Source organism: Lathyrus oleraceus, chromosome 2 (assembly GCF_024323335.1).
Source record: "Lathyrus oleraceus cultivar Zhongwan6 chromosome 2, CAAS_Psat_ZW6_1.0, whole genome shotgun sequence".
In the NCBI taxonomy this organism is placed as follows: Eukaryota; Viridiplantae; Streptophyta; class Magnoliopsida; order Fabales; family Fabaceae; genus Lathyrus; species Lathyrus oleraceus.
Genome location: NC_066580.1, coordinates 94728851 through 94800939, shown reverse-complemented (window position 1 = coordinate 94800939; position 72089 = coordinate 94728851). Strand labels below are relative to the sequence as shown.

General features: G+C 33.5%; 4 protein-coding genes across 5 annotated transcripts; 2 read left to right on the top strand and 2 right to left on the bottom strand.

The window, feature by feature from the left end:
- Nucleotides 1-20720: 20720 nt before the first annotated feature.
- LOC127122070 (uncharacterized) lies at nt 20721-21389 on the bottom strand. The gene has a single exon (XM_051052477.1). It carries the CDS (start codon nt 21387-21389, stop codon nt 20721-20723), a length of 669 nt encoding a protein of 222 aa, XP_050908434.1.
- A 3022-nt stretch (nt 21390-24411) lies between these two features.
- On the top strand, nt 24412-32762 carry LOC127118283 (uncharacterized). The gene is made up of 18 exons (XM_051048451.1): nt 24412-24765; nt 24837-24897; nt 24987-25023; nt 25679-25809; nt 25969-26064; nt 26160-26268; nt 26454-26584; nt 27679-27818; nt 28433-28483; nt 28568-28650; nt 28745-28799; nt 28885-28999; nt 29902-30400; nt 30533-30746; nt 30841-30911; nt 31278-31446; nt 31539-31668; nt 31904-32762. The coding sequence occupies exons 1-18, from the start codon at nt 24658-24660 to the stop codon at nt 32563-32565; spliced, it is 2862 nt and encodes a 953-aa protein (XP_050904408.1). The 5' UTR covers nt 24412-24657; the 3' UTR covers nt 32566-32762.
- A 5046-nt stretch (nt 32763-37808) lies between these two features.
- LOC127118282 (protein INVOLVED IN DE NOVO 2) lies at nt 37809-43397 on the top strand. 2 transcript variants are annotated; one of them, XR_007802171.1, is made up of 11 exons: nt 37809-37992; nt 38520-38872; nt 38970-39674; nt 39808-40188; nt 40298-41284; nt 41407-41588; nt 41754-41843; nt 41978-42265; nt 42369-42578; nt 42673-42905; nt 43133-43397. XR_007802171.1 is itself a non-coding variant. In XM_051048450.1 (11 exons), exons 2-10 carry the CDS (start codon nt 38557-38559, stop codon nt 42897-42899), a joined length of 3396 nt encoding a protein of 1131 aa, XP_050904407.1. In that variant the 5' UTR covers nt 37810-37992; nt 38520-38556; the 3' UTR covers nt 42900-42905; nt 43133-43397. The 2 variants fall into 2 exon arrangements, 1 of the variants encoding a protein (XP_050904407.1); XM_051048450.1 differs by having other exon boundaries at nt 37810-37992; nt 42663-42905.
- Nucleotides 43398-45098: 1701 nt separating this feature from the next.
- LOC127118281 (expansin-A4) lies at nt 45099-46491 on the bottom strand. The gene is made up of 3 exons (XM_051048449.1): nt 46278-46491; nt 45872-46190; nt 45099-45740 (listed from the first exon to the last, which is right to left on the bottom strand). The coding sequence occupies exons 1-3, from the start codon at nt 46426-46428 to the stop codon at nt 45437-45439; spliced, it is 774 nt and encodes a 257-aa protein (XP_050904406.1). The 5' UTR covers nt 46429-46491; the 3' UTR covers nt 45099-45436.
- Nucleotides 46492-72089: the final 25598 nt, after the last annotated feature.

Here is a 72089-nt window from a genome sequence, read left to right as displayed (position 1 = left end):
CTGGTTGGTCTGTTACAGTTCAACCATCTGTAAGGTTGGAACATGTGATGTTCAAATCAATGTTGAGACATCATGCTGATAACTGGGCAGGATCAACAAACATAAATGCTATATTTGATCTCTACTGTGTCTTTGCACTAGATGGACAAAACTGGATGTTCTTCTTTCCATGGTGGTATATTAGCAGATGTCTTGACATCTGTGACAGAGTGCATATGAGTACTGGGTTTTGATTGTTATAACTGTCTTGTTGTATTAATAACAATGTTGGATCAGATGTCATGACTTCGTGTAGAACATCTGAACTCTGACTATACCAGAATTTCACTAGTATAGTCCCCAAATGGGAATACTTATTGGCCTTCCCCATTAAGTAACGTCTCCACAAAGCCTTTTCAATAAAGGATTTCTCCAACAAACTCACTTACAGTGAGTTTGCAAGAGAATCTATCCAGTAACAGGTTATCCTAAATGATCGTTAACAACCAGTGAGCATGTTTTCACCTTTCACTTCCCCAACTTAGCAACCTATCCCTCATGCGTGATAAGTTCCATCGAATACCAGGGTGTCATCAAGGGTTCCATTAAGAGGGTTTCATCAAACAACAATTGGAGGATTGTCAGAGTTCTACCATAATTCCATAAAATGATCGGATAATCATAGGAATCATAATGACCAAAGGATCGTCAGAGTCCTATCATGATTCCATAAAAAGATTGTATAATCCTAGGAATCATAACGATAGGAGGATCATCAAAGTCTTACCAAATTTCCAAAATGATCAGATGATCATAGAAATTGCAACGACTGAAGGATCGTCAGAGTCCTACCAAAATTCTAAAATGATCGGATAATCATAGGAATTACAATGACCGAAGGATTATCAGAGTCCTATCGCGATTCCATAAAATGATTGGATGATCATAGGAATCATAACGACTGGAGGATCGTCAAAGTCCTACCAAAATTCCAAAATGATCGGTTGATCATAGGAATTGCGACGACCAGAGGATTGTCAGAGTCCTACCAAATTTTTGGATGATCATATGAAGCAACGACCAGAGGATCGCCAGAGTCCTACCAAAATTTCATAAAATAATAGGATGATCATAGGAAGTAACAATCGAAGGATCGTCATAGTCCTACCCAATTCCCGTAAAACAATTGGATAATCATAGGAATCATATGCAAGTTTCACCCGAAGGGGTTGAAATTGATCGAAAGGGTTCTACCAGGGTTTTATCAAACAACGACCAGAGGATCGTTAGAGTCCTATCTAATTCCCGTAAAATGATCAGATGATCATAGGAATCATATACAAGTTTCACCTGAGGGGTTGAAACTGATCAAAAAGGTTCTACCAAGGTTTTATCAAATAACGACCGAATGATCGTCAGAATCCTATCCTATTTTCATAAAATGATTGGATGATCATAAGAATCGTATGCAAGTTTCACTCATAGGGGTTGAAACTGATCAAAAGGGTTCTACCATAGTTCTATATAGGGTTTCACCAAGGTTCTACTTAGGGTTCACAAGGGTTCCATCGAAGGTTGGTTTAGATACTAACAAACCATCAATTGTTGTTTAATACTTGCTAATCCCCATAGCCTACTAACTTTGTGCTAAAACTTAGGGTCCCTCTATATATTTAATCACTTCCTCCCTGAGAAGATGAAGGCCCACTGTCATCATCATCCCTGTTTGAAGCTGATTAAATAGGGGCAACTGTCATATCCCAAATTTTGCTCATCCTTCATATGCTTTTTAGTGTCATTTTATTTTGAGTAAATGAAATGACACAATTGGTAGAAAAGTATGTTTAAGGAGTTATAAGGGAAAGGTTTTGGGTTCGAATCTTTCTTTCTCCACTTTTAAAGTTTTTTTTTCTCCTTTTATTATTTTTATTTTTTTTATTTTTAGCATTTGTTCTCCCTTTTATATTTGCAGCAAAAAATATTAGAAGAGGAGTTAGAAGGAATTCGAGACAGACAGAGGAAAGAAAGAAAAAGAAGGAGAACCTTTATCTTTGCTTAAACCAGGGAAATCCTCCTCTTTGTTGGTTGGTTCTCCATCTTTGTTTACTCTTTTATATAAAAAATTATTGTTTTTGAATTTTGTTGCATTGATATGTTGTTTAATTATATGTTTTGACGTATGTTAGTATTAAGTCGTAACCAAGTTTCAAATAAAACTATACTAATAATTTATTTTAAATTAAGAACCATAATTTATTTTAAAGCAAATGCCATAATCTTTTAGTAGATCATGAACCACAACTTGTTTCACACCAAAATCACAACATATTTCAAAAAACATAATCATGTTTTAATTATATTCAAATTAAAAACCGTATCAATTTTTTTTACTAAAATCATAAGTCAATTTTAAACTCGTATCATAAGTCAAATATTTTTTTAAAACTAATATCACAAATTAAATTTTCAAAACAAACATCATAAATTAAAATTTTCTTAAACAAATATCCTTAATCAAATTTTTTAAAACTAATATCTTAAATCAATTTTTTAAAACCAATTTCAATTTAAATCAAAAATTTTATAAATAAAATCTTCTAAAACACAAAAATGACAATTTTATATTTAGTTTTATTATTAGATTTTTCTTTTTATCAAAATTAATTTAGGATGGTTTATTTTAATAAAAATTAGTTTGTTTCTTTCACTTTTTTTACTAATGTTTAATTAATTGCAAAGTATACAAAAAAAAGTTATATTTTATTTCATCAGTACATTTAAGTCACTTCATTAAAAATAAAAAATAACAAAAAATAATTCTTTTTTTAGTCTCAATTAGATTATTTAATTTTTAATTTTTTAGATTACGGTAATTAATTAGCAAAATTTAAAACTTTTTAGGTTCGTTTAATTTCATTAGTTAATTTTAAATTGTGATTTTCCTTTTAGTAGTCATAAATAACAAAAATAAAAAATCATATAAAAATACTTTTGAATATCATTTAAATACAAAAAATAATAATTATACTTCATTATAATCAATTAGTTATAGTTAGTTAATTCAATTTTGTTAGATCTTTTCTCGTATTTATTAAATCAATTCAGGTTAGTTGCCATCAGTTATTAATATATAAAAATAAAATAGAAAATATGTTTCTTTTATTCTTATTATGATATTTAACACAAAAATAATAAATATTAAATCCAAAAAGAAAAGTTTATAAAAATATAAAAAATATTACTTTCCATAATAATTAATTATTCCTAGTCGATCAATTTAGTAATATTAGAATTTTTCTTTTTTTATCAATGTAAGTTAGTTATATTTTTTTATTAATATAAATCAAAAATACAAAAAAAAAAAACGTCTATTTTCTTTCTATTAGGATGTTAATAAAAAATAAAAAATAAAAAACAACAAAAGACAAAAAAACAAAAAATAAAAACCTTTTTCATAAGTTAAATTCAACTCCCCTTATCAAATCTCTTTTTGTGCCCTTATGCATCAAATTTATTTATTTTTCATAAAAGGGTAGTCTGATTCATTTAACGCAAAAACAAGCAATGTCTTAACCTTTATCGTTCGAGCATACAAACATATGTTTAACTGCTAAAATGCGACCTAACATTATTCTCTAAACTCAACCAACCCACACTCATTTTCTAGCTGAATTACAATACTATGATCCTTCATATTACTTGAAGGTACGCATGCATAAAGTTGAAACACTCTAGTTAGTACAATTATGAAGAAAAAAACTTGTTTGATCCTTATTGTAATTAAATAATCTTTTCTTAAAAAATAATAAAGTAATTCTCTTATAAATAAATAAGTAACCAGACAAGAATAAATAATCTAAACTGACATCCCTTAGACAAACACCCTTAACCCTATAAATAGAAAAGGCTTCCATTGGTTACAATAGAAGTGAATGGTGCCTAACACATTCCTCTTGCTTAACCGACTCCCAAAACCTAACGTCTTATCCTTACTTTTAGGTTTTATCATTATTTCTCTGTTCATTAGGAACTAATAAAAGATGATGGCGACTCTGTAAATTTTCCAGCCGCGACAATTGGATCCCAAGTCTCCCTCATACAAGATATAGAAAGCGCGTGTCCCTAGAGGATTAAAACCTCTTTCTCTGGCCAAGTTTGATGGGCACAATGAACCCTATGAACATGTCGCCTCTATCAACACACAAATGTTCATCATTGGAGCACCTGACTCTATGAAATGCAAATTGTTATCTGAAACCTTAAGGGATGCCTCATTGTGATGGTATATGGGTTTTAGCCCAAGACTCCATCTCCAACTATCTAGTAAAAAAACTTATACGTCATCTCGCTGTCAATCATCATAGAAAGATGTCCACCACCGGCTTGTTCAACATACGACAAGGTCTATAAGAGTCGCTAAAGATTTATCTCATCTAATTTAATGAAGCTACCATCATGATCATCCCCTCAAACCAAAAAATGTTTGTGGGGGAGTTTTAGAAAGGACTTAAGGCGGGATGATTCAATGATTCTATCGGCTAGAAGCCAACACTCTCATTGTGGAACTGATCACCAGAGCATAATGTTACATAAAAAGTTGTGAGAGCAACACTGAGAAGAAGGCGTGAGACGTCAAAGAGCGTGTTCCTAACACCAAAGGTACACACCATTAGGGAAAGATTAATTATACTCATCCTTCCAAAGAAAATACCATGTTTAAGAGAATAAGCTAGACAACAAATAACTTCATGCCTTTGAACACTCATTGTGAACAGATCTGGCGCAAGGTTTTTCACTTGTATAACATTCTTACGCTTGTAGCTCCGAAGGCAGATGTAATGGGTCGTGAACTAGGTAAATGGTGAAAGTCTATAGGGTCAAAAGACATCACACCAATGATTGTTACCAACTCAAGAAATAGATTGAGATATTGATTTAGGAGGGACACCTCAAGAAGTATGTAAAGAGTAATTCCTCCAGCGGACTAGACAAATCCAACTCTCGCGGGTGAGAGGACGTAGGGAACCTCGTGCCTAATAATGCGAATAAGGCATCCCAAGGTGAGGGTGGCAAAGTTGTGCACCATACGCTTAACACTATTGTAGGAGGATTAGCCGAAGGCGGGGAAATTAACTCCACCTGTAAAAGGTAAACTTGCCAAATTATGAATACAGGAAACCTCCATAATATTAAAGGCGAGTGCAAGTCAAAGGCTCCATAAGCCACGACCGTCTGCTCTAAGAGAAAACGTTGCAGACATCTACCATTATAATGATGACCTCGTGGTTATTACTGTCACAAGCGATGGATAGGGATCAAAAGTGTCATCGCATACCAGGTATGTTATGTATATATTTTATATCAGGGGGAGTTTGAAAGGCTCTGCCTCGACCCACGAGACTTAAAATCCTTAAAGGGCTCACTAGTTAGATTCTCTAAAGAGCAAATGCAGGCAAAATGATACATCACTCTGAAGACCACCTTTTGAGAGCAGGATCAAGCCAAGAAAATTAATTTCAAGAATTTGGTTATTGACACATCTCTTCTTACAAAGGTCGCATTCTGGTGGGGAGACTCACCCTGAGTTAAGGGATTCACCTCCCATCTAACGGTATTATGTCTTCAAATACTAAACTTATCTCTTTTCAAAAGGCTTGCCATCGACCGCGAGACAAAACCCAAAATAAGCCTTAAAATACTTCTCCATTTGCAACCCTCGTGCTTAAGGGAACGTGTAGTGTTTTATTTATGAGATTCCTAAATAGGGGAGACGCCAAGGTCCTCTCCTAGAGTGACATCACCGATGCAACATCTTCACAGGACGCGGGGGCTCGCCCATAGGGCAAATGTCATGCATAATATCGTTAACTTCCCATTAGTCACGTGAGAATAAGTAATACCATGACTCCCTAAAAATAAGGTAGGCAATAGTCTCCCTTAGTCAAGGGGAAGTGGTTATTGCCTTTAAGGGTTTCGTAAACTCTAGGCCAAAAGGGCCCTTATATATATATATTTCTCCCTAAACGGGAGAAATACATATCGTAACTTACACATAATATCTAAATAACAATGCTAATATACCGAGCCTTTCACCTTATGTGAGCAAGTCCTCTAAAACCATTATAACATCACCATACAAGACTTCTTGTTGTCGTGGGTAAGCCGTAACCACCTCCAATTTGTTATAAACCTACAAATTCCTCTGAGTATCCCCTACCATTGTATGGATACCATGCACACCTGTACTTTTTGACCATCACACTTAAAAACATGTGATATTCAAAAGGTTTGTGGGACGACTTATATGGTCATTGTAGTCGTTTTGGATGTTTGATGCTTGGATCCCTTATTGTATCCTGGATGAAAAAGTGATTCACTCTATAAGGACATGGTGCTGGTAAGTTTGGAGAGCGTATTTGATCTAATGTTTTGTTCTCTTAGTACATGCAATATTTCGAAGGATTTAAACACCTCAACCTTTCCCCTATTTAAGGCGACATATTACTGTAACCATGGATCTTTGGGTTGAGCCTTTGTTTTGACTTACGACACCACATGTTGGGAATCTCTTTGTAGTATGATGTTCTCTAATCCCATTTCGGTGTCCAGTATAATATCGGTCATGATAACTTCATACTCGACTTGATTATTGGTGGTGGTAAACTCGAAGTGCAGGGATACCTTAATCACCTATTTGACTTTGTTCTCTAAAATGAGCCTGGCTTCGCTTCTCGACTGATAGATGACCCGTCAGTGAACATACCTCAGGTGTGGGTTGCCTCTAATATGCCTTAGTTGTTTTTGCAATGAAATATGTGAATAATTGAAAATATAAAGCTTTCCTTGCTTTAAAGGAGATGTCAAATTCAGATAACTCAATTGATCACTTCATCAATCGTCCTATCAGATCTAGGTGGTAGAGGACTTGCTTCAAGTGTTAATCCATATGGATTATGATGGCATGTTCCTAGGGCTGATCATTTAAATTTGGGTGCCTTGGGCGAATCAAAAGAGTGGTGCCCCTATAATTTTTTTAAACAATAAATACATATGGATAAAAGAAATAATTGGATAAAAAATATATTTTTATCCGACGTTGTGCAAAAAAAATACAAGTATGTATCTTTGAATTAATGTTTATACCACATCAAAATATAAACCACTATAAAGAGACTTCTTCTTCTTCTTCTTCTTTTTCTTCTTGAGCCGATCTTTTTTTCTATAAAAAATTGACCAAACCTTTAAATTATTTAAATATCATCCTCTTAGTATTTTTTGTTGCAAAATAATTAATAATTCATTCATAATCAAGGTTCTTTAAAAAATTATTTTCAATTGAAATCAACGTAAGACTATTTAATCTATCTTGTGACATAGTAAATCTCAAATAAGATTTTAATGATTTTAATTTAGAAAAACTTCTTTCAGCAGATGCAACACTGATAAGAATAATCAATATTATTATATAAGTTATGCATGCATTAGATACACAATTAAAAGTCTTTAGAAAACACAATATCATATAACTCGATTTTGATTCAAATATTAAAACTTCTCTAATAACTTTCAATTCTTCAAAAAAAAATTCACCATCAAGATAAAGAGAACATCGTGTTTTAAACAAGTTTCAAGATGTTTACAACATGCTTTCAAGTCCTTAACAGATAATGATCTAAACCTTTCAATACTAAACAAGAATCCAAAAATATTTTCATATGTGTTATACTATTTAAATCTTCTATCAAGTGAGTCAATTGTTTGATCTACAATATATAAGAAATAGTGATTTCAAAAAGACTCTTCAGCAGACTAAAGATTCAGTTGTATGGGTTAAGATGGATTTTCATCACAATGTTGTTTTCAATGAATTTGACATTTTTGAATAAACACATTCAATCTCCATTTCATTCTCAATCTTTTCAGCATGTTAGGGACCAATTTGTACTACTTTTTATACCATTTTATTGGTCCCTTTTACCAAGTTTTGATGTAATTACACACTTTTATCTTCATTAATTTGTATAAATGCAATTAGGTTTAATTTATTTTGTTTTGAATAGTTATTTCACATTTTTTGTTAGTTGTGTAGAATTATGGATAAGCAAGACCTTGGTTTCAACATGGCATTTTGGAGGAAGCTTGCCAAACAAGGAAGCTGGGAAAGCAACAGTTCGCGCCGCGAACTTCCTTCGCGCCGCGAAGGCTGCGAATCCAGCAAGCTGACCAAGGGTCAAATGTGCTGCTGTGCAGAAAAAGTAATTGCCATTTTGATGTCTGCCTGGGAAGTGCTTTTCTGCTGCTGATGACAATGTCCAATTAGGGAAATGTCAACCTTTTTGGTAGAGATAAAATAGTTTAACCTAGGGTATTGAGACATTATTCCATTCATTCACACATTGTGCTGTAGAACTTTTGTAAGAGAGAAAACAGAGTTTTTCTTCTAAAAAAACCTTCTGCTTTGTAACAATGGTGATGAGGAGCTAAACTCCCTTTTGTCAAGATTGGAGGTAGTAGCTATTCTCATCTATTTATGTATTCACTTTGATATATATATGAGATAGAGATTGTTGATGTAGTGATAATTGTTTTTGCTTTAAGTTGAAAACCAGATTTGAGTAGTTGTCGAGAGAGATTACTCGAGTTTAGACATAAAACAGATTTTCAAGTAGTGAATAAGTTGTAGAGATAGATTTATTCATTACTATTCTTTGATATTGATCATTCAAGGTTACTATATTGATAGTTAGGTGGAGAGATCGTCTAAGGATCAATATAGTAACTATCACAATATCATTTAGACATAAATGACTTTGAGAGGATATTTGAACATCATCAATAATCTTGAATCTAATTATTTATCATAGGGAATCATAGATATTTGAAATAGTGAACTCCAATCTTGCCAAACTTTTATATTTGTCTAAAACTACTTAATAGTTTTGTTAACATTTATTAACAAGATATTTTTCCAAACAAAACAACCCTGTTACTTTATAAACTTATAACATTTGAATTATAGAACGGCGATAATATTACCCAATCTCTGTGGATACGATACAAAAATATTTGCCAAAGATATACTCTTTCAACAAATTGGCGCCGTTGCCGGGGATTGGTGTCGATATTACAAGCATTGCAATAATTCTTTGTTTTAAGTTTTGTTACTTTTATTGTTATCCCTCTTTTGTTTCACTTGGTTTGTTAGTTTTGTAGATTCTAGTGCATGCGAGGAAAAGTAACCGAGGAGCAACTTCAATTCGATCCTGAAATTGAAAGAACACTTCGGAAGCTCAATAGCAAAACACGAAGAAGAAGGAAACTAGCCGAAGAGAGGAACCGGAGAGAAGAAGCATCTACTTCCGCACTTGTTCCAATCGAAGAAGTGGTTGTAGAAGCTTGTGAAGGAAACATGGCGGAGGATAATCGTACCGAAATGTCCGCTAATAGTCCAAGAAGGAATGCTCAATTTGCCCGTGGAGGAAGAAATACGGAGATGAAGACCGGGATCCTCCAACTTCTCTATGCAACTCCATTCACCGGAATGGATCACGAAGATCCGTATACCCATCTCATCAAATTCTATGAGATTGCGGGTTCTACGGGAATAGACGAGGCGGGTGAAGAGACGTTATTCAAGAGGATGTTCCCACACTCATTAGTGGGAAAAGCAAAGGAGTGGTACCTTGATCAAGAATCAAGAGTGATGACGGATTGGAATCTATTAGAAGAAAAGTTCTTAGAAAGATACTTCCCTCAATCCCGATTCATGGAAGCTAAGACGGCTATAGCTGTATTTACTCAAGGAGGAAACGAATCTCTAAATGAAGCTTGGGAGAGATTCAAATCAATGTTGAGGAAGTGTAAGGGACATGGTTTTGATGAGCTTACTCAAATCCATATCTTTTTGAATGGTCTCCAATCAACCCATAAGACACTTCTGGACGCCACCGCGGGTGGTTCGCTTATATCAAAAACTGCGGAAGAAGCTAAAGTCATTATTGAACGGATGGCCCGTAATGATCATCAAGGTCAACATGATCGTAGCCCTTCGCAACGTAAGCCCGGAGTTTTAGAGTTGAATACCAATGATGCCATCCTTGCACAGAATAAGCTACTCTCTCAGCAAGTGGAGCTTCTTACTCAACAAATGGCCAAGCTTCCACAGCAAATAAAAGAGATTCAAGGTTTTCAAGTTCAGCATCAAGTAGCATGTTGTGAGTTGTGTCAAGGGGATCATCCTACTGGTTTTTGTCCTCCACCTCAAGAAGAAGTCAGTTATGTGAACAACCAAAACCAGGGATATCAAAGACAACAGCCTAACAATCAAGGCTATCAACCAAGAAACAATCAAGGGTACCAACCGTCAAGGTTCAACAATCAGAATTATCAACAGCAAAGCCCTTACCAACAACCAAACTCTCAAGGTCAGCAGTCGCAAGGAGGAAATTCCAAGCTAGAAGAAACTCTTCAACAATTCATGCAAGCTTCTATGGCAAATCAGAAAAGTAACGAGGCGGCAATTAAAAATCTGGAAAATCAAGTAGGCCAACTCGCGAAGCAGCTGTCGGAACAAAATGCAGGGCCTTCTTTCTCTGCTAACACTCAACCAAATCCAAAGGAGCATTGCAAAGCAGTCGTCACAAGGAGCGGTAAAGCGTTGGTAAGTGAAAAAGGTGAAGAAATTGTAGAAGAGAACATCACTGATGGGATGCTGGAAGAAACAGATATAGTTGGTGAAAGGGAAAATGCTGCTGGAAATGCTCAGTTCGCGCCGCGAACCACCTTCGCGCCGCGAAAAGAGCAGGTTTTGCCCACTGCTGTGCAGACTGATTTAGAAGGAAAAAAAGATGCTGAATCAAAGAAAAAGAAGAAATCTGAGAAGGGAGTGAATGTCATCCCAACTCAACATCTACCCTACCCACATGCTCCATCAAGGAAAGACAATGCTAGGCACTATGCACGGTTCATGGACATTTTCAAGCAACTCCAAATCAACATTCCATTTGCTGATGCATTGGAACAAATGCCAAGGTATGCTAAATTTATGAAAGACATTCTTACCAAGAAAAGGCGACATGTGGAAGATGAGACCATCATTCTTGATGCACGGTGTAGCGCAATCATCCAAAAGACTTTACCTCGGAAGGAGTCCGACCCGGGACGGGTTGTTCTACCGGTAACCATTGGAAGCACATACGTTGGGAATGGTTTGATAGATTTGGGCTCTAGTATAAATTTAATCCCCCTTTCTATTGTCAAACGATTGGGAAATGTGGAGATTAAATCAACAAGAATGACCCTACAACTAGCAGACAAGTCTACAACCTCACCATACGGAATTGCCCAAGACATGCTCGTAAAAGTGGACAAATTTTTGTTTCCTGTGGATTTTGTAATAGTAGAGATGGATGAGGACCGCGATGTACCCCTAATCCTTGGAAGACCTTTTATGAAGACCGCTCGGATGATGATCGACATAGATGATGGGTTAATGAAGGTTAGAGTTCAAGACGAAGAGGTGACTTTTAACCTTTTCGAAGCAATGAAACATCCAATTGACAAGCATGATTCTTTTCGAATTGATGCAAGTGAAGAGGAAGTAGTGGAAGTCGTGAATCAAATCCATATTTCTAATCCTTTGGAAAGATCCCTTATCGGAGCATACAATGTGTTAACCGACAATGAGGAACGAGAGATCGAAGCGATGTTGAATGAGTTGGAATCGTGTGGTGAGCTGGCCTATCAAGAAGAATTAGTGGAAGATTTGGATGCAAAGAAGGAAACTGAAGAGCAAAAGTTAGAATTGAAGATGCTTCCGGCACATTTGAAGTATGTGTTTCTTGGAGATGAGTGTACCAAACCAGTGATTATAAGCAACACATTGTCCATGCAAGAGGAAGATAAGTTGATTCAAGTTTTGAAAAAGAACCAAGGTGCGATAGGGTGGGTTTTATCCGATTTGAAGGGTATTAGTCCAGCATATTGCATGCACAAGATAATGATGGAGGAAAATTTCAAACCGGTTGCGCAACCTCAGAGGCGTTTGAATCCATCAATGAAAGAGGTGGTTCGGAAAGAAGTTGTTAAACTTTTAGAAGCAGGAATGATTTATCCCATATCTGATAGTGCATGGGTGAGTCCGGTACAAGTGGTCCCCAAGAAAGGCGGAATGACGGTGATCAAAAACGATAAAAATGAGTTGATTCCGACGAGAACAGTGACAGGGTGGAGGATGTGCATCGACTATAGAAGGTTGAACCAAGCCACAAGGAAAGATCATTTCCCACTACCTTTCATGGATCAAATGTTGGAGCGGCTCGCGGGCAAAAATTTCTACTGTTTCTTGGACGGATATTCGGGGTATAATCAAATTTCAGTAAATCCGGCAGACCATGAGAAAACAGCTTTTACATGTCCTTTTGGCATCTTTGCTTACAGAAGAATGCCCTTTGGATTATGTAACGCACCGGCCACATTTCAACGGTGTATGCAAGCTATCTTTTCAGACTTGATAGAAGAATGCATTGAGGTGTTCATGGACGATTTTTCTGTTTATGGATCATCTTTTGAAATGTGCTTGAAGCACCTTGATGTAGTTCTGGAAAGATGCGTGGAGACCAACCTAGTGCTCAACTGGGAAAAATGCAATTTTATGGTCACTGAGGGTATAGTACTTGGTCACAAGATTTCTTCTGAAGGGCTAGAGGTGGACAAGGCCAAGGTGGAGGTTATTGAAAAACTGCCACCTCCAACTAACATCAAAGGAATAAGAAGCTTTCTAGGACATGCCGGGTTCTACCGGAGATTCATACAAGACTTCTCAAAGATCGCAAAGCCACTGAGTAATTTACTCAACAAAGGTACGCCTTTTCTTTTTGATGAGTCGTGTCTTAAAGCCTTCTTAGATTTGAAACAAAAGTTGATCACCGCACCAATAATCGTAGCACCAAACTGGAATCTTGATTTTGAACTCATGTGTGATGCTAGCGATTATGCAGTGGGTGCGGTGTTAGGACAAAGAAGCGATAAAGTTTTCCATGCCATACACTATGCTAGTAAGGTGTTGAATGACGCCCAAGTTAATTACGCAACAACTGAAAAAGAATTGCTAGCCATAGTATATGCATTGGAAAAATTTAGAGCTTATTTGATTGGTTCAAGAGTTGTAATCTACACTGACCACTCCGCAATAAAATATCTGCTTACCAAGCCGGATTCAAAACAAAGGCTTATTCGTTGGATCCTTTTATTACAAGAGTTTGATCTAGAAATTCGGGAAAAAAAAGGTTCCGAGAACTTGGTAGCAGATCATTTGTCTCGATTGGTCAATGTAGAAATTACAAACAAAGAAGAAGAGGTGAGAGAAGAATTTCCAGATGAAAAACTCTATGCGATTCAAGTGAGGCCTTGGTTTGCTGATTTTGCTAACTACAAAGCAACTGGTTTAACACCGGAAGACCTCACTTGCAATCAAAGAAGGAAATTCTTAGCTGATGCAAAATATTATGTCTGGGATGACCCTTACCTTTTTAAAGTAGGGGCAGACAATATTTTGAGAAGGTGTGTAACAATAGAGGAATCAAGAGACATTCTGTGGCACTGTCACAACTCTCCGTATGGAGGTCACTATAGTGGTTTGAGAACAGCCACTAAAGTACTCCAATCTGGATTTTATTGGCCATCTTTATTCAAAGATGCGCACGAACATGCGAAGAGTTGTGATGCATGTCAACGGAGTGGCGGAATAGGAAAACGGGATGAAATGCCTCTAACCAACATGCTAGAAGTAGAAGTTTTTGACTGTTGGGGTATTGATTTCGTTGGCCCATTCCCCTCTTCATTCTCTAATGAGTACATTTTAGTAGCTGTCGATTATGTTTCGAAGTGGGTGGAAGCAATTGCCTCACCCAAGGCCGATGCCAAAACTGTGATCAAATTTTAAAGAAGAACATATTCTCACGTTTTGGTGTGCCTCGAGTGTTGGTGAGTGATGGAGGCTCACACTTCTGCAATACACCTTTAGAAAAAGTTCTGCAACATTATGGTGTAAAGCATAAGGTGACCACTCCTTACCACCCACAAGCGAACGGTCAAACTGAGGTTTCAAACCGGGAAATCAAACGGATACTTGAGAAAACAGTTTCGAACTCAAGAAAGGATTGGTCCTTAAAACTAGATGAGGCTTTGTGGGCGTATCGCACTGCTTACAAAGCACCTATTGGGCTGACTCCGTTTCAACTGGTGTATGGGAAGACTTGTCATCTTCCAGTTGAAATGGAGCATAGAGCATTGTGGGCTCTTAAGTTTTTGAACTTCGACTCCACTCTAGCTGGAGAGAGAAGGAAAGGTCAACTCCATGAGTTAGAGGAACTAAGGAACGATGCTTACCATTCTAATAAGCTGTACAAGGAGAAGACAAAAGCATACCATGATGGGAAGGTCCGCCACAAAGAGTTTCATGTTGGCCAGATGGTATTGCTTTTTAACTCAAGGTTGAAGTTGTTTCCGGGTAAATTGAAGTCTAAATGGTCTGGACCATTTGTGGTCAAGGAAGTACGGAATTATGGAGCCATTGTGATAGAGGACCCAAAGTCACAAGAAAGCTGGACTGTCAATGGTCAAAGACTGAAAGTCTATCATAGCGGTGACATAAACCGTGATGTGTGTGTCCTTTCCTTATCTGGATCAAGCTAATTGAGGTACCGTCGAGCTCTTAACGACGTTAAACAAAGCGCTGGTTGGGAGGCAACCCAACGTTGTTTGTGTGCATTTTAAATTTTTCTGTTTTGTGATTTTTAGCTCTGTTAAAGTTTTAAAAGTTTGAAGTTCTGTTTTTTGCAGTTCGCGCCGCGACCTCCTGTTCGCGCCGCGAACTGAGTGAATAAATTTGAGTGGGTTCTGTTTTTTGCAATTCGCGCCGCGACCCCCTGTTCGCGCCGCGAACTGAGTGAAAATTTTTTAATTGGTTCTGTTTTATGCAGTTCGCGCCGCGACCCCCTGTTCGCGCCGCGAACTTTGCGTGACAGAAATCATTTAAATACTGTTTAGGTCAAATCCTTTTCATTTCAAACCTTTTTCACTTCAAATCCTTTTGCCGCGCTTTCACCTCAACCCCAAAATTCCCCCATTTCTCAACTTTTTCAGTGTCCCACTCTTCCAATCTTCTTCTTTTAGCAAGTGTAGAGATTCAAAAGGTATGTAATCTTCATTTCCTCTTTTCCAATCCCTTTTTGGGTTTTTCAAGTTAGGGTTGGTTAGAAATCGAATTTCTCTGTGAATATTGTTTTGAATCGCTATGCATGTGTGAATTAGAATAGGATTATGTTAGGGTTGAGTATTTTGGCTGGTTGGATGTGTTTAATCCCTCAATGGTGAAACCCTAGGAAGCTTTTGGGGATTTCCTGAAATCGCAGGGTTCGCGCCGCGAACCACCCTTCGCGCCGCGAACTGTGAATTCCAGCAGCCATTTTCTTTTTGATTGTTGACTAATGCTGTCATATGTATTCTGTGGTTGTGCTGGTTTTGATTGCAGATGTCTAAGAGAACTAAGACCACGGCACCTCCTCAGGCCCGTGCTATCCGAAGGTTCATCAGTGAGGAGCACGAAGCACGCTTTGAGAGCCTTGTCAAGAGAACCATTTTACCTGAACGGTTTATCCGGCTGGCTCCAACTGGGGTGTATCACAGAGTGGTTGAGGCTTTCGAGCAAAGAAAATGGATGAAGTTATGTGAGCCGGAAGCCGCAATTAACTACGACCTGGTCCGAGAATTCTATGCGAATGCGATGCATCGTGAGGAAGGTACAACCTTCATTTACCAGTCCAGGGTAAGGGGAAAGATTGTTTCATTTGGAAGGGATGACATTAATTCCTATCTAGGCCACCCCTTAACTCTTGGAGAGGGCGAGAGCTGTGAGTACAGTGTCATGGAGGTAGCCAACAGGTGGAATCTGGAAGAAGTCAATGCCACCCTTTGTCTCCGTGGAAAATCTTTTGAAGTGAATGATCAAGGGCATCCGAAATTGTGGAAGAGAGAAAATTTCAATTTGGATGCTAGGGCTTTTTTGGTGCTACTGTTAACCAATATCAGACCCAGAAGCCACACCACCACAATTCCCTTGGATGTCGGTTTTCTTTTGTACTGCATCATGATTGGGAAGACGGTGGATGTCGCAGCCCTCATTTCATGCGAGTTGAGAAAGATTGTGTTAAGCGGAACAAATTTCGGGGGAAAGGCTGGTGTGCTAGCTTATCCAGGACTTATTATGGGACTGTGCCGTAAGGCAAATGTCCGCATCCCTGAGGAAGTGCACTTCTCGATCACCAGTGTGATCAGTGACGCTTATTTGAACAGGTTTCTGCAGAACCCGAATGAGAAGACTGATGCATCTGGTACTTCTTCTTCTCGAGCCCGAGCCAGATCCCGATCTCAGCCTCAACCTCAGAGTACCCCAGGTTTTGATCAGATGGCTTTTGCCAACTACTGTTGTGAGAACTTTGAGGCCTCCAGGAGGTCTCAATCCTTTCTTTTCGATGCCATGCAGCAGCAGTTCCAGAACACGTTTCTGGCACCAGAGGCCCGTACTTTTCCATCGCAAGCTGACTATTCAGCTTATGCTAATTGGCCTGTGGGCAGGCCAAATTTTATGGGGGGTGCAGGAGGTAGTGCTGACCCAAATGAGGAAATGGAAGATGTTCTCGGAGGTGTAGGTGGTGATGAAGAGGAAGAGGAGTGAATTTGTGGAGTTTTGAGAGTATTGTGTGTTTGATTTTCTGTTTACCAATTCTGTTTTTGTTTTGGGAATTTTGTAATGTACTTTTTGGTGGCTCTAGTTCACCGTGACTTTATCTTAGCACTTTAATTTTTCTTTAGTATTTTTTTTATAATTGCATGAGTATTTTTTTTTTGAAATTTAAGTGTGTTTTTAATCAAATTGGTTTACCAACAGTCCTATTTAACTGTTCTTACGCTTAAGTCAAGCCTAAAGCAACCAAGAATTGTTCGCAAAGAAAGAAGCATAGGATACTTCGAGTGGTGATGATAAGAATTAGTGTCGGCATTTCAAGGTACACTTTATCGCTTTCTAGACTTAGCATGAGTAGGTTGATGTTGTGTGCAAATTCCATTTCATAAATTCATTGAAGTATATGTCAGTTTTGAATCAAAATAGGACTTAACCATTTGTGAGGAAGCTTTCCATTGTGCACTAAAAAAAGCGGGAAACCGAGCATTATTTTGACTCATTCTTATCATGCTAAATCATGCATCAATCTAATGTTGTGTGAAATTTTTGAATATGATAGAGGCATTTTGTTGTGAGAAAAACCACTTGACCAAAACGCTTAAATCAACGAACCTTGTGAGGAGTAATCCTTAGTTAACCCCCTTTGAGCTAATTAGGATTCATTTGATTGATCATTGTAAAATCAATTGAAATTTGTGGAATAAATGAATCCTAATTTCTTTCGTATCAGTTGAAACCTCAAACCGAGTTGTTTGCAAAAATTTTGCCTTTTGCTTATGTTTAAGTAGGGAGCATTATTGAATAAATCTGGTTGTGGAATCTAAAGTTGGGGAGAGTAAAGTGAAGAGTTGATAGGGAACTTGGAATAGTGAGTTTCTATGGAAGGGTAAGAATATGAAAAGAAACAAGAAAAAGAAATCACCCTTGAAACCATAGAGCAAAAAAAAAAAAAAAAAAAAATGTTCATGGTTGTGTGGATTTGAAAAGAAAAGATAGGGACCAAGGAAAAGGAAATTGTGTAGAGTTGAATCTTTGGGAATGCTCCCTTAGGATAGGCAACCTTGTTGAATTCTCTTAATCATACCCTTTCTTACAACCTAAGCCACATTACAACCTTTGAAAGACCTCTTGATTCTCATTTTTCACATGATTTGGTACTTGTTGTGATAGCCGCATGATTCGATTTGTTGTTGATTTAACTGCTTGGATGAGTGAAAGTAACCCTTCATGTTATTCATCAATATTGATGTGTGCGTAAGTTTGATTCAATTTTGACATGTATGACTTTGAAATCCTTGGAATGATTTTTGCACTTTACCATTTCCCTTATTCATGTTTGTCTAGAATTGAGAGAGGTGAATTGAGAAGAGGCCAAACACTTTTGAACCATTTGAATGTCCTTGATAAATGCTTGTTTAAATCTTTTGTGTCATGATCTTGGTTGTGAGGGTGGAAACTTTTGTTCAGGGACAAACAAAATGCTAAGTTGGGGAGAGTTGTTAGGGACCAATTTGTACTACTTTTTATACCATTTTATTGGTCCCTTTTACCAAGTTTTGATGTAATTACACACTTTTATCTTCATTAATTTGTATAAATGCAATTAGGTTTAATTTATTTTGTTTTGAATAGTTATTTCACATTTTTTGTTAGTTGTGTAGAATTATGGATAAGCAAGACCTTGGTTTCAACATGGCATTTTGGAGGAAGCTTGCTAAACAAGGAAGCTGGGAAAGCAACAGTTCGCGCCGCGAACTTCCTTCGCGCCGCGAAGGCTGCGAATCCAGCAAGCTGACCAAGGGTCAAATGTGCTGCTGTGCAGAAAAAGTAATTGCCATTTTGATGTCTGCCTGGGAAGTGCTTTTCTGCTGCTGATGACAATGTCCAATTAGGGAAATGTCAACCTTTTTGGTAGAGATAAAATAGTTTAACCTAGGGTATTGAGACATTATTCCATTCATTCACACATTGTGCTGTAGAACTTTTGTAAGAGAGAAAACAGAGTTTTTCTTCTAAAAAAACCTTCTGCTTTGTAACAATGGTGATGAGGAGCTAAACTCCCTTTTGTCAAGATTGGAGGTAGTAGCTATTCTCATCTATTTATGTATTCACTTTGATATATATATGAGATAGAGATTGTTGATGTAGTGATAACTGTTTTTGCTTTAAGTTGAAAACCAGATTTGAGTAGTTGTCGAGAGAGATTACTCGAGTTTAGACATAAAACAGATTTTCAAGTAGTGAATAAGTTGTAGAGATAGATTTATTCATTACTATTCTTTGATATTGATCATTCAAGGTTACTATATTGATAGTTAGGTGGAGAGATCGTCTAAGGATCAATATAGTAACTATCACAATATCATTTAGACATAAATGACTTTGAGAGGATATTTGAACATCATCAATAATCTTGAATTTAATTATTTATCATAGGGAATCATAGATATTTGAAATAGTGAACTCCAATCTTGCCAAGCTTTTATATTTGTCTAAAACTACTTAATAGTTTTGTTAACATTTATTAACAAGATATTTTTCCAAACAAAACAACCCTGTTACTTTATAAACTTATAACATTTGAATTATAGAACGGCGATAATATTACCCAATCTCTGTGGATACGATACAAAAATATTTGCCAAAGATATACTCTTTCAACACAGCACTAGCCTTAACATTTATAAATCCAGGTTCTCTATATCTTTTCAAATACTTGATCAAACATTTTACTAGTTCTATAACCACATCAATACACATGTCTTCTTTTTGTAAAATTTTGTTAATTTCATTAACAACAGTTAACAATTCAAACCAAATAATCATAGCTACTAAAAATTCAAAGTTTCCAATTCCATGAGTTTCTAAAGATTCAACTTCACTCTTAATTTTGGGATCATTATCTTGTTCAGCTAGATGAAGTAATGCTTCTCTTACATCTAAAGTTTGAGATCTAATTGCATATGTACTATTCACATGACTTTCCCAACGTGCTTGTGACAATGGTTTAATAGTTAAACCTTTCACATTATCTCTAAGAATTTTTCAATGTTTTGTCGAATGAGAAAATACAGTATAAATACGTTGTAACACTCCGGAAAAATCTTTAGCTTTAGTACAAGAATTTGCAATATCACAAAGTGTCAAGTTAAGGATATGACAACCACATGTTGTGTATAATTCTCTAGGGTTAACATCTAATAATTTTCTTTGTACACCTTGATCCATTATCATATCCTTGTCCTTTCACATTATATATATATATATATATATATATATATATATATATATATATATATATATATATATATATATATATATATATATATATATATATATATATATATATATATATATATATATATATATATATATATATATATATATATATATATATATATATATATATATATAAACCAAGAGTTTCTAATACATTTTGTAATTCCACAAACAATCATTGACCTGTTGTGTCATAGACTTTAAAAAATATTCAATTTATATTGGACTTATATAAGCATCCACACAACGTATATTGAAAGTCATTTGTTCTTGATGATTTGCATCAGGAGTACAATCAAGAATCACAGAAAAATATTTAACTTCTTTGATTTTTTCGACTATTGCACTTTTGCCTTCATTACCTAACATGTTAATCAATTCATTTTGAATCTTATGACTAAGATAACGATAATGGATTTCATTATTCTTAATACGTTTAAAATGTTTTTGCATGACAGGATCCCATTAAGCAATCATTTCAACCAGAGAAAGAAAGTTTTCATTATTTTTCCACATTAATCCTCTCATTTTTTCCATGAAATGCTAAATTTTGCTCAGCTAGATATCTAGTAGCATAAACTATCCTAAGTAAGACATCATTCCAATGCATTTTTTAATTTCTTATAAGCTCTTGAAGATATTTATCTATTGTTATATTTTTCTTAAATCTAATTTGTAAGTCAATCCATTTACTCATGAAAGACACGTGTGCACCGCTTTATTCATATTCTTTAAGCCTTTCATAAATATATTTCAAATCATTAAAACCTTCATTTGTTAAGCAATTCATTCTACAACTTGTACCAAATAACTTACAGTCAAAACAAAAAACTCTATCCAGTTCTTTTGAATAAACAAGATAATTCTTATCTTGCTCTTCTCCATTAGAATAATAACGAATATAAGATGATGATGATGAGAAATGCCTACTAGAAGTATCTTTAGGATCATTCTCAATTGACACGTCTATTTTAGAACCATTTCTTAGTAATTCATCTCTTAAGTCATTGCTAAGGTTATTCCATGTTCTTGGATCATAAATGTCCAATAGAATAGACTCGTTAGGTTGTTCATAAACAAAAACAGAGATATGTTCATTTTCATTATTATAACCTTTATCATAAAAACTTCTAGCTTCATCAACATCTTCATTTTTATTGTTTTCAACCAAAATATTTTGCTCTTCAACAATCCTATTTAGTTGTTCATTCTCTAAACTCTCAACTTCAAGGTTCAAATTACCTAAATTTGCATCATTTGAAATATAAATTGTAGGATCTTTTCCAATTTTTTTATGAATAACACCCTTTTGAGATTTATTATCAATTTCAATTAGTTTCTTTCTTTTTCGTTTTAGATGGTTAGACAATTGTTTTTTAGACAACATTTTAAACAATCAAAGAGATGAAACAATAGTACCTGATGTTGATTTTTAACCTTCAACTTAAATTTTGATCAATTTGTTTCAAAAGTCTTTGAACACCAAATCAAACTTGACCCTAAAAAGTGAAAATTAACATGAAAACTTGATTAATTTGTTCTAATTTTCTTGTTGAACACTTATGATTTTCCAGATAGATGGAGAGATTATAATTAGATTGAGACTTGAGAATTAGAAAGAACACATATTTATAAACTAGGGTAAAGTTCTGTGACTTTTGAGTCTTAATAAAGAGTTAGAAATTTGATTTTTCAATGATTCATATTCCATATATCATTATTTTTAATGCCCCAATTAGACTCTTTAATTGCCAAAATTATATATTAATTGATTTTATTTTAGGGGAATTAATAGATTTTATTCTACTCTATATTTTATTTAGGAGAAACTACATTAATTTATTACTTTTAACTTTGTAGTACCCCTATAATTTTGTTAGCCACTATTTAAAAAATAAAATAATTCTAGCAAGTATTTTCATAATAGAAATAATATATATATATATATATATATATATATATATATATATATATATATATATATATTATATATATATATATATATATATATATATATATATATATATATATATATATATATATATATATATATATATATATATATATATATATATATATATATATATATATATATATAATTATGGTGCTTTGGACTCCCGCCCCGCGAGCCCATGGTTAGGACCACCCCTGCATGTGTCAGAAAATATCTTTGCAATTTATTGGACATTGTCACCAATGCTAATTTCATTTTCTCTTTTTTAGTTAATAGTGTACTTTTGGTCAGGCTAGTGCCTTGGAGATGAAGTAAACCAAACTCTGAATAAAATTTGGCTCCCACACAATGACAATGCTAATTGATTTGTTAGATATGACTAAATAAATAATAAGATCTCCTAGATGGAAGATATTTTTCAAGGATATAACACTTTGAACGGATTCTAGAATGCGAGCAAGCATACATCCTCTACTCCCCCTAAGTCCTCTTCACCATCATGACATTAGAGAGCAATTAAATATATTTAACTTTGGAGATAAAGATGGTGTCGAGTAAGCCCTATGCCGTTTTCATGGTTGCTTTAGCCTTTTCAAGTGATTTCTTGATCCAAAGATGTGTGGGTCTTTGGGGCATGCTTTATTGAGATCCACGTAATCAATGTACATCCTCCACTTCCCCTAAGTCTTATTTACAAACACGACATTGAAAAACCCTTAAATATATTTAACTTTGGATATAAATTTGGCATCGAGTAAGCCTTGAACCATTTTCATGGTTGCTTCAACCTTTTCAGGTGATTTTTGCCTCCTAGATTGGGATACATATTGGGCACAAAGATCATTATTTAGCCGCTGACATGTTACACTTGTGGTTTAAAAACCCCGACATCTGTCTATTTTTATGTCGCTTCTCGATCTGCATACCATTATGTGACAAATGCTCTTTCTCGTCAGGTAACATATGGTTGAACTGATCGATGATGAAGTTCACAGATGATTCGATGTTAGAAGGACAAAAAGTGTTAGGGGAAGTACAATTGAGAGTTGTTTTCTTCATCTTATTGTGACTATTATACCAATTGTGACTTGAATTAGACGAATCTAATTGTGGAAATTCCCAGTAATCAAAAGTTAATTCCTCAGACGGTGTCATTATCTTGGATCAAAATTAGAGTTGATTAATGAGACTGCGAGGTAATGCTTCTACAGTGGACTTGAGCTTATAGTAAGATGGAAGGATGATTGGCATGAAAAATTAACACTCCAATACCAAAGTCAATAAGAAAATAATGAGTAATATATGAGTGAGAGTTTAAATCATACCATTTACTTCAACTCCAATCCCCCATGTAAGAGACTTGATTGAAGTATTCAAGATTTAGATTAGATGTGAGTTTTTTCTCATTGAACCTTTGACCGAACCAACCCATGACATCAATAATTTCATAGGAACCAAACTCTCATTTTAATTTATTTTAGATGAGCATCTTTTTAAATTTAAATTTGTTTTGAGAGTATCTAAATAATTTTTAAAATAATATTTTATCAATTAATTTTTTAACCTTTCTAAGCTAAGGGTAAATATTTGATTTTTTATGATACTAATTATTTTTCTTTTTGAATTTTTAATTTGAACTCAACTTTTATTTTTATTACGTGTGTGAAAAGTGTTTAGTTTTCTTTAAAAATAAATTCTTTAAAAGATATATATTTTTTTAAATCTATATATTTTTAAGTGTACATTAAGAAGCTCCCATCAAGAAGTTACCCTTATTTTGTCAAAAGATTGATGGAAATATGAGTCAAGAAGTTAACTTCCTGGCAAAATCCTGAACACATTTTAAACTAATGATAGTGTATTTATTTCACAATTCAGTGGAGAATTAGGATGTTAAGTTTCAAACTAACCTTTAGGACATTAGATTTTCCTCTTCAATTTGTTATAAATTTGACATATTTTGTATAAATCTTATATTTAAAGCCATTTATAAGTTTCAAAATGACTTAAAATATAATATTTATTGAACATCATGAACGACAACACCAAATTCAACATGTTGGACTTCTAGGGTAGTAGCATGAGACACATGCCTCCGTAAAAACGATACTTTTGCATTAAATGAAGTGACACCAACGATACATGTTGAACACTCTACCATGTCTTAATCTTTCCCGACTGTTAAACATTTTATCTTTAATTAATCTAAATATATCATATCATAATTAAAAAAGACAAACATAAGAAACAAAATAGACAAAATCAAATAAACTAAGCATATTAAAAAGATTTGAAAGTTAACTTGTATAATCCGTCCTGAAGTTAACTTCAATACAAGACGAAAATAGAATAACACATCATTGATTGCATTTTGAGTGTTTCTAAAATTTAAGTTTTGAATTTTAAAAGTATTATTGATAGAGTGTAATGTCCCTCTTTAATTGTTCTAGCCTGCAAGATCCGGGCCGGTCCTGATTCTGACCCATAGATTTTAAAGCCCAAACCCGGTTAGATGAAAGACGACACTCACGGTAACCTGGCCCGTCTCAGTATGAGAAGTTAATCAGGGTTTCAATTTGGTTCAAAACACAGTCACCGTCCCCAACCACTTCACCACCATAACAAACCACCGCTAACCTCCGTTTTCATCACTCCCCGGAAATTCCCACCTTCATCTATTCAACCACTTAGGGTTATAGACATGGGTAAGAAAAACAAACCAAGGAACGAAAATGGCGACGGCACCTTAAAACAATCCCCCTTGACTCTCTTTGTTTCCAACTTACCCTACTCCTTTACAAACCCTCAGGTAATTTCGTTCATTCATTCAATTTTCATTCGCTATTGTTTTCTGTTATGCTAACTTGTTATTCAATTCAGCTTGAGGAAACTTTCAGTGAAGTTGGACCTGTTAGGCGATGCTTCATGGTAACACAAAAGGGTAATAACTAAGCTTTGATTAATTAAGAAAAATTTATTAGTAATAATGGTGTTTTTTCCTCTCTAATATCTATGCTTAATCATCCTCAGGCTCTACTCAACATCGTGGTTTTGGTTATGTCCAATTGTAAGTTCAGTTCAATTCCTATGTGCTTGTCTTACATTACCAGTTCACTGCACTCTTTCAATTTCAAACTTTTGTTTGTGTTGTCTTGTTATCCTTTCTTGTTAAATAGTAGTTATAGTGTTGATATAGCATAGCAGAATTTGAACTAATTTTCATTGTTTATTTAGTACAAAATACAAATTTAGTACAAAATGTTTTCAAATAGCAGCTATAGCGGCATTATAGCACTGTTTTATAGTGGACTCTTATTGAACAATTATTTTTTCGCAATATGTGATTGACAACATTGGAAAGAATGGTATTCAACTGAACATCATCTTTCTGACTAAAAATAGTTGGTTCTTTTTGGTAAGTGCAATCCGATTGTGCTGTCTGGGTGTTGAAAAATTGCAGTAAATCCCTCAAGATGGTACTGTTGGTTTGCATAGTGGGGAGATACACTTAAGTTAGATTTATCAGTTTTGTAGTGTTTGCTTATATAATGACAGGCTAGTTTTCGTTTGATGTTCGCTCTGCATGTGGTTGTGGTATTTCGTGGTAAACTAATCTGTAACGTAATATGTCTATTGAATCTTTCTTGTGTGTTTTCTTTCACATATATTAGAATTATAATCTTTAGTTTTCTGGGTTTGGTATTGATTGATGTCATCTTCAGTGCTGTTGAGGCAGACGCTAACAGTGCCATTGAGCTGAAGAACGGTTCATTGGTTGGTGGCCGAAAAATTGCAGTGAAGCACGCAATGCCCCGTCCTCCCCGTGAAAATAGAAGATTGAAACCAGATCAAGGTTGAATATTGCTACCCTTTTAATTCTGTATCAGATAGAGCATCCTGTGATGTTATGCATACTTTCTGAATGATGTACAAATGATTTGAACTTATTATTGATGTTCCCCTTGCCCCCTCCCCTTTTTCTTTTCTCATTCTTTCTTTTATGATGCAATAGAGGGCAAGGAGGATGATCTCATAGAGTCAAAAAATGACGATAAAGGCAGTGGATTACCCGTAGCAGAGAAGCCTGTTCCAGTTCCAAAGGAAGAAGGTTGTGACTGTGTTTACGTGCATTTGCTTAGCCTTACTAGTAGCCCGTTTATATATTCGTTGCTTTTTATTTATATTATATTTCATTTGTTTTAGAAGCGATAGTTTTGAATAAACAAAAAAACTCAAGGAAGCCTGTGGAAATAAAAAAAGCAGCTCTTTGTAATAATGTAGCAGATGAGGGGGGTGGCTCAGAAAAGCAGAGGTATTTACTCTACTCCCCTTTCTTAGTTGTACTCCCGTCATGAAAGAATATTTTTTTTAATGGTTGAGATCAAGAGATAATGATCTGGTTCGATCCATACATTTTGGATGTTTCTTTTCTCACTCATCAACACAAATATCATTTCTAAAATGCTGTACCTTCCTCTTTGCTTTTTCTTTTGGCAGGGTTGCTAGAACTGTTATATTTGGTGGTCTCATGAATTCTGCCATGACTGAAGATGTTCACCGTCAAGCCAAAGATATTGGCACTGTGTGCTCTATTAAGTCTCTCTCAAGGAATGATCTTCAGCAACATGGTAACTACTGATTTTATCTTTTCAACTTTCAGACAAGACATGTTTTATGTATATTTATTGGTGTGACATGTTGATGTTAATGTTATATATTATTAGAAAAGATATTATAAAATGTTCTTTTTACTTAATTAGTAATTATAATAGAATATGATGCATTTCTGTCGTTTTCAGTTAATATTTTCCCATTGTTTTGCACTTGGTGTTAAGCCATCTCATAGTTAATGTATGAAGCAGTTTCTAATATAGAATTGCTCCTATCATGTACTTTGAAGTTGTCAATCTTTTAAGGTGAGGATTGCCCCTACTTATAAAGACATGTTCATGTCATATATTGTCTGATGCAAGACTCTTAACACACCCTCACGCCCAGGACTTGACATCTTGAGCGTGGAAATAAATAGTGGGTGATCCAATAGCGGAAACCTGATAGCAGGTGGCCCAACGGATCTTAAACGAGACTCTGATACCATATTAGAGACATGTTTATGCCATATATTGTCCGACGTGGGACTCTTAACATATCCCATACAATTTTGTCAATTTTTGATAGCAGAAAGCAGCGGATTGTTAAAATTCCGCCATGCAATAGTGCTCTTTGAAAACATTTTACAGTAGCAGTTTGAAAATATTTTGTACTAAATACCATATTGCGAAACAATAGCAGTTTGTCCAAATTCCGCTACGCTATAGCGGTTTAGCGCTGCTATTACGGATATTTAACAACATTGACCTCATATGATCGCCATATTGAGTATGCCGTAAGGACATTGGAGTTTGTTCTTTCACCAAAACTTCTGAAGTGATGGTTTTTCACTTCAAATGTAGATCAGCAAGATTGAATCATGTATTGTGTTTAGAGTTATTGGGGCATGCACTGTTAGTGTAAGTTTATTTTACAGTGACAATTATTAAGAAATTGCCATTCGGCACCAAATACAAACAATTTCATAATATACTTAAAGTAGTAGGATGTTGTGGCAGAATAGTGGACTCTGAGGATGTCAGTGTAAAACAAATTTACACCGACACTGCAAGTCATTTAAACTCTTATGTTTCTTTTAGGATATTTACGGTCATTGTTAAAATTTTCTCAGGTCTTCTGCAAGATGGCTGTACTTTGGATGCTTCAGCTGTACTATATACTAGTGTAAAATCAGCTCGTGCTTCTGTTGCAACATTGCATAAAAAAGAGATAGGAGGCGGAACTGTTTGGGCACGCCAACTTGGTGGCGAGGTAACATGCTTGTCATAGATTTGTCACAGGATAATATCATCACGCACTGTATAGTATCTCTTATGTTTAGGGATAGTTGCTAGGCAATTAGGAGAGGCTTTACTGATTTATAAAAATATGAGTAAAATGATTTTTTTTTTGTAATTGATAAAAAATGTTTTAGCTTTGTCTTAACAAATAGCAAGTTGCATCATGGGAACTTGTGATATGTGATGCCTCTAAAGCATTGAAAAGGTTTTCTTTTCAGCGCAGCCCCAATTTCTCATGTTTTTTTAACTAAAATTTCTCATATGTTTAGAGAAAGGTATTCTTTAAATTGTTTTGATTAATCTCCTTTTAGCTGATTCTGATATGTGACAGCTCTTTAAAGTAGAAATGGTGTTAATCTTCCTGCCCAACATTTCTATTATCAACTATGTTCTTCCTATATTTTGAATTTCTTAAACCAGTTTCTTACAATGACTTCATTGTGCTCATGCTTTATTGCCTTCTTTTTTGTATTGATGTATAATTTGGTCTTAGGTTAAGTGAATTTTCCTTGTTTAATGCGGGTCATAGGTAAAGTTAACTTAATGCATGAAATTTTTTAACATTTTTTTTTGTATGCGGGTCAGGGATCCAAGACTCAAAAATGGAAGCTCATTGTTAGAAACCTTCCTTTCAAGGTTTGATCTTTCAAGTTACTGAACATTAAATATTATTTTTTTGGAGACCTTGTTTGCTAACTACTTGACTAAAAATGGATACAGGCCAAAGAAAATGAAATAAGTGACGTGTTTTCATCTGCGGGGCCTGTATGGGAGGTATTCATTCCACAGAAGTCCGACACAGGGTATGTATTCCTTTTCTTTACCTGGTATAAATTGTTTCCATATAGTACTATGTGTTTTCTTAAGTTGGTTTCCCCTCTTATTTCCCGTGTGCAGTCTTTCAAAGGGTTTCGCGTTTGTAAAATTCACCTGCAAGCAAGATGCTGAAAATGTATGAACTGTTTAGAAGGTTTGACTTTACATGCTGATTTGTATTCTAAAATCACCTGTAAATAAATTTCCTGTTATTGTATCAGGCCATTCGAAAGCTCAATGGATCGAAGTTTGGGAGTCGTCTCATAGCTGTTGATTGGGCTGTTCCAAAAAAGATATTTAGTAGTGATACCAATGATGCTCCTGCTTCAGAGGAAGGTATGTTGTTTCTTAAGTGAAAATGATACTGCCATCGGCCATTCTTATCTGTATATGACACCCGATTTTGGAAAGTTATGTATATTTGGATGTTTTTACTCTAGATTCATTTGAATAAAAAATTGACTTGATCAAAGAAAATCATACAGCATAAAAGTCCAGTGCTTGTACCCCAGTTCTATACTATATTTAGCATGAGTTATTTTGGCATTAAAAGCAACTTTAAAATTAAAGCTAAAAATAAGAACTTTAGAAATAATGCTAAAGTTGTTTAGAAGCAGTATTCAACCAATCAAAAACACAATAATGAGGCAAATCGGTTCAAATACAATTATACAACAACATATAATATGTTACATATTACAAGCTACTGTAACAAAATTATAAAAAAGGTGCAATACACCATAAAGAAGGCGTCCCTTCACATCAGAATGGTGACCTAACTAAATGTTGGAGTGGACAAAAAGTACTTTTTTAAATGAGGGATCCGATAAGTGTCTCTGGTGTCTGAAACGTGGACTTCCCTAAAACCAGTGGTGTCCATGCTTCATGGCTATAGAATGTTTTAGGAAAGCAGCTAGGCTGCATGACTGAGATGGGCCTAAGACACTTGCAATCTCAACTATGCAGTCCGGTATGCGCATACAGCAGTAAGAGAAACATTACAATAATAGGAAAATGTATTTTTCTAATAGGGGGTAATTGTTCAATTCTTTTTAGAATACATATCAGCAGTAAATACACATGTTCCTGGGTTTCTTAATTATTATTTTTCATTTGAAATTCATTATCTGAAATATGTAGCCAACTCTAGAACAATATATGCTCAAACTATTTAAATAAGACATTCTTTAACTTTGTTTCAAACTATTTAAATAAAACATCATTTATGATTTCTTCAGGACAACAAAAGGCGACAGATGAAGATGGTAGTACTACTACAGATGATGATGTTGAGGATACCGTCAAACAATCTGATGAAGGAGATGATAGTGATGTTGATGGTGTAGTGGAGGAAGATGTTCCTTCTGAAGATGATTTTGACAAGGAAGCAGACATTGCAAGAAAGGTTCTTAACAATTTGATTACATCCTCCTCTGCCAGAGATGCATCTGTAAATCCAGATTCTATGTGTTCCGAAGAAAATAAGGAGCCAAAATCTGAGGAAACTGTTAAGGATGCCGATAGTAAAGTGCCTAAAGAGTCTGACAAAGTTTTAGCTACTTCTAAGCCCGAGACTTCCAGCAGGTTATCTAATCCTAAGGAAACAGAAGATGATTTGCAAAGAACAATTTTTATAAATAATCTTCCCTTTGAATGTGATACCGAAGAAGTGAAGCAACGATTTTCTGCATTTGGAGTAGTAGAATATTTTGCTCCTGTTCTCCACCCATTGACCAAGTATGTGCAAGAATACTTTTTGAGTGTCTGTTTCACTTATTATTATTATTATTATTATTATTATTATTATTATTATTATTATTATTATTATTATTATTATTATTATTCACCCTCCTCTGTTACTCAATGTAGGCGTCCACGAGGGACTGGTTTTCTCAAATTTAAAACCGTTGAAGCAGCTAATGCTGCAATTTCAACTGCCAATGCTGCTTCTGGGATGGGTATTTTAGTGAAGGGTAGACCATTAAAAGTCTTGAAAGCTCTGGACAAGAAAACAGCTCATGACAAGGAACAGGAGAAAGAAAAAAACGAGGTTCATGACCACCGCAATCTTTACTTGGCAAAGGTTTGTCTTCTCCTCTGTACTTCTTGTGTAGCAGGCTGTGGTAGCTAATATGCAATAGGAGAGTAACATTTGTATTCTTTTAATATTGTAATAGGAGGGACTTATTCTTGAGGGGACTCCAGCTGCTGAAGGAGTTTCAGCCAGTGATATGGCAAAACGCAAAGAGTGAGTATTTTATGGTTTTGAGTGCAAAAGCCATTTATAATTTTAACTCACAAAGTGTCTTATTGGTTTTAATTATATTTGGCTATGGCTTATGTATGCTGCATTTGAGGGACAATTGAACGGCCTATTTAATCATTGTGGTTTTCTTTCTATTTTGCTCAATATTGGAATTATCCACTTTTGGTCCTAGCACGCAAGAGGAAAATAAACGGACTATTTTTTATCTCCTACTCTGAATTTCCTTATTATTTTATGTTGTATTGTTCTTCCATATTTGGGTGGCACATATATTGTTATTTTTCTGCTTATAGTACAATTCCTGTTATTTTACTGATCTTGCATTATTATTTTATTATAAATTCGTAGATTAGAAAGGAAAAAGAAGACGAAGCTTCAATCTCCAAATTTTCATGTTTCAAAAACTAGACTTGTTATCTACAACTTACCCAAGTCAAAGACTGAAAAACAACTAAAGAAGCTTTGCATTGATGCAGTCATCTCTAGAGCTACCAAGCAAAAACCTGTGATTCGGCAGGTTGGTTAAATAGGCTGTGACTTGAAGTTGTCAATTATTGTTTTTGTATAGCTTTAGGAACCATTTTTAAATGTTGAAAATGTACTTTGCAGATTAAGCTTTTGAAAGATGGAAGGAAAGGAAAGGCTACTCAAGAACAGTATTCCCGTGGAGTCGCCTTTCTTGAATTTTCAGAACACCAGCACGCCCTTGTTGCATTGAGAGTTCTTAACAATAATCCTGGTAATAATTACATCCATTTCTTAATAAGGAAATACTAGCTTTTTAAATTGGTTCTTTAAAAAAAAAAGAATCAATCATAAAATGTGTATCCAGAAAGAAGTGTTCAAAAAAGTGTATGTGACATTTCTCTTTTTATCAATGAGATGTTCCAACCAAGTCACATCTCACAAGTTGGTACGTGCGGTGCGCCGTGTTTTTTTGAGTGTAGTCTAATGCTGTCTTTGGTTGACCACAGAAACTTTTGGTCCTGAACATCGGCCGATTGTGGAGTTTGCTCTTGATAATGTTCAGACATTGAAACTTCGGAAGGAAAAGCTACAATATCAGCAGCAGGCTCCTTATGATGACAACAACAGAAATGAAAATGATAAACCCGACAACGCAGGAGGAGGTTATGCACATGGAAAGGACAGAAAACGAAAATCTCAAGAGCATGAGAAACCCGCAAATGAGAGTGAAGGAGACGCTAAAGTAAATGGAAAATCTCCTCAAGGAGGTAAATTCAAAAGACAGAAAGACAACCCCAAGAGTACAAATACCGAGGAGTTATCATCCAGAGGAAGTCCAAAAGATTCTTCGATCAGGAAGTTAACGAATAACCATGATGGCCGGAATCATGGTAAAAATAGTGCCATTGACAGTAGTATTGGAAAAAAGTCAGGAAAGAAAGATGATGCTGTATATGGAAAAAGGAAGATGCAAAACCAAGAACAGGCCGGGGAACAGGTTTCTAGGAAAAGGACAAGGAAGAATAAAGATTCAGTAGGAAAGGACACCGTAGATAGGCTTGACATGCTTATAGAACAGTATAGATCCAAGTTCTCAAACAAGGGTTCCGAAGGAAATGACGGTGAGAAAAAACAATCTAAACAGCTTAGGAAATGGTTCCAAACATAACTTTATTACGAAATGAATTTTGACACTTGGTTCTTATTTACCCTACATCTTTTGAGCCTCATAAGTTATTTCCAGTTTTTTCGTGTATTTTATAATTTAATAGGATTTAACCTTTTTGTAATAGGGTTATGTCTTGGTGATTTGAGCGGATGCTATTGTAACGTGTACCAAATATTATAATCATTTGTTTTGAATCATATTGATTGAGTTGAACTTCGATTAAAAAATACTAATCACTTTTATTTTTTATATGGGTGTTTTGAATCACTGTTTTTGGCTGTGAGACTTTTCACAGTTTTGTCCATTAAAAAAGACGACTTAACCTTGAGCTAAGGTGAATCTGAGTTGTATATAAATTATTTTTATCTTCAATTTTCAAATAATATTGGACTATTTTGGTAAGTCCGAAATAATTGTCTCATAATTGTCTCCAATTAAAGCTAAGAATTCCATCTCCTAGGGAACTAGAGTGTTCGGTGAAATAATGGAATGAGATTTTGGATCATTGAAGCAAGTTTTCGATGCGGCGTAGATGTGGTTGATCTAAAGATTAGCATTTAGATGCCTAAGTCACTGAGATAATGAGAAATAATGAGAGAGTGGTAATAGATTTGAATAGTTAAAACAATGCACTTTATCCTTATACTTGAGAGCTATTGAAATTGCTTGCGTGTGATGCAACATGTTGCGTGGACAACTGTTATGTCAGATCCGACAATGATTGATGTGATGGAGAGTGGGAGAGCGGAATTACCCGTATTCCCTTTACTTGAGGTTCTCTCGTGGACCTTTTCTACGGGTCTTGTGAACGACCCATTATAGTTTACAAACTTCCTGTTATTTCTTGCAAAATAACAAACACAAATTTTCTTTGAGAGGTAACATGCTTTTATTTGAATGAAGTACCTCAATTCACTAGAAGTATTTGAGTTCTTCAAAATCCTTCATTTCAAATTACGCTGTTAATTTTTTTAAGCGGTTGCTCCAATCAAATCATCTCATGTAATAATAATATCGCCAACATAAGAAGTACATTTCACTTTCCTCCTTGTGTATGCTTAAAAAATAAAGTGTGATATCTTTAGCTTTGCTTATAGCCAAAATAAATTTCAAACCATGTCCTAGGAGACAACTTTAGTCCATATAAGGACTTCTTCAATCGACACACTTTGTTGGCTCCATCCGTGTTACTAAAATCGATTGTGATCTTTATATACACTTTTTCTCTAAGTTTTCATGCATGAATGCATTTTAACATCAAATTGTTGTGATTACCATCCAAAATAAGTAGTAATAATATTCGAACAATATTCATTTTTGCTATAAGTAAAAATGTCTCCTTGTAATCAATGTCATATGCCTGAGTATAACATTTTTCCACTAGTCTTACCTTATAATGATCAAGGTGCCATCTGATTTATGATCTACATAAAAGATACATTTGCATCTAACTAACTTCTTGCCTCTGAAAAATTTCTCAAATATCGTTTTCCTCAAGAGTTTCCATTTCCTCATTCATAGATTGAGCCCACTTTTTCTATTTCAGTGATTCTTCAATAGATACTTCTGGGATTCTAACATAATCAATGGCTCCAATACAACTTTGATATTGCATGGAAAATATTTAGATGAGACATATTGAAAAATATGATATCTATACTTGGAGGGACAATTTTTTTTCCTTAGAGAAATGGATAAATCATTCAAATCAATATCATAAGTATCAGTAATTTTAGAATGACCAGTCTAAGAATTATTTTTCAGTACTTACCTTTGGTTTAGACAATTGAATTTGTTTGGGGAAGATTGAAATTAATTTTTCTCTACTATAATTGATTTCGAAGGTGATGATTCTTGCAAAATAAAAGACAATGAAAGATCGGAAATAAGACTACATGTAAATTCAAGACTATGACTATTAGTAGGTTCATATACAATAGACGATATCTAAGACTCAAAAGTAGACTCAGGTGTTTTATGGAAGTTATGATTGAAGATCATAAAGTCAAACTCAAAGTGAGAGTCATTCCCGCCCCCATGAGATAGAGAACAGTGATTAAATACATATATATATATATATATATATATATATATATATATATATATATATATATATATATATATATATATATATATATATATATATATATATATATATATATATATATATATATTTATTTTTATTTATAAAAGTGACATCTTTAGAAACAAGGTACTTATGATTTGGTGGATGCACATATTTTTATATTTTTTATTAGGTTGATAATCCACAATGTCAAAGACACATCTAAGGGTACACAAATCTAACTTAATTCGGTGTTGCTTATTGACATGGACAAAAACTACATAATCAAATACTCGAGATTCGAGATCCTACAATATAGAAGCAGAAGAAAAAAGTGAATAAGACAAACATTACCTATAATACGAGATGACACACATTTAATTAGATAAAGAACAATCAAACTACTTCACCCGAATATGATTTTGAAAGAGACATTTGGAAGAAAAGAGTTCAAGCGACTTAAAGTAAGTGAAACAATTTTCTTTCTGCAACCCAAATTTCTTGTGGGGGTGTCGATACTTGTGAATTCATGGATGATGTATGTTTACAGATAAAACTGTAAAAACCATGTTTGACAAATTCTTTACCATTGTCATAATGTTTTCTTTTAATATCTTTTCCAAACTGTGTTTGTATGATACAATAAAATTGAATAAACAATTGTGATACTTCTGAAATATTATTCATCAAGAAAATCTAAGTTATTCGAGAACAACCATCAATAAAATAAATAAACCATCCCACATCAAAAATGTTAGAAAAAGGGATAACCCTCAAAATCATAATGAATAAGATCAAATAATTCAATATTTTTAGTAAGACTCGAAGAAAAAAACAGTTCAATTATGTTTAGAAAACTGAAAAAATATCAAATTAAAAGATTCAATAGATCATTTAAAAAAAGAGATGAAAATTATACACTTCATTGGTAAAAAATGATGATAACCTAGACGTTTGTGCTAAAGTCATATTTGAGAGGAAAAAGATAACTTTATCTAAGATTAAAGTGTAAAAGATATTAACTTCTGATTAGTTTATGCATCAGACAAATAATATATAGTCCTCCATGTTACTTAGGAAATCAATTCATTCCCCATTGCAAGATCATGAAAATTACAATGAGAATATAAAAATATAACTGTATAATTATTATCCTCTATAAGCTTACAAATAAAGATAAAGTTATTTCATAGACCAGGAATGTGAAACACATCTTTCAATTAAAAAATTTGAAGATCAATGTCTTCACAACCATTAATCCGAATATGAGAATTATTTGCAATAACAATTACATAATATTGAAAAGAGAAATACTCTTCAAAAATGTTTGAGAATCAAATGTCATGTGATGCATGACACCAAAATCAAGGATTCAAACACTTTTGGAGTCAATATCAACAAAATTAAATGCATAAATCACAATAGATCTATTTTAAAACATGTTGATTGATTCTTGCAAAAACTTTTTCTCAAGAGATCAAGAAAAAAAAACCATCAAATAGTAGCAAAGAGACACGCAAATCCCTTTATCATTTTTTCTTTCATTTTTTTTAAAAAAAATTTATTTTTTTGGATGAAAGTATCGAACGCGAACAATGTCGATGCAATAAATAGTACTTTTGTGATGAACAATGCCGATACGCGAGCAATGTCACAAATGAACAATAACAAAGCGTGAAAAGTGTTGCTGGTGAAGAATATTGGCGCACAAAAAATGTAAGGGAATTTCAAAAGGGCCACACTTAAGAAGATAATGAAACAAATCACAATGATAACAATTAGGATTTAAGCTGAAACAAGACCCCAAAATTGAGAATTAATAGTATAATATATTTTAATTAAACTTGTACTTTACAATGATAAACCGATTTATATGAAAATGAATCTAAATTAATGACCTTACACATCCTAATAAAATAAATACTTAATTACAATTTTGATTCCCTATTTTACATCACCTAATTCACAAAACTATTTCTCTATTTTAAATTTAAATAATTTTAGTATTTTTTTAATTTAAATTTAAACAATTTTAGTTTTTCTCTCATACTTTTGTCCTTAAAATTAACTATATTTTCATTTTTTAAATGATAGATTATTTATAAAATATGACAAATCATCGTAATATAAATTTATTATTGAACTTTATAGATAAAATATAAGGTAAGAAAATGAAAATCTCATCGATTTAAAAAAAACGTAAGAAAGTAATTAAAACTGTTTGAATTTAAAATGTGGATTCAAAACTGTTTAAATTTAAAATTGAAGAACCAATTTCATGAACCAGACAAAATCGAGAGACTAAAAATGTAATTTAATCTAAAATAAAATGATTATATATATTATTACTATTTACAACATCTCCAAATATAAATATAAAGACTTTGCCACAACACTACTATTAAAATCTGAACATTTGTAACTCAAAATATATTTGAATGTTTATTATTCTTATAGTCGGTTCATGATTAAATAAGTCTAAAGTTTCTTTTAGCCAAATTTTTTTGGATTGTAAAAGTTACTTTTAAGTTAAAGATGAAAATAAGAGCTTTATAAATAAAATTAAAGTTGCTTAGTTAATAGTTATATTTTTTCAACTTTAAAAATAATTTTTGATATATATATATATATTATAAAAAATTAAATAAATATTTTTTATAAATATTTAAAAATATGTGCGGGAGTGAATAAATTACTAATTAAAAAAATTTATATTATGATTTTTTTTTTCAAAATAAATAATTTTAAGAAACTAAACTGATAATTTTATAATTTTTAATACACAAGAATAATGATGATGATGTTGAATATATATATATTTTTAAAATTGGATAAAATAAATAATACGAGAAGAATTATAAAAATATATGTTGATGTAAATGATTGAAAAATAATTTATAATAATTGTATAGTTGGAATTTATGATATATGTAATTATGTATAAAGAATAGTTTTAATAAAATTTCTTCAAATATTTTAGTAGAATAAATTATATTTTTATTTTTAATAGAAAATCATTTTTTTTATAAGCTGTTTTTTTTCGATTGACCTTACTTTTCTTTTAAGTAGAAGATAAGTTAAAAAAACCGAACCAAATAGTATTTAAATTCAATTAATTTGTTTTACGAATTTAATTTTGATTTAAATTAAACTCATTTAGTTTACAAATCAAATTTCGAGGCAACACTTCCAACGCGCGTGTCTTCCAAACATAACGGCATTGGTGGTAGCAATGTTGTTCGTTCTTCTTACCAAATTCCATAGCTACTTTCCCAAATTTCCCCTTTCATTCTTCCTCTTCAATTTCAATTTCAATTTCAATTTCAATTTTTCTCATGCACACCTCTTCAATTCTCTTCAAGGTTAACATTCACTTTCATTATTATCAAAATCCCCATTTTAATTTTTTCTACTTTAATTCTCAATATTAACATGCTTTCTTCTTTTCAACTTCATTCATTTCTAGTTAAATTACTTTTTTTTCCTTAGCTTATTCATTCACCGTGATTTTCTTTTTGATTATGTTATCGATAAGTAGCTGGAAATGGTTAGGGTTTCTGTGTTTTCTTGTTTGATCATTGTTGATGTTACATTTATAACCTCCTTTTAGATAAACAACTTACTTGAGCACTTTTATCATAAGCACTTATAATTGATATCTGATAAGTACTTATCTATAAGCTCAACTCAACCCAAACAAACCCTTACTAAATAGGTGAATCTTGTAGTCAATGTAGTTGGTGAATTTTAAGCCATTTGATGAAGATGACTCACATCGTGACTTGCATCGTTTCAGTTTTAATAAACTTTTGAAATTGGCGATTCACGTTGAATTTATGTCAAAATTCAAGTAGGATCACAAGTCATCTAATATAATTTTGTGTTTTAGGTGGCGTAATATTGAGTCAAGCCTAGGAGACACTCTAATGGCTCACTGTTCTATAAAGGATACCGGTATAACGGTATCCCATTTGAGTTGGTGGTATGTCGTTTCATCTTACGAAGAACTCAGAACAGGGAAACAGAAGGTGAAAACCTCGGCCGAGACTTTCAGTTGTCCGTATTGCCCTGAGAGGAAACAGGATTATAAGTACAATGAACTTCTTAATCATGCCACTGGGATTGGTAGGAGTAGTTCCGATAAGAGAAGTGATAAAGAGAAAGGTTGTCATTTGGCTTTGGTAAAATATCTGGAACAAGATCTTATGAGTAAGGACGGTGCATCGAAATCTGTAGATCAAGGTGATCTGTTTGTTACTCTGTCGATTGTTTTTAGTTGTCGTTTTAAGGTTATTTACATTGCACATACTGATAAAACTAAATAATATTTGTTTCTCAGGGTCGAACACAATAAGTCCAGGACAAACTGTAATGTCTCACTGTTCTATCAAGGATACCGATATAAGTTGGTGGTATGTAGATACAGCTTATGAAGAGCTAATAAATGGAACTCAGAATGTGAAAACCTCCGACGGTACTTTCATTTGTCCGTACTGCCCTCAAAGAAAACAGGATTATGCATATAGGGAACTCCTAGAACATGCTTTTATGGTCGGACGGAGTAGTTCTGAAAAGAGAAGTGCCAGAGAGAGGGCTAATCATCTCGCTTTGTTGAAGTACTTGGAAAAGGATATTGTGAGCATGCCTGGACCGTCAAAACCCGTCGATAAAACTAGTTTTTGTCTTTCAGATACAAAATTGATAAGCCAAGGACAAACTGTCGCGCCTCAATGCTCTAACAAGGTTACTGATTCGAGTGAATCTCAAATAAGTCGGTTGTATGTAGATAAATTTTATAAAGAACTTAAGAAGGGAAGTCTCAAAGTGAGAATCTCAAAAGAGACTTTCACTTGTCCATACTGCCCGAAAATGAAAAGACCGGATTATGTGTACAGGGAACTCCTTGAACATGCTTCTGGGGTCGGTCAGAGTAGTTCGCAAAAGAGAAGTGTCAAAGAGAAGGCAACTCATCTGGCATTAATGACATATTTGAAAAATGATATAATTGTGAATGCGACTGCTCCATCAAGACCTATGAATCAAGGTGATTCTTCTGTTAAGGAAGCAATTATTCATAACTTACATTTCAAGTTTTTCTAGTTACATAATATATTGAAATTTACAATTCAGTTCACAATGATATTTAGTGGAAGTAACATGTAAATGGACACTTTCAGGAACTGTAGTACCAAGCCGGGAAGCACAAACCGTAGTATCAAGTCGGGAAGAAAATGTGACACATCTCTGCTCCGACAAAGATTCTGACAAAAGTGCATCTCAGATTAATGTGTGGCAAATAAAAAAAGCATATGAACAACTAAAAAAGGGGAGCCAAAATGTGAAAACCTCAAATTCAACTTTCATTTGCCCCTACTGTCCTAATAGAAAGAGAAAACGGGATTACGTGTACAGGGAAATCATTGAACATGCTTCCGGGGTGGGTTGGAGTATCTCGCAGAGTAGAAGTAGCATTGAAAAGGCGAATCATCTGGCTTTGGTCAAATACTTGAAAAAAGATCTTATAGATGTCGGTGGATCTTTAAAACGTACGGATGAAGGTAATTCGAATCTCACTCTTAATACAACATTTATGACAAATTTTATGTTTTAACTTTTTTTTCCCCAGTAACTTGGGGCCATTCACTAACTCCTTGTTTTGTCTTTCAGGTACCACAACATCAAACCGAGGAGAAACTGTAACAGGTCACACTTCTGAGAATGATACTAATAAAAGGGCATCTCAAATAAATGTGTTGTTTGTAAATAAATCCTATGAAGAACTCAAAAGGGGAAGATACAGGGTGAAAACATCAAAAGAAACTTTCTCATGTCCGTATTGCCCCAAGAGAAAATGCGATTATAGGTACAATGAACTCCTTAATCATGCTTTAGGGGTCGGTCAGAGCGACTCACAAAAGAGAAGTGTATTGGAAAAGGCCAATCATCTAGCTTTAGTGAAATATTTGGAAAAGGATCTTATGATTATGAATGTGGAACATCCAATAAAACCTGTAAATTTGGAAAAGAATCCTGTGAATGTAGGACAACATCCAACGAAACCAGCAAATGGAGGCATTCTTGTCGATTCCGAAAAGCAGTTTGTGTGGCCGTGGACTGGGATCGTGGTTAACATTCCCACGAAAATGACAGAAGACGGGCAATGTTTTGGTGAAAGTGGTTCCAAGCTAAGGGATGAATACCGAGTCAGGGGCTTTAATCCACGTAGAGTCCGCCCACTCTGGAATTCCTGGGGTCACACTGGAGCTGCAGTTGTGGAATTCAATAAAAGTTGGCTAGGGTTATATAACGCATTGGCATTTGAAAGAGCGTATGAATTAGATCATCATGGGAAAAAGGATTGGCTTTCTTATACCGAACAAAAATCTGGTCTTTATGCGTGGATTGCCCGAGCTGATGACTATCAAATGAACAATACAATCGGGGAACAGCTACAGAAGATGGATGTTAAAACAATATCTGAAATCATGGAACATGATGCTAGAATGTTCAATAAACTTGTGTCCAGTATGACTAACATTCTTCAGGTAAAGAAAAACAAGATAAAAGAAATGGAAGTAGTATGCGATGAAATTACACTTCGCATGGACGTTGTAATGGGGGAAATAGATAGACTCTCTCAATCTCATTGTCAAGGTATCTTTTATTATCGAACCTACACTAATTTTTCTCTAATTCGGATCATTATTGTTTTTAAATAACATTGAATTACTCAAATGACATTGTTCTATGTTGTCATATGCTTTGCTTGTATTAAGAGATGAAGAAAATACAGTCAAGTGCAACTCAACACTTTCAGAGTATTTTGAATGGTCATGAACGACTTAAGTTGCAACTGGAATCTCAGAAAAGAGAACTTGAGTTGCGAAGAATTGAACTGGAAAAACGCGAGGCAAATAATGAAAATGAAAGAAAAAAGTTGGAAGATGAGATTAATGAGGTGTAGTACTTTTCTATTTTTTTGTTTAATCTCTTTTATCATTCTATGAATGAAATTAAAGTCAAATGAATATCAAACTAATATCATCAACAGTAATAAGTATGTGGCTAAGAATCTTGTTGAATGTTTTGTTTAGCTCCGTGCTTATTTTTGTTGCTTTTTTAGACTTCAACGAAAAATCGCTTTCTTCAAATGGCGTCTTTGGAGCAACAGAAAGCTGGTGAAAATGTTTTGAAACTGGCCGCAGATCAAAAGGTTTGCGTAACTTGTTTTATGCTTTGTGCTCAACCGAAACTACCTTTTAGGCCTGGTTCGTTTTTTACCTGTCCTAGTCAGTATTAGAGTAACATGCTGTTAATTTAACGGTGCTTACCTATCAATTTATCCAGCGGCAAAAAGAACAGCTCCATGCGAAAATCATCCAGCTTGAAAAACAACTAAATGTGAAACAAAAACTGGAATTGGAGATTCAGCAACTAAAAGGAAAATTAAATGTCATGAAGCACATGGAAAATGATGGAGACTTTGATGTTCTGGATATGATGGATGCTTTACACATAGATTTAAGAGAAAAGGAACAGTCTCTTCGAGATATGGACGCATTGAACCAAACACTGATCGTTAAAGAGCGTAAGAGCAACGACGAACTGCAGGAAGCTCGAAAGGAATTGATTACTGTAATTTTTCTCTGTATCTTTATCTTTTGTTCTTGTGCGTGGATTTTACGCTTTGAAATTTTCTCTCATTTTTTAAACTCTCTTGGAATTTCATCTATTGCAGACCATTAAAGAGATACCGAGTCGTGCCAATATCGGTGTCAAGAGAATGGGGGAGCTTGATTATAGACCATTTCTAGAAGCTATGAAGAGAAAATTTAACGCGGATGATGCAGAAGATAGAGCTTCGGAACTGTGTTCGTTATGGGAAGAGTATCTGAAGGACCCTGACTGGCATCCATTTAAAATTGCTCTAATTCAAGGGAAACACGAGGTGTGCCTTTCTCGAGCTTATTGATCGATCTCCTGGAATTTGCGTACATGATATCACTTTTAAGTTTAAGTCTTTTAATTTTAGGAAACTATAGATGAAGAAGATGAAAAGCTGAAAGAACTTAAGAATGAGATGGGGGGAGAAGTCTACGGATCGGTGGTGGCAGCATTGAAAGAGATAAATGAATATAATCCAAGTGGACGATATGTAACGTCGGAGTTATGGAATTATGCAGAGGGAAAGAGAGCAACTTTGCAAGAAGGAGTACAAGTTTTATTGAAGCAATGGAAATTAAATAGACAAAAATTGGGAATGCTATGAAGCCAGGTATGTTTCTAATGGAATATGATACTGCATTTTACATTTGAATTGTATAGCTAGAAAAAGATTTTACTAACATGCATATTGTTATTGATAAAGACTAAGCACATATGCTGCATTCTTTCTCAAAACAGCTTGATTAAACACTTATAGCATAAGCTCTTAATCATATAAGTGCTTATGTTCAAATTATGTCAGATTATGTTGTTGAAAAACGTTAGCGTTGCATGCAGGGATTAGCGCGTTGTTTTCTTGAAGGGAATTATGCGGGCGGTTGAACATATTTAGGAAGTACATGATACATTTGGCTTCACTTGATACTTCATGCTTCTGTGGAGATTTTTCTATCATCACTGCTTTCATAACCACAGACTTTGTGCTTATACTTATGTATTTAGGACAATGTAACGTATGTTGTATTATATTTAATAAAATACAAGAACCAAAAGTATATTTAAACCCATCTTTTACACTGATTTAACTTTGTTTTCTTGTCAATTCATTGTCATGCGTGCTTTAGTTTTCTTATGTTAATTCATTTTTATGTTTGGCAGTGGAGTTGTTTCTTATATAAGCAAACCATTTAAGGAAACATTTATGGAATGAAAAGTAAGTTTCTACCTTGTTTAGCATGGTGTATACATGAAGCATTTCATTTATGAGTTTAGATATGCGATATAATTTAGAAGCAGTTTTTATAGTTAAAAATAGCAAAAAGTGGTTGTTGAGATAAACATATCAGCATTAAGTACTTGGTTATGATAGAGCCTGTTAAAATTCAAAAACATTGAGTTGGCGATCAATGTTCTTTTTAACTACACGATTTAATGATTATGTTGAAATAGTGAGACTTTGTTGCTATATTTTGGTTTTTGATGTAAGAATAAAACTCTATCTGTGATGTTTTGTCATATTTGTTTTTCTTTTGTTTACACTTTATTTGTTGAGAAATATTTCTATAGTTTGAATCTAAAGAGTAAATGTAGACGCGGGGGATTATGAGTTAATTTCCATTAATTAATTAATCTCCATTAATTAATTAATCATATGCTAGCAAACATCCTAAAAACACATGTTAATAAATAAAAAAAATGTCTTAGAAGAGGTGTACACAATTCTTTAAAGTTAAAAAAAAATCTTCTATTAAAAATTATAATATACTTAATTTCATAACATGAATTTGTTAGTTAGTCGGATATTAATGAGCATGATTGTTAAATTTTACGGTTTGGATAAATTTTGAGATAAATTAGTTAAAAAATTGAATCTGAATAAAATTCGAATTACCAAGTAATAAATTATTTAAAGTCTGACAAAATTATATACAATTTTATTCGATCTGAATTGACCAAGTTTTATCCAATTAAAAAAAATTAATTATTGTTCTTTATATAATTTTTAAAAAGTATTTTTTATAATTGTGAGATAGTTTATATAGTCTATGCATGCTACTTTATTATACTAATTTAATACATTTTTATTTTATAATTAAATTAAAATTAAAATTTTTAATATACAGAAAATGTTGATCAGGTAAACAATTGAATGTAAACAGTTTGTTTAGGTTCAATATCTTTTTATAATTTTTATATACTAATATTAAATTATTGATATATTTACAATAGTCTGTATTTATAAATGTCATTTATATACTAATTCATTATTTAAAAATAAATAAATCATACAAATTAAATTAATAAATTAAAATTTCAAATCAAATTTATCTACACAAAATTATTTAACTCAAAATTTCGAGTTTGCCAACCTTGCTTACAATATACCCGTAAAAAAAACCTTGCTCCAATATTAATATAAAACATAGTATTTGTTAGGCTGACTAGAAAATGTTTAAAAGAAGCTTGACTTTATCAAAAGTATGAAGGGAATTTGTGAAAGACATCACGCAAGGTATACTTTGATACCGATCTAAAAAGAGACAAAAACAGTTAATTCGTTGATTATCTTAACACCTTTTTTATAATCTTTCGCGTTTTTCCACTTTAGCTTTTCGGCGTTTGCAAAATTGCTTTTAAAAACATGCATGCCGCCTCGAAAACACTTTTATCAAATTTCAACAACTAGAATAGAAAGAACAGATCACGATTCAATTAATCACTTCCTAATAACAACTTAACCAAAACCAAATTCACATAGAACCCTATCACAATAAAAGTAACTCATAAAGCTAAAAAAAGAAGATAAAGACAAACACACTTGATTTTATCACATAGTATAAAACGTAGTATAATAACTTGTAAAATATATAAAAACATAGCTGCGGGCTAGTGAATTTGAACTTTGAAGCCACCTCAGCTCCTTACAAATTTCACATAGTCTAAAAACTATAAAGAAAAATTCTATAAAACTTATAAAACCCATATACCAAACACACCTTAAAAAAGTTTCACTAGTCACTATCATAATCCTCCTTTTTCCTCCCTATTTTCTCTACCTTGTTTCCCTCATATCCACATTCCAAGTAAAATTCAAATTACAACTTATAAAAAAAAGCACTTTTTCAGTTTTCTTCACCTGCCTTAAAAATTCTTGCCACTGAAAGTTTGACCAAACTGCCAATTAGAAGGAACAACATTCCAAGAAGTGGAAGTGCGTTTGTCACTGGCTGTCACCTTAAAAGATAGTGTCTGACCAACCAAAACAGCATTTGATTGCCAATTTTGCCCCCAGTTACGACTCATACTCAACCAACCAGTTTTCGAACCTTTCACACTCGTCTTCACGATATCCCCTGCACCCGCAACGTTGGTGATTAAAACCAAATTAAAGTAACGAAATCCGTTGATCGTGAATCTTATCCCTCCTTGCTTCCTGCAAGATACCCTGCACATCGAAACACACGATTAATTCAAATCATGTGTTTGTATAACTATCAACTAAACTATTTTAACACGATAATATATTTATATAATCTACTTTATTCAATGAATCTGAAAAAACATAACGGTGGTTACCGGCGGTAAGAGACGGGAACAATGCCGGCGCGATACTGGGCGATTTTGAGAAACATAGGCATAGCGAGGTCGAAGTGTGGACGTGGAGGATTACACCAACCACCATTATCACTTGGTAATGCGTAATTTGGTGGACAAAAATTTGTTGCAGTTACTAATATTGAAGGATTGCCAGCGTGGCACCAGCTAGGATCATTCGCACACTTTATTTCAAAACACGCGCCGCAGCTTAAGCCGTTGTTGAATAGTGCGGTGCTCAATGCCGCCGTGTTCACGCCGTAGCCTTGACTGTATAAATTCCCGTAACCACACGCGCCTCCTGAAAAAAGTAACATTAAAAAACATTATTAATATTATTTGGGATGTGATCGGTGGTTTGGTGGTTGTTTTGTTCAGAATTACTGACCCATTGTTCCGGAGGCGTCGTTGCCGCCGTAGAAGGTGGCGTGGGCGGTTTGCCATGCTCCTCCGGGATAGACGCCGGGGAGTGTGGCTTGGGTTGAAGTGAGAAGAAGGGATAAGAGGGTGACAATGGCGATGATGTTGAGCTTAGTCATTGCTCTGTTTCTACGTGTGAAAAAGGAGGATGGTGTTTGTTTTTTTTGAAGAGGGAAATGGAAGAGTGTTGCTATTTATAGAGAAAAAGTGAAGAGTTATGAAAAGGACTATAATTAAAGACAAAGTGGGACATATTATTTATCAATATAAAGATTTATTTATATATAAGATTGGAATGGATCATTTACTTCACAATAAAATAACCCTCCTTCTTTGTACTACCAATAAAAGTTAATAGTAATTCTTAATATATTTATTACTATTATTATCAATATATTTTTTATTTAATTCAAAACAAAGTTATTGAAAACTGAATTTGTTCAATACCAATAAAGATAATTTAATAAAATTTATTTGTATTGTATTTTAAAGTTTAAAAAATTAATTGTTTTTAATTAATTTTTTGAAAAAATGTGAATTACTTTTTTCTTCTTCTTATTTATAAGTAATAGGAGGGAATGCAGTTTTTTTAAATAAAAATTATGATAATTTATTTAAGGGTTCCAAATTTAATTCCCAGCGTATATGAATTAATTGTTGGGGCCATGATATTATATTGATATGATAAATTTATAATAAATGAAGATTTAGTATTTTGTCATGAACATTATTTGTGCAAAACTAATTTAAAATTGAGAGTGAAGATATACTTTTAGGCATAATTATAAATTTATTCTTCTATTTCAAGTGATTTACACAATTAATCTCCTATTTAAATTCAAATATTTATATTTTAGAAAAAGTCGAACTTCTCTAAAAAAATCAATGACTGAGATTAACTGACAGTGTAAAATATCTTTACATTGTCAGTGCATTTCAATTAAACTCTATTTAAAATTAATGATATGTTTATTTTTAAATAATATATTATTTGTGAAATGTGATAAATCATTCTATAGAAGTGTTTTGTGAAATTTATAGATAAAAAAAATAAATTGAAAAATATACATTTCATTGATTTTGAATAAAAAAAGTGATTTTGATTTTGATTTATCTATTATATTGATTAAGTAAATATTGGTTTTGTGGTGAGAAAAAAAAACTTTGAGTAAATTGTTTTTAATTAAAAGAGAACTGAAGTTAAAGTCATTTATGTTTGAATATACTTATGCAAAAGGAAGTAAGTGTAATAATAAGTTTTAATATAAAAATTACTTTATACTTAAAAATTATAAGTACTAACTTTAACTAAATACAAAATCAACTTTATTTAAAAAAAACAAAATAAAATCTATATCTCTAAAATTGATTTTTTTTTCAAAAATAAAATCAAAACATACACTAAAATGTTGATCAATTCCTTTGCTTTATGCTAAGAGGATTGTGGGGTGGATGAGTGTAGGGGACAAGAGGTTAGTACCCTTGAGGGACCAGAAGTCTGACACCAAATCTTTTGCTTCATATGCAAGCTCTTCTACCAAAATTAAAACATTCAACATTATTTTTATGAAGCATTTGCACAATTTCAGTCTTAGAATTTTGGGATTGTTCTTTGTTTATTGAAACAAAAAAAGTAAAATGACATCTCAACAGAACATGTGCAATTTTCAAGTCTTATAAGATTTGCTTGGACTGTGGTCAAAAGCTACTAGGAATTTCGGATCCTGAACTGAAGTGTAAGAACCTGAAGTGCAGTTTTTTGCGTTAGATATGTTTTCTTTCCCACACATAAATTTATACTTTCATATGTGTTATAGAGTCTGACTTTGAAGCAGTTTTTAAGAAATGGAACCATATTTATTTTTGGAAAAAGGACATCATTGTTGAATATTTGGCACACAAGACCATCCTTTATATCATAATTAGATAACAAAATTTCTAACAATACTACAACACAAATTTACGCCTAGACTACTAAAGAATGATGTCCTCAAAATTTTATGTATGGAAACCTCCACTGCAAGGTTCGATTAAACTCAATACGGATAGGGCGTACAAAGAAGGTAATAAAGCATGATATGGTGGTTTAGTCAGAAATAGTGGTGGGCTTTAGTAAGGTGGGTTCGCTAAGTCTCTAGGTATGTGTAGTGCTTTTGTAGCCAAGTTGTGGGGAGAATATGAAGGTTTGAATTATGCTAAACAATTTGGGGTAACTTTGATGAAGTTAACCATTGACTCTTTGACGATAATGCAAGTGATTAAGAATGGCGTCTCTAGAAAAAAATTCAGGTTTGCTTTCGTTAGGAACATTCGGCTTTTGATGGACTTGCATCGGAAAGTTAGGGTCGTTCATACATATAGAGAGTCAAATATGCACTCTAAATTTTGAGAGGATATTTTTTTGAAGAAGTTTCTAGTTAGATTAAGCATTTAGTTTAGGTTAAATGTAATTCATCTCAAGTCGTGAGTTAGCATTTGAGTTTAATTTTAGTTGCATTAGGATTTATGTTAGTATATAAACCAATAGTTAGTTACAACTTGTAACAAAATTTAGATTTTTGCATTTTGAGAAAGTTAGTTACGTTTCATTCTCTCTCTGCAACTGTTCTTCATCTTTTTCATTCTTGTGCATTATTAATGGAGGTTCATTGTTGAACTCAAACAATTAATATCCAAAGCTCCAATTTGATTTACAGGAAAACACGAGTGTAGTGAGGTGTGTGATTGATTTTTTTTCTTCTGAAATTCGCGTTGAATTGAAGTTCGAAATCAGAGAATCACAAATCTTGATTCTCAGAGTTTGGAAAACACGAGTATTGGTGAGAACTAAATGATTTACACAAGAAAGAAGATGAACAGAGAAAATGATAGCTTGAACACAACACTCTAGTATTCGATGGAAATAACTGGAATCACTGGTCGATTTAGATGCATGTGTTATTTGGAGCTCAAGATGTTCTTGATCTCGTCAATGATAGTTACATGTTGGTTGCAGAAAATGCAACAAAAGCACAAAGAAACACATAACATGAAACAATGAAGAAGTAAAAGAAGGCGTTGTTTTATATCCATCAGTGTGTGGATACAAAGGTGTTTGAAAAGATTGCTAATTCGACGACGACGAAGACGGCGTGGGATACGGTGGTACGGTGCTATGGTGGTGACACACCAGTGAAGAAAGTAAAGTTATAGTCCCTACGCATGCAATATGAAAATCTCCGCTTGAAGAACAATGAAAAGGTTCCCGATTACATCTCCAGAGTGATTATGGTCACGAATGAGATGAAGTCTTGTGGAGAAATGCTATATGAAGAAGTAATCATTGGAAAGGTACTGAGATCACTTATTTCTTAGTTAGATTACATATTTGTAGCCATAGAATACTCTAAAGACATTAGCACAATGAGAATTGAAGAGCTTCAAAGTAGCTTAGAGGTACAAGAGTTGCGTCTGACTGAAAGAAACTCTGAAAAGGAGATAGAACAAGCTTTGAAAGCTCAGACTCTGAAAGTTTCTTATGGTAAGAAGAACCAGAAGCAAGCATGGCTAGAGAACAAGAAAAGTATGGTGGTGGTACTCAAAAGTCATAACTCTCCAATTCTGATAAGAAACATCAAAATTCTCAGAAGGGAAATGATAAGTTTGACAAGAGAAAGGTTCGGTGCAACATCTGCAACAAGTTTGACCATTTTGTTGCTGATTGATGGTCAAACAAGGTTAGAAAAGTTGAAGAAGCCAACATAGCTAGAGGAGATTCTAATGATGAACTGTTCTATTAATGGTATATGAGAATTGAGGTGAATCAATGGTAGACTGGTGGTATATGGACAATGGCTGTTCAAATCACTTAACTGGAAATAAGCAATGGCTGGTTGATTTTGACTCTGGTAAAAGGACTAATATCAGATGCGCTGATGATGAGTATCTGAATTCTAAAGGAATGAGAAATGTCAGAGTGAAATTGAACAATGGAAAAACTGTAATGATCAAGGATGTATGGTATATTCCTGGCATGAATAGAAATCTGATGAGTGTAGGTCAGCTGATTGAATTTTTTTTTAGTAACCATGAAGGACAATATCTTAAAATTGTATGTCTGTAATTAGAAACTGATTATGCAGTTTGAATTGCGAAGAAATAGAACATTCAACGTGAATGTTGCAACAACAGACACTCAATGCCTTAGTGCAAGAAATGCTAAAGGAAAAAGTGAGACGTTACGCAAGAGATTGGGGCATCTGAACTACATAAGCTTAGGGCATGTGAGTTCAAAGAATCTAGTACATGGAATTCCTAAGATTTTGGCACCATATAAATCATGTGATATATGCATGAGAGGAAAACAACCAAGATTGCCATTCTCATTAGAAATGCCTCCAAGAGAAACTCATGCTTTAGGTGTGGTGCATTATGATGTATGTGGTGCATTTAATGTACCTTCACTTGGAGGGAACAAGTAATTTATGTAATTTGTGGATAAGTTCACAAGACTAACATGGGTGACACCCATTAAGTTCAAACATGAGGTGTTTGCTGAGTTCCAGAAGTTCAAAGTGAAGGATGAAAATCAAAATGGACAAAGGTTGAAGATCCTTAGAACTGGTGGTGGAGGTGAGTTCAATTCAACATAGTTAAAGAAGTTCTATAAGGAACATGATATTGAGCATGAGGTGACTGATCCATACACTTCACAACATGACACTCTTGCTGAAAGGAGAAATAGAACTCTGCTTGACATGATAGGGAACATGTAAAAGGAGAAGAGTATATCTAAGAAATTATGGGGTGAACCAATTGCCACATCAACCTATGTGCTTAAGATATGCCAAAAAAGAAGTTAAAGGAAATAGTTCTTATTGATAAGTGGACTGGAAGAAAGAAAAGTATTAGCCATTTCAAGTTGTTTGGTTCAATATGTTATAAACATATACCAAATGCTACTAGAAAGAAATTGGATAGAAGAAGCAAAGTCATGTTGCTTATATATTACCACAATACAGGTGCTTATAAGCTCTATTGCCCAGTCACCAGCAAAGTTGAAGTCAACATAGATGTCATAGTGAAAGAATAAGAAACATGGGATTGGAGCAAGTCAAAATCCAACTTTAATGCAATGTCAACACTAGAGTATGATTCTTCCTCTGAAGGTGATTTTGAATTTGAAGATGACTTTGACTCTGAAAGTGAGTTTGACTCTGAAGGTGACTTTAACTCTGAAGGTGAGTCTGAATCTGATTGTGGATCATACTCTAAAGGTAACCCAACCTTTGAAGGTGATCCATCCTTTGAAGGTGGTCATACTCTAAAGGTAACCCAACCTTTGAAGGTGATCCATCCTTCGAAGGTGGTCCAACCTCTGAAGGTAGAACTTCTGAAGGTGGTATTACCTCTGAAGGTGGAGCTCCCGAAGGTGGTCCTGCTTCTGAAGGTGAACTTGTACAGTTCTAGAGGCCATAAATAGTTATATAGATACCAAGGAGACTTGAAGACTTCGAGTTGAAGCATGATATTGAGATTGAATCTAAAGGGAAAGTCATACAAAGTTCAATGATTATGGACTATGAACCTGTAAGCATCAATGAGGCTCTCAAGAAGAAGGTGTGTGTGAACGCCATGAAGGAAGAGCTTGGGGCCATTGAAAGAAACAAGACATGGGAATTGAGTGTTCTACCTCAGAAAAAGAAATCCACCAATGTGAGATGGGTTTTCAAGATAAAGATAAAGCCAGATGGTTTAGTTGGTAAGAATAAAGCAAGGTTAGTAGCTAGATGATTCCCACTAAAGTCTGGTTTAAACTACTTTGAAGTGTTTGCACCTGTAGTTAGACATGAAACCATAAGGTTGATTATTGCTATAGCTGCAAATAGGAATTGGCCTCTGATACATTTAGATGTAAAGTCATTTTTTCCGAATGGTCCATTACAAGAATAAGTTTATGTGCTACAACCTCATGAATTTGAGAAATAGAACAAAGAATAGATGGTGTACAAGTTGCATAAAGCTTTGTACTGGCTGAAACAAGCTTTAAGGGCTTGTAATATGATGATTGATTCATTTTTCAAGCATCTGGATTTCAAAATATGTGAAATGGAATATGGTGTGTATGTGCAACATACTTTCGAAGACATGTGATTTTTGTGTGCCTATATGTGGATGCCATACTTCTGACAGGGAGTTGTACTTCTGAGATAAACAAGTTCAAGAAGATGCTGATGAATGCATTTTATATGAATGACATTGGAAATATGATATATTTTTAGGGATGAAGATTCTCCATTGAAAAGGGAATCATCGTGCACCAACTGAAGTATGAACTTGAGTTGTTGAAGAGATTTAAGTTGATGAATTGCAAGTGAGAAGTCACACCTGCTCAGATAAATCTTAAGCTGGATTCTGATGATGATGTAAACGCTACAACATTCAAATAGTTGGTTAGTTGTCTGAGATATCAGTGTAACACCAGATCTGACGTATGTTATGTAGTTGTAATGGTAAGTAGGTTTATGAATAAACCAAAATGGTCACATTAGCAAAATGCAATCAGGATTCTGAGGTATGTAAAAGAGACTATGAGACATGGGCTTTTATTTCTATCTGGAGTGTCAGATGATGCTGGTCTGATATGCTATTTAGACTCTGACTGGTGTGGGAATAAAGTAGACATAAGAAGCACTACAAGATATATATTCATGTATCTAGGAGCCCCCATTTCTTGGTGCTCCAAGAAGAAACCAGTGGTTGCATTGTCAAGCTGAATACAAAGCTAGTGCTTGTCAGCTTGTCAAACTATTTGGCCGATGAATTTGCTGCAGGAACTGAAGTTCAAAGTGAGCAAACCAGTCAAGTTGATCATAGACAACAAATCTGCCACAAGTCTTGCTAAGAATCCAATGCTGCATGAAAGAAGCAAGCATATTGATACTAAGAATAATTTTCTGCGCAATCAAGTTCAGAATGGAGTACTTGAGGTTGTTCATGTTAGTACTCAGAAACAACTTCCAAATGTGTTGACCAAAACAATAAAAAATGAATACTTCATCAATTTGAAGGATGAAATTGGTGTTGTGGATTATTAAACTTGAATATTAATTAAGGAATGATGTTAAATGTAATTCATCTCAAGTTGTGAGTTTACATTTGAGTTTAATTTCAGTTGCACTTAGTTTGCATTAAGAATTGGATTGGTATATAAATCAATAGTTAGTTATAACTTTTAACAAAATTAAGATTTATTGCATTCTCTCTCTCTCTCTCTCTCTCTCTCTCTCCCTCCCTCCCTCCCTCCCTCCTTCCTTCCTTTATTCTTTTGCATTGTTAATGGAAGTTCTTTGTTAAACAACCACTGATGCAGATGCAAGATGAATATGATTATCCTTAGTGTAATCATGTCGTAGTCATTTTTTTTTGGCCTTTTTCCCTTTATGTATAAAAGAAAGCCAAAATCTTAAAGACTTTTAAGCCACCAGAAAGAAAAGTGAATTTTAATGGGTAAAATATTCCATTAAAGTTATTTTCTTTAGACCAAAAAGTTTAATGTAGCACTATTTTCATGCAATAATGTAAACAATATTTTAATGCATTAATGTAAGCAATATTTATAATTTTTTAATCAATTAAATATATGAAAAATAAATAATTAAGATTTTTTTTATTAATAATAACTTTTTATGAAAATGAACCAATTTCGTGTCAATTTAAATTCTCATTTTTAATAGGCTTTCTTGTTTTATAGTTGAAGTTAATAGCCTTCTTATACATTAAAACTTTATACATTGAAATATATATTATGTCCTAAATTTCATTAGTTTTTTAAATTGATGATTTAAAAATAGAAGAGTTAATAATTATTAATTAAAATAAATAAAATAAATAATAGATTATTAAAGAAAATTACTACTAATAGTAATAACTTTTAAAATAGTAAATATTTGTTATATGATAAATGACAAATTTGACAAAGACTTTTTTTTAATATATTGCATAGATATCATGAGATAAGTTCACATTACTTTCAAAATAAAATTTCTCACATGATTTAGTGTAGGATGACAAAATGAATGGATTCTCACATGATTTAGAGTAGGATGACAAAATGAATGGATTAGAAGAATATGGTCGACACAATCAATCAGGGGATCCTGATCTAATTAAGAAAACAAAAATAAATATGAATTTATATCGAATTTTTGAAAAATCGGTATAAAATTATAAATGATAAAATAAAATATGATTTTACACATATTTTTAACAAACAAATGTAAAATAGATTTTGAAAACATTATGATTTAACACCTAGTTTTAAAAAACTAGGTATAAAATATATAGTTGTGTAACTAAAAAATAAATGCTTAAATGCACTTTTGGTCCCTCTATAACGTTTTAAATAGTTGATTCCCCTATTATAAAATCTACGATTTTGATCCCTTTGAATTTTTGTGAATTGTGATCCCCCGACATCAAATTGATGATTGGAATAGTTTTTTTTTAATTAAGTGACAAGACTGACTATGATGATTATTAATTAATATATTTTTAAATAAATTAATATTTAATAAGTTTTCTAAACTTATTAATTAATTAAAAAATTTAAAAGTTCACCTTCTTCATCGACCACATCATCTAATGTAATCACACATTCTTGCAACCTTGCAGACACGTGTCTTGTTCTTTGAGGTCTGCTTGTACTTGCTTCACCTCTGACTTCTTCCTGTCGAACTTCTCTTCCGACTTCACTAGCTGGTTCATCACAAAAGATTCTCACTGAATCTTTCTTGACATTCTCAGTCCAATCCCATTCCTTAAGCTCATCTATGATCACGTCCCTGCTGATCACTACTTGCTTATTCACTGGGTCAAACAACTTGTATCCTCCAGTCGAATGATATCCTATCAGGATCATCTGACTGGACTTGTCATCAAGTTTTCTTCTCAACTGATCTGGCACATGTCTATGTGCTATAGATCCAAACACCCTCAAATGACTCAAGTCAGGCTTGACACCAAACCAACATTCTTCTGGCGTGATTCCTTCTAGCTTCTTCGTCGGACATCTGTTCAGGATATATGTCGCAGTCGACACAACTTTTCCCCATAATTCTTTGGGTAGATGCTTGCCTTTCAACATACTTCTAACCATATTCATAATGGTTCTATTCTTCCTTTCTGCGACTCCATTATGCTGTGGAGTGTAGGGTGGCACCACCTCATGCACAATCCCTTCTTTCACACATAATACATCGAAGTCTTTCGACACATATTCTCCACCACCATCAGTTCTCAAAATCTTGATCTTTTGACCGCTTTGTCTTTCGACCATAGATTTAAACTTGGAAAATACCTTGATCACTTCACTTTTCTTCTGGATCAGATAATACCATATTTTTCGATTGAAATCATCTATGAATGTAACAAAGTTTTTGTTACCTCCAATCGAATCCACCTGGAGAGGGCCACATACATTAGATATATGACTTCAAGAATTGCCTTTGACCTGCTTCCCGCATTAGAGACTTTCACACCCTCCAGAAACCCCCGTGTACCATTCCTTATATCAAGTATCTGTACTGAAGTTGTTCTTATGCTGTTTTGCCTGCACACATTCTTCACACACTTCGTTTGGAATATCGATTTCTGGTAATCCTGAAACCATATTTCTTGTCTTCAAATCTCTGATGTCTTTGAAATTGAGATGACCAAGTCTATAATGCCATTTCCATTCATCTATGCTGACTGCTGTTGCAAGGCACTTATGCTCCATCGCATTAAGCTCAATCTTGAAGGTTCTATTATGAGACATTGAAGCCTTCAAGATCAACCTTCCATTTGAGTAGAGAACTCTCATAATCTTGTCTCGATCGACACCTTGTAGTTCTTTTCGACTAACTGCCATATGCTGAGCAAATTTCTCTCATGCCTGGTATGTACAACATATTTGAAGTTACTAACCTCTTGCCATCTTTCCTCATAATCAGAATATCACCAACACCTTCAGCTGCTAGAGTGTTATCATTCACAAATTTCACCATGTTCTTCATTGAGGGATTTATGTTGACAAACCAATCTTTTCTTCCAGACATGTGTGATGAGCATCCTGAGTCCAAGTACCATTGGTCCTTGAATCTCTCTTCTTCTCTTGTTGTAACCATCAACAACATCTCTTCTTCTTCATATTTTGCCAGCTTTACATAAGTTTCTTGATTCTTCTGCTTTTCTGGACAATCACTAGAATAATGACCATACCTTTGACAATTGTAACACTGAATGTGACTCTTGTCTGGCTTTTGACCACCACCTCTTCCTTTACCTGCAGTACCACCTCTTTGGTTGCCTTGGTTATAGGGTTTTCTCTAGTTCGACCAGTTTCCTTCTTGCTGATCTTGACCAGTCGAATTGTTGTAACCTCCTCTGCCTTTGTTGCCATTCCAGCTTCCTTTTCCTTTCTTTCTTTTCCTGCAGCTATTTCATCCATTCTTTGTTTATGAGATTCAAACGTTCCTTGAAGTTCTTCCTTTGTCAATTTTGACAAATCTTTCGACTCTTCTATGGCTACTACCACGTGGTCGAACTTTGGAGCCAACGACCTCAAGATCTTTCCAACAACAGATCTTGATGTCAACACTTCTCCACATACCTTGATTTGATTCACCAGTTTTGTAACCTTGGTGAAGAAATCACTTATGATATTATTGTCTTTCATATGAAGCAATTCATACGTTCTTTTGTGAGTTTGTAACCTCACCTCTTTCACCTTCTCCGCGCCTCAAAACGATTTCTCCAGAATTTCCCATGCTTCTTTCGCTGACTCTGCATCACTAACATTTTCAAAGTTATTTGCATCAACATATTGATGGATTATAAAGAGAGCTTTATAATATTTCTTCTTCAATTTTTTATGTGCAACCTTTTCTTGATCCGTCACGACTTCTGCAAGCGTTGCTACTCCTTCCTTCATAAGATCCCAAAGATCTTGATAACAGAACACAACCTTTATCTGCTTGCGCCAATTCTCATAATTGTTGGTCTTGAGAATTGGAAGATTTGCTGGAAAATGCCCGTTTGGATAATTCGTTGCCATGGTGATTTTCTTCCCATGAATCGATTAAACCGGAGCTCTTGATACCAGATGTTGGAAATCCCCCAAGACCTATGGAGAATTTGGAGAATTTCAATCAATCTTGATGAACAAGATTGTTATCACCCATACAATAACAACGAAAAGAGAAGAACAATGGAGAAAGAAAGTAAAGAACGATGAAAGAGAAGAGTAATAAAATTCTGTAGAGTTTCTCTCTATCCACAAATTGTGGAAAACTTCTTATTCACTTTGCAAATGTAAAATACTGTGAATTACTAGTGTTATGAATACTCTATTCACCTTATTACAAAATAAGGATTACTCACTCTATTTATAGATTTAGGTTAACTTAGACCTCAAATCAAAGCACAAAACTATAAAAGCCCAAAATTATAAAAACCCAAAATTATAAAAGGCCAAAATAGCTAACACTACTCAACATACTAGGTGGTTCGACACTTCCTTGCTTCTATCGAGCAACCTGCTTTGACACATTACAATTCAACATTCCCCTTATTTTCCCAAGATTCTTATTCCTCTCTTATAGTGTTCTTCTTCTATTCCAACTTCCTTCGTTTCTTCTACACCAGAAACAACAATTGTGTTAATTCCCTGATTTTTAAAATACAACACATATTTTATCTGAAATTTTTAGAATTGAGTTCAAACCAATTCTCAATTAAATTGGAAAAATTACGTGCAAAGAACAATTGATTAAAAATGTATAAATACAAAATTATGATATTTTCATGTGGATAGTCAACATTTTATCACAAACCAAAAGTCCAAAAGACTAATGAAAAATTTAAAATAATCTAATAATTAATAGATTAACTGAAGTGGGAATTACGATCACAAAAGAAATAATCTATATTAGATTGAGAAAATTTCATAGACGACTTATAAAAAGAGTAAGAGAAAACAGACCCCAAAAATAAAAGTAAGAAAAAAAGGCAGAGACAATTGCCAATGTTGAAATATTGTTAGACTTCACATTGTATATGTATCCTGGTGGAAATTGTCTAGTTCACATGAACTAAGCAAAGATAAAACAAATTATTCTTCAATAAAATAAAATAAATAATAATGTTCTTAAATAACAACGATACATCTGAAAAAAGACGTGTCTATCTAAATATTATTTTTTCCATCTCAAAATAAATATTATATTAGACACTTTTTAAATATTTATGATTATGTTAAATTTATTTATTTATTTTTGAATTATTATTGATATCGACATGTATTTGTCAATGTCGTATTTTCATTATTCGATCTTTCTTGGTTCCTACTACTAATAGGACAACATGTTATGAAGTTTTAGTATAGAATGTTATTTGATTGATTGTGAAGTATTCTTATTCTTTGACACTAATTAGAAATGATAATGAATAGAGTTTGGAGAAAATACTATAATATTTGTCTTTATATTTGATTTTTAAAAAATCTTCGTATTTAAACTCATATATATGTGGACATTGTATTTATACTCGTACCAATACCTTTACATATACTAAATACTCAAACATATATTCATTACTTGTATTTTTAATAAAAATAAATAAATTAAAAATAAATAATCATATTATTTCAAAAATTTATACATAATTTATACACAATTTAGACATTTTTAATTAATTACATATAAAAAATATTCACTAAAATGATTAAATATGTTTGTGATTCTCTTAAATATTTTATATTTTATTTTTAATCTCTTAAAAAATATCCTTATAAAATTTTTCATCTACATTTTTGATCCTTCATGCAACATAGCGACAATTTTTACAACTTACATAGTGAATTAATGACAATTTTAATATAAAAAATTTAAAGTGTGGATGTAAATTTAAAAAAAAAACTATATTTTAAATGATTAAAATAAAATATGTGATATTTAAAGAATTACCTAAATATTTAATCTTGAATAAAATGTGATCCGTATAAGTGTTAACCATAAAGGTGGAATAAATTGAGCGGCTGTATGTAGATATAGTTAAGTGGGTCCCACATAATACTATGTTCCACCGCATTCATCGCTCACGCCGTGTCCTTGCCGTCCGTACCTTTTAGGGACGGCGTTAATTCTTTCCGTACCGTGACTCATGCAGAAGGAAACTACGTGAGTGCTCAATATGTTAGACTCAAATAATCTCAACTAATTAAAATAATCAAATCTTGTGATTCTTGACTCTTGTGACACACACTCTCTCATTAAAAAGTGTTAGACTGTGACTTACTTAAATTTTGAGTTCATATTATGACTATCTACCAGATCAACAAAATCCGCCACGTAGTTTTAATATGACTAAGCTTTGTAGTTCAACAACTGCAAAATAATAATGGTACAGCATTATACTTGATAATGTGATCCTATAACGGTATATATCAATTATTTTGAATACCATAAATTAGGGACGTGGATAATAAAGTGCTCAAAGGAAATGACATGGTGGCCTACCAAAACAACAACTCATTTGATGACTCACATTCACTTGCTTCCTAGCAAGGGATGTTAACATTGTTGTCTACATGTGAACATGTTAATTGTTACAACAAATACAATAGCATGCATTTAAGATGTAAAGGTGCTTCATTCAAATGCTCATTGCCTCATGCTACCTAATATCTGCTCTTTTTCAATTAATGATATAAGCATGTCATACTTTATGACTTTTTAAGATGCGTCTACACTCTTTTAAAGATCAAATATTTGGAGTAATATTTTTTTAAGGTTATTCTTATAAAAAATTATCAAATGTTTACTTGTATCCTTAGGAGTTAGGCCATAAATGATGTGTCGAATCTGATTTAATTTAATTTGATTAAATAAATATTGATTCAATTTAAAATTCAATTAGAATTTGTCACAATTTTTCCAATTTGAACTCTACTTGATGTTCAACTCAATAACTTAAACTTGGTCAGACTAAATAGCTAAAAAAGTGAACCAATCTTTTTTTTCTTTTTTGAAAATGTAATATTTTTACAAAATAATATTTAATTTTACACTATATTCAATGGATACTTTTTTATAAAAGAAAATGTCTCAAATATATATATATATATATATATATATATATATATATATATATATATATATATATATATATATATATATATATATATATATATATATATATATATATATATATATATATATATATATATATATATATATATATATATATATATATATATATATATATATATATATATATATATATATATATATATATAAAAGAGTGTATGGAAGTGTATTTTCTAATGTGAAATTTGAATTAAGCATATAAAAATCTAGGCATATCATACTTTATGATTTTTTTTAATATGCATGCAAAATCTTTCAAAAAAACAAGTATTATAAATAGATTTACTAATAATTCTTTTTATTAATTGTCAAATGCTCACTTTAGGACATATAGTATTTTAAAGCCTCTTTTAATTTTTTTTATAAATAATTGTCTAAAGCCTCTTTTAATTTTTTTAAAGTAAGATATAGACACTGTCAAAGGGATATGATTATTCCCGACAATCTTTATGGATATCGAAAAATTTAATTGGGCATGAATATATAGGTTATGAGTATGGGTTGATCCGCGAACCTGCCGATCCAAACCAAATCAACCTATTAATTACCAAAACACGTTTATTTACATGTATATCCGACCCAATATGGAACAATCCATATGGTTTTGGTTTAAATATTGAGTTTGAGTTTCTCAACTCACCTACACGTTGACGTGAGATTAGCGATTTATTAATTTTTGTTTTAAAATTAATATATGACTACAAACTACATTTTTGCTCTAATTTTTTACTCACCACCAATGTTTCTACTAGATCAATTCTTGACTAATACATTTATGTAATTTTAATATTAAGCATGGTTGTTTATTTGTTTTTGTATCATTTTCAACTTATCAATTTTATAAATATGACGTGTTTTGTAGAATTTGATACTATTATTAAGTGTGATGACATATGAATGAATTTTATTTGACATTATATGATATGTTTCATCCAATTTATGTTTTAAAAATTTGTACAATTGTATTGAATTATGTCAAAAAAAATTTAGAATTAGAAAATCCAACAAACCCATAAATGACTGGGTTGGTGGGGTCAATTTTGATTGTGAAGTTGCATATTGGAGAATGAACACATCCTATTAAAATTTTAACGAGATGATAACTGCTTATAACAAACTTCATCCAACCCGACTCGAGCAAAACACAACTCTCTTTAACCTTCACTCCTCCGACACAAAAAAGCGTCACCACTATAAAGATCTCACCCTAATCCGTTCATTCTACTATAATTGTTTTCTCTACCGATAAATCAACAAATCTACTAAATTTATAACAAATGGGACCCTTTGAAAGCCACATATCTTTTTAGAACAACATGTGTTTCCCATCTCCACAACTTTTCTAACGTTATCTTCAAACCAATTACTAAGATTCAAAACAGGACCGTCCCAATCAATTTGGAGGCCTTGTTCTATTTTAAAATTAGACATTTAATAGATGAAAACACAATAAATTAAAAAAATATATTTCGTTTAATTATAAATAAAATTAAATATATAAAGACAAAGATAATAAAAAATATTATGTAGAAATTTAATTTATTGAAGTTTAGTTATTCACGTTTTTCTTTTCTTACCATCTTCGATTTATAAAAAGAGTTCATATCATTTAATAAAAGGAAAAAATTCTTTGAACAATTTCCATAATATTAATAATGAACTGTTTTATTTAATAAATAATCAACAATGTAAAATTATAAATTTTCAAAGACTCACAACTACTATTTCAATTACTATTTCAAATTTATTAATGTAGCGATTCACAATATTCAAAAATATAAATATTTCCAAACTTACATTTTAAATTTTTGTATAGATCTATAAATTATATTAATAAAGAAAAAAATTATTAAGTTAATTGTAATACTAAATTTTAAATAAACTTAAATATAATTTATATAGATTATAGACGGTTGGATATGATATACTTCAATATATTAATAAAAAAACATTGATTAAGTTAATTACAACATTAAATTAAATTTAAAAACAATGTGGTGACGTTTTTTTTATAGAAGTAAAAATATACACAAAATGTAAGAACAAAGAATTAAACTCAGATTATATTACTACCAAAGTAACATAACCACCACTCAGCTACACTAGAACAATATATATAATACGAAATTAAAGATATATATTAGTTAGTGTTATATTTATATTGACCCTATCTATCAAATTCGAGATCCTAAAATGTCGGAGGCCCTGTGCGGTAGCACTCTTCGCACCCCCACAGGACCGACCCTGATTCAAAATAATCCATTTTTTAATATTAAGAAAATATTTCCACCACCTTGATGTCTTCCTCCCCTCACTCAAGATTCTACCATCCTTCATCTCATATTTTACACCTAAAATTTTAAATCATAACTCATTTTTATCCACTAGCATCCTCAACCGATTTTTTTATAAAAAATAACCAGGTTTTTTAAAAAAAATACGAAAATAACCATCTTTTCAATTTTTTTGAATGTGAAAATAAAAGTTAATTTTGCAACAAACAAGAATCAAACATACACCCTTATGATCAAGAGTCAAACATGTTACCACTACACCACAAATCATTTATGTTAATTTGTTTCATCATATATTTAATATATCGTGTATAATTACAGTAGATTAATAAATTACTAAAACTTAGTTGAAATTTTTTTCACTTAGTTTTAAAATAATGTATAATTACATTAGATTAATTTGTTTCATCTCTATATATTTGTCTTAATTATTTTCACTTAGAACTTTTATACCTATTTTAAAATTTTAAATTAACTAAATACATATTTAATTTTATTTTATCATTGTTTTAAAATATATAAGTTAAGAATATTATTTAATATTTGCATTTTAATTTCTTAAGAGAACAATCACAATTTTATATTATAACATTAAATATAAAATATAGATAATATCCATTCGACATATCAAATATGAACGTAGATAGTTAAAATATTTATGTTTATTTAAAATTCATTATAATAAAATTAAATAAAATATACATTTTTTATTTTATAAAAAGAATTGTTTAATAAAAAAGAGTAATATATAAAAGAATATTTTAATTTTATAAAAATAAACATTAAATAAAAGAAATTATGGATGAAATATAATTAGTTAAAATATTAAATAAAATAATGGATTAAACATAGTGTAAAATAAAATTAAAATTTAAGTGGGCTTCAATCTAAAAAGCCCACTTAAGTGTATGTGGCCCATATCTTATAATATGCCCAAAATCACTTAAGCACGTGGTACCTTACCATATTTCGTATTCTACTTAAGTACACCGTACCATACGATGTTCTACAATTCACTTAAGTATATCGTACCTTACGGTGTTCCTTAGTTACTCTATCTCTCATCAATCCGTCCTTTGTGTGTGACCCTGTAAGTTTTCGCGGCATTGACAATTATATTAAATCAGTATTTAACATAATAAACAGTGAGCGGTATCTAGCAATACATCACTACTACCCAAGACACGAAAATGTCATGTGATCTGACAAATCCTTCTGTGATAATACTTATATGTATAATTACCCTTTTACCCTTATGTCTATATTGAACACAAGGCATAGACCGTGTCATCCTTGTCCAGTTCAATATTGGGCCCATAGACATTTATCCTGTTATGCAGGATGGGCAAATTCCATCTAGGTGACTCATGTCCCTCAGCATGCTTCGTGGAGTACCCATCAACTGTCTTTATGGTTATCCAGTTACGGACAACGTTTGATCAACAATAAAGCACTCGACTCTACATCTAGGGTCCATAGTGGTTTCAGGTCGAAGGGTGGTATACACCATTATCACCATGAGAATAAATTATGACACTTTGCATAACATTCTATATAGTATTCTCATAGCGGGTCAATCCGGTATAAATATTACTCTTAATATTCATACCTATGTTTAAGACTTGATAACTCCTTATCCATGATCCATGAGATGTGATCATCAGTCTATATACATAATAGTCTTAATGCTTTAATGTTATCCCACTTCACAATAAAGCTCGACTACAGATACTTTAAGAATAGTGTCCTTATGTTTAATGTGATCTCATGATCAAGTCACACTTGATACATTAAACGGACTAGCTATCCTAGGGACTTTATTAAACAAACATAATAAAGAAAAAGTCTTTTATTATTAATAAATAATTCGATACAAGTACCAAAAGTATTGGCCTCTAGGGATTACACCAACACCCTCAAGGTCAATATCCCTAAAATGAATGGGAATAACCATAATGAATGGGATCAAACCGTTCGATTGGTATTGGATAGCAAATGAAAAATTGATTTCTTAACAGAAGCAGTAGCTGAACCGGCAACAGGAGACCCTCGTTACAAACAATGGAAGTCGGAAACTCCTTGATTATTGTGTGGCTGGTAAGCTCTATGGAAACTGGAATAGGTAAGCCTTACATGTTTTTACCTTCCACAAAGGATGTGTGGGAAGTTGTTAAGGAAACATACTCTGATATTCAAAACTCCTCTCAAATTTTTGGTTTAAAATCAAAGTTATGGCATGTGAAACAAGGTGACAGGAGTGTAACTGCTTATTACAATGAACTGTTAACACTGTGGCAAGAGTTAGATCTCCGTTATGATGACAATTGAAGGTGTACAGAAGACAATGTTTTGTTTCTAAAGAGGCAAGAAAATGATCGTGCATTCATGTTTCTCGCTGGGCTCAATAAAGACCTTAATGAGGTAAGAGGTAGAGTTTTAGGAAAAGTACCATTGCCAACTCTTCGTGAAATTTTTGCAGAAATAAGAAGGGAAGAGGCACGACAAGGAATTATGATGGGCAAGACACAACGAAATTCTGAGTCTGAAGGCTCAGCTCTGGCTACTAGGAACATTGACGAGGGAAGAAGGTCAGACAAAGTTCCTTGGTGTGATTATTGCAAGCGCGAATGGCATACACGTGAAACTTGTTCGAAGCTCAAAGGCAAACCTCTTAATTGGAAGAAGAAAAGTGGTCGTGCATTTCAGGCTAGTAATTCTGATCAAGGGCAACAACCTCCCCTGTCTCAGTTTCCACTCACTACGGAGCAACTAAACAGACTGTACAAACTCCTCGAGTCTCCAACCCCTTCTTTCTCTATAGCAACAAAAGGTAATTCTGCATTTCTTAGTGTCAGTCCCAGTCATACTTGGATAGTATATTCAGGAGCCTCCGATCACATGATAGGTGAATCTACTTTGTTCTTTTTATATAGTCCATGTGCAGGTAATCAAAAAATAAAAATTGCAGATGGCTCTTTTTCAGCCATTGCAGGTAAAGGGTCAGTTGTGTTGTCTCAAATGTTAACTCTTAAAAATATCCTTCATGTTCCAAATTTATCTTGTAATTTAATATCCGTGAGTAAATTAGCCCAAAATATAAATTGTCAAACTAATTTTTTCCGATCTCGCTGTGTCTTTCAGGATTTGAACTTGGGGAAGATGATTAGCAGTGCTAAGGAGAGTGGAGGACTCTACTACCTTGAAATTGGATCTGCATCACAACTACCTTCAAAAACAATAAGTTCCTGCTTTGAGTTTTTTTCTGTTTTGAATAATAAAGATGACAATATTATGGTATGACATTTAAGATTAGGTCATCCTAGTTTTCGTTACTTAAAACACTTTTTTTCTAAGATATTTCACAATAAAAACTTTTCTTCGTTTAAATGTGAAGCATGTGAATTTGCAAAACATCATCGTTCCCAGTTTTCAATACAACCTTATAAACCATCAAAGCCTTTTTCTATTATACACAGTGATGTTTGGGGCCCTAACCATACAAGTACACACTCTCTCAAAAAATGGTTTATCACATTTATAGACGACCATACAAGAGTATGTTGGGTGTACTTGTTAAAGGGGAAATCAGATGTTTGTCAGCTATAAAGAATTTTATTTTAATGGTGCAGAACCAATTTCAAACAAATATCCAAATCTTTAGAAGTGATAATGGCAAAGAATATTTTAACTCTATCCTGGGTGATTTTTTTCTAAAAAATGGGATTGTACATCAAAGTTCATGTCCTAATACTCTTCAACAAAATGGAGTGGCCGAAAGGAAAAATAGACATTTACTAGAGATTGCTAGAGCTCTATTTTTTGCAAATAGAGTACCAAATTATTTGTGGGGCGGAGCTGTTTTAACAAATGTGTATTTAATTAACAAAATGCCCTCCAAAATTCTCAAATTTCAAACTCCTATTAACGTCTTCAAAGAATGTTTTCCTAGTACTCGTGTTTTAACAGATTTGACTTTAAAAATCTTTGGTTGCAAAACCTTTGTTCATGAACATAAAAATGTTGGAAAACTTGAGTCACGTGCTATAAAATGTGTCTTTGTTGGATACTCCCCAACCCAAAAAGGATATAAATGTTTTGATCCAATAAATAAGAAAATGTTTATCACTATGGATGTTAAATTCTTTGAAAACAAACCCTTTTTTGATGACACTCATCTTCAAGGGGGGGAGATAAACGAAGACTCATTTCAAATTGAGGACATGAGTTTTTTAAATAACTTATCTTTACCAATATCACAAAATTCTAAGTTTTTTACACCTGCACCAACAGAAAATGGCCGTGATTCTTTATCTGATCCTACTCCTGTCATAAGTAAGGAACCTTGTGAATTCGAGCCTACATTTTCTCTTGTAGGAAATAATGAGAATCCTGAAAACGATGATAATGATGATCTAATTGAAATGCCACAAAATAATGAGTCACTTCAACAAAACAAATTTGAATTAGGAAACAGGACTTGGAAAGGAAAGATTTTTGTGAAAAAGCACCATAAAGGAAAGGACAAGTCCACATATCAACACTGCCAGGAATCTGAACCGGGGAATGATCAATTTCCTAACAAAAGAAAAGGTAAGTCTATCTCTGTTTCTGAGAGTCGTATTTTGTATCCTGATATAGATGATCCTGTTGCCATTAGAAAACCTGTCAGATCTTGCACTAAACATTCCATGTCCAATTTTATATCATATTCAAATTTGTCTTCATCTATGTCTGCCTTCACTTCAAAATTGTCTAGTGCAGAAATTCCAAAAAGTGTACAGGTTGCTCTAGAAATTCCAAAGTGGAGGGAAGTTGTACTTGAGGAGATGAAAGCTCTAGAAAAGAACAAAGCTTGGAGTGTTACGTCACTACCAGATGGAAAGAAGACAATTGGATGCAAATGGGTGTTTACTTTGAAGTATAATTCAGATGGGTCAATTGAAAGGTATAAGGCTCGCTTGGTGGCTAAAGGATTTACTCAGACCTATGGTATAGATTACTCAGAGACATTTGCTCCTGTTGCAAAATTAAACACTGTCAGAATTCTTTTGTCTCTTGCTGCTAACATGGATTGGCCTTTGCACTAGTTAGATGTTAAGAATGCCTTTCTTAATGGAGATCTAGAAGAAGAAATATATATGGACATTCCTCCTGGCTTTGAAAACAAATTTGGATCAAATGTGTGCAAACTAAATAAGTCTTTGTATGGATTAAAGCAGTCCCCTAGAGTTTGGTTTGAAAAATTCACTCAGTCCATGAAGAAACATGGGTACATCCAAGGACAGGCTGACCACACCTTCTTCACAAAATTCTCCCACGATGGGAAAGTTGCTGTCCAGATTGTTTATGTTGATGATATTGTCCTTACTGGAGACGATACAGTGGAAATGGCAAGAGTAAAAGAGAAATTGGCAGTAGACTTTGAAATCAAGGATCTGGGATTCATGAGATATTTTCTAGGTATGGAGGTTGCTCGGTCAAAAAGTGGTATTATGGTTTCACAGCAGAAATACATTATAGACTTGTTAAAAGAAACAGGAACAAGTGGATGTCGTCCTGCAGATACCCCTATGGATCCTAATGCTAAACTTTGGGGAAAAGGTAATGTTTCTGTTGATACTGGGAGATATCAGAGATTGGTTGGGAAACTGATTGTCACACACCCGACCTGATATTGCTTTCTCAGTTAGTGTAGTGAGTCAGTTTATGCATTCTCCTTTCGAGGAACATCTTGAGGCAGTATATAGGATACTGAGATATTTGAAGGGAAATCCTGGAAAAGGATTATTTTTTAAGAAGTCTAGTGAAAAAAATGTGTTTATCTTCACCGATGCCGATTGGGCAGGTTCAATCACAGATAGAAGATCAACCTCTGGATATTGTACCTATGTTTGGGGTAATCTTGTGACATTGAGGAGCAAGAAACAAGGAGTTATAGCAAGGAGTAGTGCAGAGGCAGAGTTTAGAGCTATGTCTCAAGGTATTTGTGAAGGATTATGGATCCTTAGAGTCCTAGAAGAACTTAAGATGAAAATTGAGCTTCCATTGAAATTGTACTCTGATAGTAAAGCTGCTATTAGCATAGCTCATAATCCAGTTCAACATGACAGAACCAAGCATATCGAGATTAATCGACACTTCATAAAGGAGAAGTTAGACGCGGGAATCATATGTCTACCCTTCGTGACTTCAAGTCAACAAACTGCGGATATCCTGACCAAAAGTTTGGCAAGGCCTACTTTTGAGTATTTGATAGACAAGTTGGACATGATAGATATCTACGCACCAACTTGAGGGGGGGGGGGGGTGTTGGAAAATATATTATTTCCGATTTTATTATTGTCTTTAATACTACCTTTATTTTTCTTTATTCTCCATTAAGGAAAAAATAAATTGTAATAATTGTATCTTCACTATATAAACCAACTAAAGGCTGACGAATAAAACATAACAACTTTTACCTATTTTTTCCAATACCTAGTGTGTGATGAGACCTATCTCTATGATCTAAATCCCCAACATAAATGAAGCTCACCAATATGTGAATCAAGTCATCTAGATGAAAGTGATATTCATTTGCATTTTATCTCATGATTTTCTCAAAGATAAAAAGAATTTCAAGGCCTGAAGACCATGTTTATCCCATTCCTTGTTGGAAGGCCAATTTTATTGCCGAGGTTTCACAAACTCTATATTGGAAGAGATCCATTTGTGGTTTGTAGGGAATCACATATATAGATAAGATATTTGGATAAGAACTCTCTAAGGATAAGGTATTACTAGATACTAATGAATCTAAATGCCAAGAAGCATGTTCAAATATGCTACAAATTCTAAAGAGACAAAGACATATGCGTAGCTCCTTCTGCAAAGATTAACACAATTTTCTCACTGTGGATGTTTTCTTATATGAGAATAGATATATTAGGAACCACTACGCCAAATAAGGGAAAAGAGGGCGCTTATTTTGGCCTATAACAGCGCTTTTAAGCGCCCTCTAAAGTGGCGCTGGCATAGGTAAAGACAGCGCTTTGTTTTCCTGGAGAAAGCGCTGTCTAAAGTGGCCCTTTAAGGGCCACATTATAGTGCGCTTTCAGAAAAAAGCGCCCTCTGGAGTGGTCCATAAAGGGAAACCTTAGAGGGCGCTTTCTGGAAAAAGCGTCCTCTAAAGTTGTCAATGTAAAGTGTTTAGAGGGCGCTTTCTGGAAAAAGCGCCCTCTAAAGTTGTCAATGTAAAGTGTTTAGAGGGCGCTTTCTGGACAAAGCGCCCTCTAAAGTTGTCAATGTAAAATGTTTAGAGGGCGCTTCCTGTAACACCCTTCTAAATATCCCGAAATATTTAATTAAATTAATAACATATCAATCAGAGTAATTATGCCCCGAAGGGTGTCACACAATCATTTCACAACAATTATCAAAATATCCTGTCATGCTCATTTATTAAATCAAAATAAGACTCTTTTGCATAATTCACAGCGGGTACAAAACATCGACATTCAAATCATGTACTACATTACATGTAAAGTTGAATCAACAACTAAATTAAAACATAGTCAAACATTCCCTCCCGATGTTACATCTATCAGAGCATGACCCACTAAGGACGACACTAGACTCCATAGCACTAGCCTCTACTCAACTCACTGCTCGTTACCTGAAAAATAGTTGTAAGGGTGAGTTCCTCAATCAATATAATAAGCATTATAGAACAACATGTAATGCTAAGTAATTAACACATCAATTCACCCTAATTGCAATACACATTCAGTAATAGCTCATTGGCTTAAACATCATACTCAACATCAATATACAATACCAGTATAATCTCAAATCATACTTAACAACAACACAACACACGTATAATATTGGAACACATCCATTCATATTATACGCCTTACATATTTTTATGCAATGAGACTCTACACATGCGGTACCGACTATTCTTGAACATATAGTTCAAGCTCACCGATCCCTCCGGATACGGCTACTAAGCTCACTAGTCCCACTCATTGAGACCTAATGACTCACTCACTAATTCCTCACCATGGGAATTAGCTACAGCCCCAAAGGCTAGACTATGCAAGCTAATCATCTAGCATGCAAACATCAACAACAATTCACAACGATTCACTCACCAATTCCTCACAATGGGAATTAGCTACAGCCCCACAGGCTATGCCATGCACACTAATCATCTAGCAATGCAGCATCAACAACAACTCACAATGGACATATGCTCACACTCTAAGCCATACAACAGTCCATTCACAAATACATGCATAATATATATATTCACAACATTTTGCATATCATCATACATCATCAATACATGTATCAACACATCATCAACACATGTATAAAACACTTCCTCAACACATGTATGAAACACCTCAGCAACACATGCATAAACACTTCTTCTGCCTTGCTCGCTAGGCGAGGCAGTGGCGAAGCTCTGGTTCGCTAGGCGAGCTCAAGGCGAACAGCTCCAGGAAATTGGTAAATTAATTCGCTAGGCGAGCTCAAAGCGAAGGTAATAGCGAACTCATTCCGTTTTGGTGAAAAACACAGCTAGCACTCACTCGCTAGGCGAAGCTCCAGCGAGTCCACAGCGAACATTACAGTAGCAAAACCTCTCAATCTCGCTGGGGCGAGGTTGAGGCGCGTTCCTTCGCTAGGCGAAGGTTATGTTCGCTAGGCGAACATGACAGTTCACCAGACGCGTTTTCTTTGGGCAGGGATCTCATGTGCCCATTCCAGACCCTTCCCACTCAAACTTACTCGTCGCCATTCATCACCAATTTATCGGTTTGATTACACACACAATTATCAATTGATTACGGTTTTCACTCAACCTATTCATCACAAATTTTCAGCATTCCAAATCCCAATTAGGGTCGATTCAACGGTTTCTCACTACCCATTACATATTATCCCATAATACCCATTAATCGACGATAAACCCCCCTTACCTGAGTTAATCCGGCAAATTCTGCAGCTTCAAGCTCTTCCTCTTCTCTTGCTCTGCCTTTTGCCCTTTCTCTCTTTCAGCCGCTTCTCTTTTCCTTTTCACGTGAAAACCCTTTTTCCAAAAATTGGGACTTTTTATTATTCCAACTTATATATTCCAATAAATAATTATTCCAATAATTATTATTCCAAAATAATAATAATAATAATAATAATCCAGTTATTTAATTAAATTAATAAATAGATTATTAACTTAATTTAAATAATTATTATATTATTATCGGGGTGTTACAACTCTCCCCCACTAAAAGAGTTTTCGTCCTCGAAAACGTACCTCAAACGAACAACTCCGGA

Coding starts and splice junctions, on each gene's coding strand:
- LOC127122070 (XM_051052477.1), bottom strand. CDS start 21,389: ATGTTGTCTAAAAAACAATTGTCTAACCATCTAAAACGAAAAAGAAAG.
- LOC127118283 (XM_051048451.1), top strand. CDS start 24,658: ATGGGTAAGAAAAACAAACCAAGGAACGAAAATGGCGACGGCACCTTA. Junction 28,651..28,744: donor CCACAGAAGTCCGACACAGG/GTATGTATTCCT, acceptor TCCCGTGTGCAG/TCTTTCAAAGGGTTTCGCGT. Junction 30,912..31,277: donor GATATGGCAAAACGCAAAGA/GTGAGTATTTTA, acceptor ATAAATTCGTAG/ATTAGAAAGGAAAAAGAAGA.
- LOC127118282 (XM_051048450.1), top strand. CDS start 38,557: ATGGCTCACTGTTCTATAAAGGATACCGGTATAACGGTATCCCATTTG. Junction 38,873..38,969: donor ATCGAAATCTGTAGATCAAG/GTGATCTGTTTG, acceptor TTTGTTTCTCAG/GGTCGAACACAATAAGTCCA. Junction 41,589..41,753: donor TGGAAGATGAGATTAATGAG/GTGTAGTACTTT, acceptor TTGCTTTTTTAG/ACTTCAACGAAAAATCGCTT.
- LOC127118281 (XM_051048449.1), bottom strand. CDS start 46,428: ATGACTAAGCTCAACATCATCGCCATTGTCACCCTCTTATCCCTTCTT. Junction 46,191..46,277: donor CGACGCCTCCGGAACAATGG/GTCAGTAATTCT, acceptor TACTTTTTTCAG/GAGGCGCGTGTGGTTACGGG. Junction 45,741..45,871: donor GTTCCCGTCTCTTACCGCCG/GTAACCACCGTT, acceptor TTCGATGTGCAG/GGTATCTTGCAGGAAGCAAG.